General features: G+C 38.2%; 1 protein-coding gene and 2 long non-coding RNA genes across 17 annotated transcripts; 2 read left to right on the forward strand and 1 right to left on the reverse strand.

Annotated features, from left to right (window-relative positions):
* LOC109708427 lies at positions 17,066–18,561 on the forward strand. Its single transcript, XR_002215726.1, has 4 exons — positions 17,066–17,134; positions 17,232–17,300; positions 17,417–17,481; positions 18,524–18,561. It is a non-coding gene; the product is annotated as an uncharacterized LOC109708427 (long non-coding RNA).
* Positions 23,292–54,744, forward strand: LOC109709170 (pyruvate, phosphate dikinase 2). The gene is made up of 20 exons (XM_020231257.1): positions 23,292–23,626; positions 39,365–39,421; positions 39,602–39,835; positions 39,999–40,136; positions 41,857–42,019; positions 42,095–42,330; positions 45,621–45,749; positions 46,684–46,863; positions 47,481–47,618; positions 49,070–49,234; positions 49,437–49,598; positions 50,149–50,238; positions 50,540–50,678; positions 51,092–51,269; positions 51,634–51,763; positions 52,295–52,423; positions 52,789–52,926; positions 53,501–53,578; positions 53,685–53,776; positions 54,440–54,744. Exons 1-20 carry the CDS (start codon positions 23,378–23,380, stop codon positions 54,480–54,482), a joined length of 2,868 nt encoding a protein of 955 aa, XP_020086846.1. The 5' UTR covers positions 23,292–23,377; the 3' UTR covers positions 54,483–54,744.
* LOC109709171 lies at positions 54,324–59,823 on the reverse strand. 15 transcript variants are annotated; one of them, XR_002215905.1, is made up of 6 exons: positions 59,411–59,819; positions 59,242–59,335; positions 58,712–59,149; positions 57,582–57,659; positions 56,953–57,024; positions 54,324–54,808 (listed from the first exon to the last, which is right to left on the reverse strand). It is a non-coding gene; the product is annotated as an uncharacterized LOC109709171 (long non-coding RNA). The 15 variants fall into 15 exon arrangements; XR_002215902.1 differs by lacking the exons at positions 54,324–54,808; positions 56,953–57,024 and having other exon boundaries at positions 57,398–57,659; positions 58,712–58,771; positions 58,860–58,968; positions 59,045–59,149; positions 59,411–59,807; XR_002215901.1 differs by lacking the exon at positions 54,324–54,808 and having other exon boundaries at positions 56,748–57,024; positions 59,411–59,815.

Here is a 72,089-nt window from a genome sequence, read left to right on the forward strand (position 1 = left end):
AAAGGAAGGTTGGATTTTGTCGTGAATCCGTGGTCGATCAAGACGAAACGAAATTGTAGCTTTGTTGTCTCCGTCGTGCTGATCGCACTGGTGTGATCCGTTCGCAAATCTGACGGACGGATCTGCGGAGATCACGCGTTGTTCGAGAAGAGGTCGGTTGTGGCAAAACGGTATTTTCGCAAAAGTCGCCATATTTTATGTACCGTTTCGCGTGAGATCGCACGTGGAGGGGTATTCGTGCATTTTAGTCGTGCTGTGAGGGACTCGGTAAGAATTACTGAGGTTTGGTGGACTTATTTGCAAAGTTGCACCTTGGTATTTATAGCTCCTAGGGTTTTGATCCCCTAACCCTAACCCTAGCCAGCCCCCAGCTACCCTAGTCGCCCCTGCTACCTTCACCTTGCTCGCCCGCCCTAGCCACGCACCCCCGGCCGCCGCCGGCTGAGCCCCGGCCGCCGCCGAGCCACCATCCATCTTTCTTTCCATCCCTCTCTCTATTTCCCTCGGGTTAGAGCCTGGCCGAGGCTGCAGTGCCTCTGGGTCCGTTAAAGGCAGCGATCGTCCGACCTATCGCGATGTCTCCCCGCCGGCCACGCCCGCCCGAGGTCGCCCGTCGAAGCGCCCGCCGCATGGCGCTCAGCCGTTGCAGTTTTCCAAGGACGCGAGCCAGGCCGCAGGCAAGCTTTGCAGCCCTTCCTCGCGCCCCGCGTTGGGGCCGCCCGAGACATCCCTGCCGACTCCTGCAACCTCTGCGCGCGTCCGAGCCGGCCCGGCCGCCCGTTTGTCCGACACATGCCGTGGAACCCGTGCCCATCAGCCGTCCGGCTCGGTTTGATTCACAGCAATTGCCGCAGCCGCTTCCGAGTCGCCAGTGAGGTGCAGCACCTAACTCCTTCTCCTCCCCGCACCGTTCCTGGCCGCCTGCGCGCGCCGCCGTGCCGACGAAGGCCGAGGCCGAGCAGCGTTGCTCGGCCAAGCCGAAATAGGATCATTTTGGAGGTTTGTAGTTTGACTTCCCGGAGTCTCCCCGATCTTGCGGAGGGCAGAATGATCGTAAGGCAAATTGCTATCATATAGTGCTCACCTTAGATTCTTTGCCGAGCAGACTTGTTCCGCTATGTTTCGGACCGTGTTGCCCTGTCGAGCCTGTTTCGGTCATGCTATTTGGGTTTGCGCACGCTTAATCCGGCTGATCGAGGCTGTCCTGATGAGCTTCGGAGCGTGGAGCACTTCATGTTTGTCAGGTGCTGGTCACGTTGCCTCACCTTCACTTTAAGGCATCGATGTGTCGGTTAGCCCTGGTTGCGGTTGAATTTCCACGACTGCGCCCATGTTCGCTGAACCTTCGGGGTTCTCAGCCGCACTCATCAAGCGACCGTTGTGCTCCGGAATCGTGAGCGATGGCCTTCCGGCACGTCGGGAGACTGTCCGTATGTGTTCTCGCTGGACTTGGGTCTCGGGTCTTCGGTGAACGAGCCACGTTGAATCGCTCAATTTACAGAAATAATAGGATTTTATTGTAATTGAGGTCTTTTATGCATTTCTTTCTCCTTGTGGTACCTGTGGGACAATGTGTATGGAGTGTGTGTTGACTCTGGAACTGGTTGTCCATGACCGATAGTCTTTGCGGAAATCGAAAAGTCCAGGATTTCGTGTGGTGTTGATTCGTCTGCGACAGTTTCGCGTCCCGACAAAACGCAGTGGTTGTCGTCGTTGATTCGTCATCGAAGTGTTTGTTGCTTGTTGTTTTGTTGCTGCCTTGTTGGCTGAGTTCACATCATCCATTATTGATGGGTTCTGATGGAATGACTAGTGCCTGTGAGGACGGAGGTTCCGGTTGTCAACATAGCACTTTCGGGACTCGGATTCGTCGGTTACTCTGGCTGTCGGATTGTTGTGTTTCCAGCCTCGTGTTAGCCTGCAAGGCTATCCAAATTGGAGCATGCTTTGGGCGCGGCACGGGTGACTCGGTGGTGGCAGCCGCAGCGCGTCGTGGTTCGGGACACTTTCAGTGGGGTCCCGACTGGTGTACCCGGTGTGGTTTTCGGGCACTTCCGTCTTGAGTTTACGATGATCGGTTTTGGGAAACGATTCCGCTTTGGTTAGTGGATTGGATACTGACTTGTTGGATCTTCTTAGGTTCCGGTCGGACTTGTGCGTACCGGTGTCCGCGCTAGTGACAGGTGGGTGCTTTTCGAGCTGGTAAGTCGGTGAGTAGCGTTTCACTTCCTTCTCCTGTTTTTCTATTCCTGTATTTAGTCTCTACATGTATTGCTTGTTATCGTTTGGTTTATATGCACCCTTAATTGCATTGTATTAGTCGTTGGATAGACATGTAGAGCCAGCTGAATTCGGTTTTCAGATCTCCGATGGACTTGGGTGCAGGCAACACATCGACTTTTTGTCGTGTGTTTCGATTCTGAGTGGATCGAGCTTCGGCGTTGTACGCACGCCTTAGCATTCTATTTCAGTATCGCGCGTTTAGCCATAAGCTTCTATTTCAGGTTTGGCATGTACGCCTCGTGTTTGTTCGGCCTAGGCGGCTTTAGGCCGGCGCTTGTTTGTTCTAGAGCTTACCAGCTTGATTAAGTCAAGGCAGCTTAGAGCGGCGTATTCATGAACCGGATCGCTGGCCACGATCGTCAGGGCTTCGTACGTGTTATCGGATAGAGTAGTCCTGCGATGCGCGGTATGATCAGTCGGTGCAGTTGGTGACAACGGCAAACCGGTTGGGAGGTGCTGGGCGGGAGCCAATCAGCAGGCACAGTTGTGGGGGGTACGAGGTTGTGGCTATCAGTACGTGTGTGATGGCATGTGCTTTGCCGGATTGTTATCTAGTAGCGAAGTACAGGTTTGGGTGTATTGTTGCTGTAGTATTATCATGTGTGGTAGGTGATGGTTAGATTGTATATCGGCGAGTCGGTGTATTGTTTGGCTATCTGCTGGGTTTGATTGTCGCGGGTGTTACGGCTTCGCTCGTGGCTTTGTCGTACCCACTGAGAAAACCATGGTTGCGGTCTCCACCCTTTTCCCCCCAGTTGGACAGTACAGACGAGGATTGGATTTTTTGGTGAATCGCGAGGGTGGGCGGGGATCTCTATTGGGTGTATAGCGGGATGCGCACGGCCTTGGTTGTGTATTGTTTCCCGATTTAGTAGTCGATGTAAGTAAATTGGGTTCAGTTAGTGTTGTTGAGTGTTGGGGTCGGTTGTTAGCATGATTGAGGGAAGTGGTTAGTGATTGTTTGAATGAGTTGGTTTTCCTCGTATGCATGAGATTATGGATGTTTTATTATACATGAGATTGGAGTTTTCAGATATGTGGTTTTGGATCCTTGGTTTCAGATTGGATTTATACGCTTTGTGGATTTCTACCCCTCGAGGTAGCTGGTTTTCAAAATAGAATCTCCGTGTGGGAAACAGTTTTAAAAAGGTTTTCAAATGGTTTTTCATGATGAATGAATTAGAGTTCAAAAATAAAAGCTTCTGTGTGGGGAGCACTTTTAAATAGGATGGTTGTTGTATTGTGCATTGCATCATCCAGCGCCTAAGGAGTGCTTAGAGGCATGCATCATTCTAAGGATTGTTAGCTGTATGAAAATACATATCATGCTTTGGTTGTTGATTGGTAAATGTAGGTTGTGGTTCAGATCCTGTTGTATCCGTTGGTACGCCGTGCAAATACAAAGGAGACTCTGCCCGAGTGGACAGAGGAACTTTGTATTTGTGGCGGGTCTGTACGTCACGTGGGCCAGGTTGGAAAAAAAAAAATGGCACGCTTTTCGCAACTCTGTTTTCAAAAGGCTTTTAAAATCGGCCCCGGGGCGTGACAGATATCAATGCCTCAGCTCATTCTCTGTATTGCAAGTTTACTAAAAGCGGTTTTATTTTTTGCAGGATATTGCTTTGCTATGTCAAATCTACAGCCAAAGCTACGTCAAACCTACAGCTTTCAAAGTGAAACAATAATAGCTTGAGCACTTAGAATTTGGAATTTTTTCGAGAAAATAGATGCTTAACGTCGTTTAGAATTTATTATTTTTTGGTTGGAATTCAAAAAATCATTTTGTAGTTGAAACTCATATATGAAATTTATTTTTAATATTCAAACTGTGATTTGTCGCAAATCATGATTGCTCTTTTGTAATAAATATTTTCTAATTTCAATTTATTGGAATATTTAATTATGGATCAAGCGTTTTAATATATATTGCAATTGCCGCTATAAGTCTTATTTAATATTTATTTAGTATACTTTTAGTGATAATTATAATTAATTATGATGGCATCTTATAATTGTTGTTATTAGGTAGGATTTAGCGGCATTTTTTTAGTCTTTTACCAACTGTTCAAACAAATGCCATAATAACTTTTACCGACCCCACCATTAGCGGCAATTACTATATTTGTCACTAAACTATTTAGCGGCAATTGTAATTGCCGGGATTTAAGAAAATAATCACCACTAAAAGTTAGTTTTGTTGTAGTGATAGATAGAGCATAATGGAATTTTAAAATGCTTAAAATGCATATATTATGTAAAGTCCGGCTGGGATACTATCGATAGCACCATGCATTTGGTGCTATCAAGTTTTCCGCTGTTAGATTTAACCCTTTGACTATTTTCACCCGTTAGATTATACTATTAAACCAACAACTCACTGAACCCTAAGGGGCCCACATCATCCTAACCGTACATTTTTTAATTCAAGGGCCGAAAACCTAGTAGCATCAAATGCTTGGCGCTATTGATAGTATTCCAACCTAAGTCTATTATGTATCATATTTTATAAACTCTATGTAGTAGAGAGAAAAGTGTAATATAACCTTGCATGTGAATAGGATTCTCTATTTATGGATAGAAATCATGTTTCATGTAGTGAAAATAACAAGTATAACATGCTCTTAGACATAGAACTCATGTTTGACATAGTGGACATTAATGTCATAAAGTGGCATTCAACTTAGTAAATAGTGAAACTCTTACTTTATGACATAGTGATAGACCATCGGGTCATTAGCTTTCATATTATGTTTTAGACATGATGACATTAGACTTGAGACGGATGACTACGCTTACTTGCCATTGTGCTCATTTGTACATGCTTGTGAGGGTCGCTCCCCATAAGCTGGCACTTCGGAGATAGTTAATGCGACATAAGCTCACCCGTGCGGGATTGGACGTCGAAATGGGATGCCGTGGGGGAGGCTCATCCTAAAGTGGGAATGTTGACTACCACGGGGTCATTAGGTGCGGCGCAAGCCAGACTACACTTGTGTAGGTCCTACTTGATTGGAACAATGTTGAACAAAATGAAATATTGACATCATACTAGTTGTAAATGTGAATTTTATACTAGTTAGTGCATGCTAGTTGTACATGCTCATTCATGTTAGAATAACTCTTATACATGTGAAATTCATGTTAAGTAGAGGCATAGTAGTTTAGTAAAATTTATTACATGCTCATTATACAAGTTGTTTATTTTCGCTAAATGTTAAATTACACTACTTATGCCTTCATAACCCAGTGGTGTATTTCGCTGATGTCAGCGGCTTACCCATTGGGAACTATTGATTAATAGTTTTCACGTCCTTTGTTTTGTTGTTTTTGTTTACAGAGCCTTCCACTCCGGAAGAGGATAAGGACCGCGGCAAGGGTGTCGCCTCTAGCTAGTTAGCCGGAGCTTTGCTATTAGGTGGTCGATCTCTCCTTTTTGTTTTAGTTGGAGAGAGAGAGAGTTTTTGTACTCTATGTGTAGAGACCGCCATGTTCGTGTATCTATATCTTGTATGTGGGATCTTATGATGCACCTACTTTTGGATTATTGTTTAGTTCTTTTACTTTTCCACTTGTTTTAAGAATTTAGTTGTATCCATGTTCTAATATCACTAGATACTTGTTTACTTTTATTTTATTCATCGCTTTGTTGTAGACGACTTATGTGTTGTAGGCATATGGAGGATCTGGACACGCACCGAGCCAGCTTCCGCTGAGTCCTGGGGCGTGAAATTTCTTGTAGTGGATGCCTCTCTAGTATCTTCTTAGTGTTGTGAGCTCTCCAAATTGATCCATCACTGAAAAATATCTCTGTGTGGACCTAAGACATTGCAAAATAAGAATCTTACTATAAAAGGAAAAAAAGATAATACATAATTATACCTGCCGACAAGGAACTGACAAATAAAGAAATGAAATGCCTGAATGATTAATGAAGAATAACAATATAGCACTGACTGCATCAAATAACAATTATACTCCTAAATGATTTATAAATTCACATTTTGCGGATAAGAAAAGTTTAATATGGTTGTCCAATGCGACAAAAGATTATGTTCAGATTTCCAATTTGACAAAAGATTATGTTCAGATTGCAAAATATTATCTGTTGTCAACGATTATTTAACATGTTTCAACATGACATTTTACATTTAAAATAGCAAAAGCATAACAGAGGAAGATCAATCATATTACTATTCTTCAAGTATATAAAAAGAATGTGAAACATATCAAACTAAATATTCAGAAGAAAATAATATGATCCGGGACACTATAACATTATTTCTTACTAGGCTTTAGAAAAAGGCTAAATTACAGAAAACCCCCCTACCAAAACTCGATTTTTCACTTTCCCCCCTGTCATTTAAAAACCTACATTTTGCCTACTTGTAAAATGAAAAATGTGCACTTCGCCCCTACAGTTAGTGATCCGTTAGAGTTTCGTTATAAAATATTTTTTTATGCCAAAAATACCCCTCCGCCCTCTTCCCTGTAGTTTCGTCTTCCTCTGCCTCGCCACCTCACCGCCTCGCCCTCCTCCACTGCCTCGCCCTCGCCCACATCCCCGTCCGCGCCCACAAACACCCCCTTCGCTCTCCTCCGCCGCCTCGCCTTCGCCCTCGTTGTCGTTACCTACCTCTCCATCCACGCCCACCACAATTTTGTCCCTACTGTCGCCGAAATCGAGGGGCGACGAGGGTGCAGGAGGAGAAGGGGAGCAGGTGGAGAAAAAAATGGAGAGAAACCGCGGCCGATCGAGGCGGCAGTTGAGGAAGATGAGGGAGGAGACGAAAATGGTGAGGGACAAAATGATCATTTTATCATCACAGTACACACCGTACCCCTCTGTGAACATTTTTTATTTTACAAGGGGGCAAAGTGTAGGTTTTTAAATGACAGGGGGGGAAAGTGAAAAATCGGATTTTGACAGGAGAGTTTTATGTAATTTAGCCTTAGAAAAATTATACCTCAACCAAAACACTTGTATCCCATGCATCCTTGTATTGATCATAATGCAGTGCTATGGCCATGATTCGATGTCCATTTTCCTAAAAAAAGATCAGCTAATAATATAGTTTAGCAATATATTAAAAGGCAAGTGGCAAAGGGCTTGGTGGTTGGTACCCGAGGTCCTAAGTTCGAATCCTAGTTGATTCACATTTTCAGCTAAGTTTATTTCTAAATGAAATAAACGGCAAGTAAATTTACTTGGCTAGCATAAATCTAGAGGAAAAAAATTTAATTTAATAGCCGAATTTTTTATCTCGAATTTTTAATTGGTAAACGTATAATATCTGTATAAATCACGTATCCGAATAATTAACGAATCCGTTTTTTAACTATTTTTTAAACGAATTTAAAAATTAGGATACGAATTTTATCCGTATTATACTCGTACCGAATTTTTGCCAAATCCAAATTAACTAACTAAGGTTCGGATTCTTCCTCTCTTCTCCTCTCTCTATTCCTGTCCCTCTCTCTAGAGTCTCATGTAATGTCCCGGACTCGCCGCAACCCGCCGATGACGAGAACTTGTCGAGGCGTGGACGGAGGCGAGGATGATAGAGAGATGAGAATTGGGTTAGAAGTAAAGAAGAGAAGAGAAGAATTGGGGGAGAAGAGTGAAGGGAAGAAGAAGAAGTTTGGGGAAGAAAATATTAATTCATTTCATTCATGCCCTCTCATTAGCTACATCTGCTTTTTATATAATTCTTTACATTGTACTAAAAAGTAAATTGCAGAAAAGATAGTTGATTAAGGGCCTGTTTGGGAAATCTACAAAACTCTGTTTTGGCTTACTTTACGTTGTTTTTTAAAAACTTCCAATTTTTTTTAAATAAGCCCGTTTGGATAGCCCAATAGACTAAAATTTTTACTCTGTAATATTGAGTTTTCAGAGTATTATCAGGGAAAATAAAAAAAAGAGATCGGAGCGCTGTAAAATTTTTTCCCATTTATCGCGTTCTTTCCTCATACGCCCTCTTTCGCATTTTCGCCCCGCACCTATCCTCATCGCCTCATCGCCCCATCCTCGTCACCTCATCGCCACATTTCCACTCCCCTCTAGTAGACCTCATTTCCACACAATGTCTTCAGGTTTGTTCTCTTTCTTCTCTTGCTGCTCCTCGGATGTGCCCTAGCTTCTCTTACAAAATCCCATTTTTCCTCTCATCCATGAATTTAATGGAAAAAGAATTAATAAAAAAACCCACTAGGTATAAAAGAGAATTGTTTAGATTATGTTTCAAAAGAAGTGGGTTCCAACATTCCCTTTGTTTAGATTATGTTTCAAAAGAAGTGGGTTCCAACACTCCCTTTGTTGATATCTATTTTATTCTTATAAGCAAATATATTTGGTCGTTTCGTCTCACCCCACCATTTTGTCGGTAAGCATGTGTAATTACAATTTTACCCTTTCTTTTATTTATTATAGAAATTATTGAATTTGATATTAAATTCTGAAAATACAATTAGTTATACAATCAAGTTTAAATTTTTTGGTATAAAGAAATTCTAAAAGACATTCAATTTGAATACTGATTATAGAATCCTCTAATTAATTTAATGCTAAAATTCTACCCTCAATTGTCACGCCCCGGATTACACGTTCCCCGGACACGCCCACAAATCCGCCGTATACAAAAGAATTTTTCCTGTATACGAAGCGATAGCTGTACCTGCAAATCATACAATACTACAAACAGTAGTATAGAGCTGCTAGAAGAACCAGAAATAAAACAAACGAAGTTCCATATACATACGCCAAAATCCAAGATACAAAACAACTCGCACTAGCGAGTTAAATACAAGTATGTACATGAACTCAAACAAAAACAGCTACCTGCTGTAGGGGCACCTCTAACGTCGGGTAGGGCTCTAACTCGCAACGCGCTTGCCTCGATCCTGATCAGCGACAGCAGTAGCCGAAGACAAAGGCTCTGCGAAAATGGGGTAACAACAGGGCGTGAGAACTACCGTAAAACAAGTAGTCCTCAGTGGTTGCCGCCCTCAACATCATCGGTCCGCCCACTAAGTCTACAGAAGGGAGCAAAGGTAATAATAAATGCCGGAATAAAATCTACAGCTATCATTTATTACTTTATCATGCTCTAAGCTAACCTACTGTAGAAATGTCATTTCTGACCCAATCTCTTTAGGGACTGTAAACATACCCGTCCCAGGGACTCGGAACACACCCTTCCCACCCAGTTGAGACTATCCAGCTACCTCCATACTAACCAGTCCGTGGAGAGCATGTCTAACCGGCATGCACGACACCAACGCAAAAGCACAGCGCCCGTCTCCGGAGTGGCACTCGTGGGAGCTACCAAACCGAGTATGCAACGTATCTCTGTCGAGCTCAATCAGGCTCTCTCAAGCCAAAGTCCAAGTAACCAATACTAACTGGTCTAACAACTCACAGTTACATGCCCTCGGCACAATCCGACGCCAAAAAGACGATATGGGTCCACCGTCAACCCCGACGGTACCCAACAGTCCGGAACAGCCTGAACGCTACAGTAAAAATACACTAGGCATCCCAGCATGAGCGTAACAGAAAACTAAACTACCTGGGGTATTCGTCGCCTCGATACTGCGACGATACAAAATTACAACGGCTTTTAGAGCTAAATCATGTAGTTTAGACAGGTGACAGGTCCAAAACGCTGATTTTCTCCTAAGTCAAATTCCAAGTCCAACATGTATATTTATGATTTGCCAATCATGTCCTCAATGCTGATTTCATCCATGATACAATCAACAAAAATGAACTACAACATGATTTACAAAACTGAAAATCATACATGTCGACTAATACTGTGCTTAGAAATAAACCGATGTAACCCACCTCAAAAGCTAAATCCTGGCAGTGAAGGAGGTCACCGGAGTCCCTGCCAAGCTCGGCGCAACCCAACAAACCAACGATAACAACACTCCATGGATCTAGATATAGAAACCCATAATAAGCATCAATTCTGCCCAAAACAACAACAGCAGAGTGGAACAGGATTTCGACCAAGCTAACCTTCACCAAAATTGACAATCTTGGGTTTTTGGATTCCTCTCAAGGTCCTGAATCCAACGAACCAAGTCTCGCTGCAATCCGACGCTCCTACGTCGCGTTCGAGTTGAAACGCTAACGGTCGACGCAGAAAATCTGCGAAACAGCATCCTTGAGCTCGGAAGTGATAAAGACTTGCCATGGTTGGAGAAATTGATGAACATCTCACCTCAACAGCGATTCTAGCACCGGCGCGACATCAAGAACGGCGAAAATACACCCTCGCCCGACCTCCTCGCAATGCAACGGCAACAAACGCGCGCTCGAACGGCTCCGTGGCGCGACGTCGGAGACGGAACAACTCCACCCGAGCTCCTCTACCACACTCGGTCACGCACAAGGAGAGAAGAGAGAGAGTGCTGAAGTCCTCTCCTCTCTGCTCTCTCTCTATCCTATATAGGAGGGAGAAGGAGTGAGTGAAAACAACGAGGGAAGGAAAGACCAAAAAGCCCCTTACCTAACCTGGCGTACTGGTACACGGGCCCACGTACTGGTACTAGAAGCCAACCCGAGAGCAGTCTGCGCGCAGCCTGTGCAGTGTACCGGTACACCATACTTGCTGTACCAGTACAGCAAGCAGAAAAATAGCTATTTGTAGATTTTTTTTGCTAAATACTGCTCTCGCGTCGCACAGAGTCTGTTTTGCGTCTATTTCACGCCAACGCAACTCAGCCATGTCCCGACACTCTCCAAAGCTGGCGACAAGCCTCAACCGCCAAACACCAGGGATCTCACATCCTCCCCCACTACAAAAAGTTTTGTCCTCGAAACTTAATCATACCTCAGCTCAGGGCATCGAACAGATAGGGATAGGACTCCCTCATCACCGTCTCAGGCTCCCAAGTCGCCTCCCGCTCCTCATGATTACTCCACTGCACCTTTACATATGGGATGACTCGATTGCGCAATTCTTTCGTCTCCCGAGCAAGAATCCGCAACGGTCGCTCCTCATAACTCAGATCCTCGCCAATCTCGAGTGGAGTGAAGTCAATCACGTGAGAAGGATCGAAAACATATCTCCTCAATGCCGAGACGTGGAAGACATCGTGAATGCCAGCTAGTCGCGGGGGTAGAGCGATCCTGTATGCAACTGGTCCCATTCGCTCCAATACCTCAAAAGGGCCAATGAAATGTGGATTGAGCTTTCCACGTACTCCAAATCGGCGAATCCCTCTGGACGGTGAGACTTTGAGGAATACATGATCTCCAACCTCAAACTCTAAGTCTCGTCTCCTGGTATCAGCGTAGCTCCTCTGGCGGCTCTGGGCTGTCAAAAGGTGTTGTCGAACAACTCTCACCTTTTCCTCAGCCTTTAGCAAAATCTTAGGCCTAAGCGTTTTCCTTTCACCCACATCACTCCAACATAAAGGGGATCGACATCTGCGTCAATACAACGCCTCAAACGGAGCCATCTGTATGCTCGCTTGATAGCTGTTGTTGTACGCAAACTCAGCCAGTCTCAAATGTCGATACCACCCTCCTCCAAAGTCCAGGACGCACGCTCTCAGCATGTCCTCAAGAGTTTGAAAGGTCCGCTCTGACTGACCATCTGTCTGTAGGTGAAACGCCGTGCTGAACTGCAGCCGTGTACCCAAGGCTGTCTGCAAACTCCTCCAGAAGTGTGATACAAACCTTGGATCACTATCAGATACGATCGAAATCGGCATGCCATGCAGCCTAACAATCTCATCCAGATATAGCTGCGCGAGTCTCTCTCTTGACCAGGTGATCTAAACCGGTAAAAAGTGAGCAAACTTGGTCAGTCTGTCCACTATCACCCAAATCGCATCGTAGCCACCCTACTCTCTAGACAATCCCACGACGAAGTCCATAGTGATCTGCTCCCATTTCCACTCGGGCACTGGCAGACTCTGAAGCTTGCAAGCAGGTACCTGATGCTCGGCCTTTATCTGTTAACAAGTCAGACACTTAACCACAAATCTGCCAATGTCCCTCTTCATTCTATTCTACCAAAACTGGGTCTTCAAGTCCTTATACATCTTGGTTCCACCTGGGTGAACCGTATAAGGAGAACAATGAGGCTCTCTCAAAATGTCCTCTCGGATCCCTAAATCCGCAGGTACACACAGTCGGTCCCTGTACCGCAGTACTCCCGAACTGTCCACAGAAAAGCCCTCAGCCTGTCCCCGGTCTAGATGCTCTCGAATCCTCAACAAGTACGGATCTCCACTCTGTTTCCCTCGGATCCTATCCAACAGAGTGGGCTGCAAGACCAGAGACATCAGTCTCGCAATAGACCCAGGGGACACAATCTCAAGCCTCAACTGTTGTAGCTCCTCGAGTAACGGCCTCTGCTGTGTGATCATCAAACTCATGCTCTGTACTACCTTCCTGCTCAACGCATCTGCCACCACGTTCGCCTTACCGGGATGATACTGAATACTAATGTCATAGTCCTTCAGTAACTCCAACCATCGGCGCTGCCTTAGATGCAACTCCTTTTGGGTGAACAGATACTTGAGACTTTTATGATCAGTAAAAATCTCGCAGTGCTCGCCGTACAAGTAATGCCGCCACAACTTTAACGTAAAGACTACCGCGGCAAGCTCCAAGTCATGCGTAGGGTAATTCTTCTCATAATCCTTTAACTGCCGTGAAGCATAATCAATTACCCTACCATGCCGCATCAGCACACAACCCAGTCCACTGTGCGACGCATCACTGTAGATCACGAATCCTTCCCCCATCACAAGAAGGGCAAGGATAGGAGCTGACGTCAACCTCTGTCTCAACTCATCAAAGCTCCTCTGACAATCCTCACTCCAGATGAATCTAATCCCCTTGCGCGTCAGTCAAGTGAGGGGTGTGGAAAGCTTCGCAAAGCCTTCCACAATCCGACGGTATTATCCTGCTAGTCCAAGGAAACTCCTCACCTCTGTTACCGTCGTCGGTCTGGGCCAATACCAAATCGCATCAATCTTCTTCGGGTCGACTACTACTCCCTCTGCAGATATCACGTGGCCCAAGAAAGCGACCTCCCGTAACTAGAACTCGCACTTCTTTAACTTGTCATACAACTTCTTCTCTCTCAGAAGCTGTAGCACAGTCCTCAAGTGCTCCTCGTGCTCGACATTGCTCCGGGAGTATATCAAGATATCATCTATGAAGACTACCACAAATCTATCCAAGAACGGCTTGAACACTCTGTTCATCAAATCCATGAATATTGCAGGGGCATTCGTCAATCCAAAAGGCATCACTGTAAACTTATAATGCCCGTACCGAGTCCGAAAAGCCGTTTTGGGAACATCCTCGGCCCTCACCCTCAGCTGGTGGTAACTGGACTGGAGATCAATCTTCGAGAAGACACAAGATCCTTGCAGCTGATCAAACAGGTCATCAATGCGCAGCAAAGGATACTTGTTCTTGATGGTCACCTTATTCAGCTCCCGGTAATCTATGCATAACCTGAGCGAACCATTCTTCTTCTTTACAAATAACACCGGCGCTCCCTAAGGCGAAACACTGGGTCTCACATACCCCTTATCCATCAGATCCTGAAGCTGCGCCTTTAGCTCTCTAAACTCAGCCTGTGCCATCCGATAAGGTACCTTTGAGATTGGTGCAGTTCCAGGAACTACATCAATCACAAACTCAATCTCCGTCTCCGGCGGCATCGTCGTCAACTCAGGGAGAAACACATCTGTAAACTCGCGAACCACAGGAATATCCTCGAGTCCCAGCGCCGCCGTAGATACCTCAACAATAGTCGCTAGAAAGGCAACACATCCTCTACTCATCAGCTGTCGAGCCCTCGCCGAAGATATCCAAGTGACAAATAACGTACTCCTTCAGCCTCGAAAAGTAAACTCCTCCTGGCCTGGCTCGCGGAACGTCACTGTCCTCGCTCCACAATCGATAGTAGCATAGTACCACGCCAGCCAATCCACACTAAGCACGACGTCGAAGTCCTGCAGCTGCCCTAACACCAACAGATCTGCGGGCATGATCCATGAGTCTAACTGCACCGAACACGACCAACAACATTCTGCAACCTGTAAAATATGGTCCGGGATCTGCACCTCTCGTGCCAGTGATAATACTCCTAACTCTAGACTATGCAACAATGCAAATGCTCGGCTAACAAAAGAATGCGAGGTACCGGTATCAAAAAGAGTACGAGCTCTAATACAAAAAATCAAAGTGATACCTGCCACCACTCGGTAAGCTGCTAAAGAGTCCTCCACCTGGACTGCATAGACCCTGCCGCTCGGAGCATGCTGTCACCGCTTGCCCTGACGCGGCATAGACGATCTGTCCTCCTGGCGAAAACTCGGAGCTGCTCCAAAAGATGGGTGAGATGCCGGCAACGGTGATGCAGTGGATGGTGCTGGTGATGCTGCACGGGGACAAGCTGACCTCATATGTCCGGGCTGACCGCGACCATAGCACCTGCCCTCTCTTTGCTCGCACTGCCGGGGCGAGTGTGGTCCCCCGCAGATCACACACTGTGGCGTCCTCTGAGTCTGCCCCTGCTGACGGGATCCCCTGAAATGCTGACGCCCCGGTGGCCTATGACCCTGAGAGCGTGATCGTGGAGGCCTCGGCGGACGCCTACTGCTCGACTGTCCAGCATCATCAGAAAAGGGGCGCTTCCTGTCCTTACTCTGCCCCATGGCCTGAGTCCTCTCCTGCAGTGACACCTCACCTCTCTCTACCCACAAGGCCTGCTCTATGGACGCATCCAGAGTCCTCGACCTCTGCGTCCGCATCAACCTGAAAATGTCGGGTCTCAGCCCCTGCTCAAACAGATAGACCCTGTGTGCCTCGTCCCTGGCTACAAATGGCACACAGTTCAGGAGTCGAGTAAACTCCCGAATGTACTCCTGCACTGGACGATCCCCCTGCTGAATCCTCTTCAAATCCTCCTCGAGCTTCTGTTTCACACTGTTGGGAAAGAACATCCCAAACAGCAATCCACAGAACTTATCCCATCTCAACTGCAACGCTACCAGTCCCTGCTCTCTCCTCACTCTCCTCCACCAGGCGTGGGCATCACCTGCCAAGCAATGGACTCCCAAAGACACCTGCTCCCACTCAAGAATGAACAGATCCTCAAATAACTTCTCTATCGCACTGACCCATCCCTCAACAACCCAGGCCTCAGTGCAACTGCCATCGAAAATCGGTGGATCAAAACGGCGAAAACGAGCCAACCTCTCCGTCCACCGCTCCTACTCAGCCTCTGTCAACTATACTGGCCCCCTAGCAGGCGCAACTGGCGCTACTGGAACTACTGCTGGCGGAGGGACTGCTGCAGCTGGTGCTGTCACTGGGGTAGTCGGAGGTGGAACAGACGACTCTGGTGCCCTCGGTGCTGAACTCTGGGGCGAAGCTAGGCTCTCGCACATCCTCTCCAACAACTCCCCCTGCCGCCTCGTCACCTCTATCAGGGCGGCTAACTGTGCACTCAAGTCTGGGGATGTACTCGTCTCCGGTCGAACACTCTGCTCCCACTGGGCATGTATTCCTAAAGGTTTCCCCGACGAAAGGAGTTAAGAGATTTGGCATTCGAGGAAAGTTGAACCCTCGATTTATTGGACCCTACGAGGTGTTGGAGCGGATAGGCCCCGTAGCGTATCGACTTGCTTTGCCGCCGAACCTGTCGGGAGTACACAATGTGTTTCATGTATCGACACTTCGAAAGTATGTTTTTGATCCAACCCACGTTCTGGAAAATATTCCAGTAGAGCTGCAAGAAGATTTGAGTTTTGAGGAGCATCCGGTGAGGATACTAGCCCGAGAAGTGAAACGGCTTCGAAATCGTGAGATACCCTACGTGAAGATCCTTTGGAGCAATCACGAGGAACGGGAAGCCACTTGGGAACTGGAAAGTGCAAAGTTAGAGCATTATCCCTACCTTTTCTCGACGGAATCGTGAGGTAAATGATTACAAGTTTCGCGGACGAAACTCCTTTTTAGGAGGGGTGAATGTAATACACTGAATTTTTGCAAATTGCGAAATTCGAGTGTGAAGAATGATATTTGGAACCCTCCCACAAGTTTAAAAGGGTTTAAAGATGTTTACACATAAGTTTGAGAGTGTTCGGATTGTCGGAAACAAGAAAGTGTAGTGAACTGGCGAAATTCAGCTTTTTCTGCTTGCTGTACCGGTACAGCCACTATGGTGTACCGGTACACAGTGGCAATACGTGGCAGCAAGGCTGTTTTGGTCATTTCACATTTGATACTTATCTCTACCCTCGATGCACGACCCAGGAGCTCAGTGGAGCTTGCTGGAGACCAGAGAAAGCCTCTACCACCTTCCTCTCTCTCTCTCTCTAGGGTTTTTCTCTCTCTACAACGAATCCGACGATTTCGTTCGTTTTCGTCGCAACGTTGGTTCTTCGCTGTTCGCAAGTGTCGCAGGGCCTACGGGGACGTGTGAGGGAGTATTTTGGAAGTCTTTTCGCAGCTCTGGACCAGCGAGCTACTGGTTGGAGGCTTAACGAGGTAATCGGCTCAATTTTTCTATTATTAACGTTGAGTTGAGTATAGATTTCAGGTTTTAGCTTTCCACTGTTTTGAACTGGGATTTCAGCAGTTAAATATGAGTTAACTAGCTGTGGATTAATCTCCTTAGACCAGGGATAAGCTTCTTGGAAGGTTACTTGAGATAATTATTTCATTATGAAGCTAGTTGGAGCTATATGACGTTTAATTGGATACCTAATACAATTTGGAAATTGTTCTCTTCGCAGCAGGTTTTTGAACCTTATTAAACGAAATTAGTGACCTTGGGACCTAGTTTGGAAGGTGTTCTAACTACGGGTAAGCTGGAATTTCAGCTAGGCATTTAATCTCGCGAGAATTCGACTATTATAGTTTATAATCGACTATATTGATGCCGTTTCGGTATTATTCGCAGCGAGAGGGTATTTGACCCTTGGACCGTCTTCGACTGGCCTTGGAGGACCTTTTGGAAGCTTAACTTGAGGTATTACTCTAGCCCAGATTAGGGATTCAAGGGGATACTTTGCACTGAGTGTAAATTAGGCCGAAATCGGACATTTCGGTCGTCATTTTGACACGGTTTTGATACCTTATTTTCAGCAGCAGTGGGACCTCGTGGGGCTGATTTTGGGACCCTTGCAAACTGATTTGGAGCTTAGTACGAGGTGGGTTTGACCTAACCAGAGCAAGTGAAGCTCCCCTATGTTTTATATGTACGGAATTTGATATAGTTGTGCGATATTGGCACAATATGGTTGTTGGAACTTCTTTGCCATAACATGAATAGAACCTCTATGAAGTAGAGAGAATTCATGCATAATTATACTTATGCTTATGTTTATGTTTATCTTTAATTAAGTTGAATAACTAATGGACATGATAATTATGCTTTTGTAAAGTAGAGAACAATGATATTCTCGTGACTTTATCGATTATAGAGTAGAGAACAATCACATGCTTTGGGACTATGTTGGTAGTGCCATGATAGTAAAAAGATTCTAATGCCATATGTAAATTAGCATTATTCCTGCATGTTTACTAAACTAGTGGATTCTAGTTGTTGTTAAGATTTGTTATACTGAAATGTCGATCAAAGGATCGAGAGCGAGAATATTGTGAACTAAAATATGATAATTGAGACATGTTGGACTGTGGACTTTGCTTGCTTGCTTGCCATTGTGCTCATTCGCACACACTTGTGAGGGTAGCTCCCTACAAGCCGGCACTCCGGAGTTGGCCTACGCGACAGTTGCTCGCCCGTGCGGGATTGGGTGCCGAAGTGGATTGCCGTGGGGAGTGTATACTACCACGGGGCCATTAGGCGCGGCGCAAGCTGGACTACCTTGAGTAGGTCCTAGTGAATGAGAATGAAAATGAAAATGGAAATGATAGTGATAGTAATGAATGAGTATCAGTTGTAAGTGTACAGTAGTACTTACATTTCTATGATTATGTTTATGATCATGTTCATAGTAGTTGCAATACTTCTATTATTTACTTGATTCGTTACTGCAGAAATCATGTTTACATGTTGAATACATGCCTGTCACCGGTTAGCACTGCATATTTCTATATCATGCAAATTACTGCTTTTATTTCCATTTAGTACATCATGAGCCTAGTGGTGTAATTCGCCGAGGCTGGCGGCTTACCCACTGGGAACTATTGTTTATAGTTCTCACGCCCTTTTGGTGGTTGTTTTTACAGAGCCTGTTACAGGAGAGGCTAGGGATCGTGACAAGGGAGTCGCGCCTAGCTAGGGACTACTAGGAGCGTGCTAGTCGATCACCTTGTTGCTCGGGCTACGGCCGAGGGTGATGTCCCTATGTATAGAGAAACCACCATTGTATCTATTCTATTTTTGTATCCTCGTGATGTATATGTACTACTTGGACCGTGAATTACAGTTGTGATACTTCTCTTTAGTCGAGATTTTGGGATTGTACACTCTTTGTTCTTTTGTTGATATATATATCGACCTGTACATTGCTCTGATATCAGGATAGGACTTTCTTTGTTTTACTTCCTTTCGACTTGTTGCTTGTAGACGCCTTATATACTGCAGGTGTATGGCGGGTCTGTGCACGTGCCGGATATGCTTCCACTGGTACCCGGGCGTGACACACATTGTCGGCCGCCAACGTGATCTTGCAAGAACATATATATTACTCACTTCGATCCAACTCCAACACTTTTGGAGTTATAAATATGACCCAATCATGATACTTTTGCCAAAGTGGTCGTAAAAGACCCCGTCTCTCACGTTCTAACCCTTATCATCCAACCGGCCTAAGGTTTGCTAGGTCCCCTAAGACTCAACCCTAGGCTCTGATACCACTATAATCTGCCACACCCCGGGCCCAGCGGAAGCCTGCCGGCGCAGGGACAGACTGCCGTGTACACCAAACAATCACAATGCACACAAGGCGTCTACTAAAACAAGAAATGAACACAGTAAAGTCCTAACAAGGCTATCAGAGCGAGTAATATAAAATCACTACTGATCTAACACAAAGAGATCCGCAAGAAATGAATATACAAAATGTATAGAACTAAATCCAGGAGATTAACAACATCTCTAAATCAAATACATAAAACATCTTCCTACAAGATAGAAAAAGAAAGATGATGTCAGGTCCCTCTAAAATATCTCCGTAGGGGTCCTAACTAGTCGCTAACCCCTTGCCACGATCCCTAGCTTCTCCCGTCGTGGAAGGCTCTGAAATAAAACCACAAAACAGAGGGCGTGAGAACTACTAATCAATAGTTCCCAGTGGGCAAGCCGCTGACCTCAGCGAAATACACCACTAGACTAGAGGCAAAAGTAGCATGTTCTAACATTTAATTAGAATGAACAACATGTATAATAAGCATAAATAAAACTTACTAAGCTACTATGCCTTTACTAAAGGATTAACTATCAAGTATATGATGTTCTACTTTCCATTGTTCAACTCTATATGCAATGTCAGTTTACATGCATATTCAATTGTATGCTAATGTCAACTTACATGCATAATCATAAAATTCATGATACTACATAGAGTAAATTGTGCTTTTCATTATTTTTCTAGCCATGCATATATACTAATCCGCATAAGTATAGGTTTACTACCACTAAAGGTGTCAATGTCATCATGTCCAACAAAAATGTCCAACTACTATGAATGCATCAAGTAGCAATATAAGGTAGCAAATCACAAGTATGAACATCTACTATGTGTGCATCAACTATCGTGATGTACAATATTAAGATAAGTTTCAATACCCAATTTACAAGGAACGTACACGTGGTAACATCTCGGCTCGTGCCATGCCTTAGTGGCCCCGTGGGGGTCATCATTTTTCCTACAAGAAAAAAAACTCCGCCCACAGCATCCCACTTCGGCGCGCAATCCCGCACGGGTGATCTATCGTCACAAGGCTAAACTCCAGAGTGTCGGCTTCTAAGGAGCGACCCTCACAAGCATGTGCGAATGAGCACAAGGGCAAGCTAGCGTAATCATATCATAGGGTCCACAATTTGGGATACTCAGTCATCATGTCTAAAACATGAAATTTTCACACATCAACTCGACGGTCGGATACTAGATCATTCATGTCATGTCTTGTTTACATCTACTTGGGTGGTATGTCTTTACGAACACATACAATGCCTAAAGCATGCATAGTTCATATGTCATTACCCTACCTAGGATAGTTCACTATTTTATACAAGACTCCAAAGAGGTTCAGGACATGCAATTCCAATAACTGTCCAAGAAAACGTTTACTAATATCATATGCAAGAGAATTATGAAGTGTCCACAAGTACCACAATGCATGTTATGCACATGTCTTTCTACTAACATCCTCACTACATGGAGTGGAAGTATTATGATGCAAATAATTAATTCCACTAGTATTACATGTCAATATCTCAATTAGGGTTCGCCTCAAAGGCTTTACACTCTCATTTCCTCATGTCTAAAATATGGAATATAACTATCGATCTCTAAATCGAATGCAATATCACAATGGCCAATACTAGTTGTTTTATTAGGTTAAATGCACCAAGTTACAATGTCATATGTCAAGTTCTAGTTGTTCAACTAGATTAAATACACCAAGTTTAGCTTCAAGATGACCTTGTCATGCACTATGTCCCAATGTCCCAATTATCTTGCCTACAACAAGTATAATGTTATCATGCAAGTAATGCTAAGTCTCAATTACCTTGTCTATAACAAGTGTACTAATGTCAATATGTAAGTTAACTACTTACTTAACCCATTCACTAGGTATCCTCAAGAAATGTGCTATCATTCATGCTCTAACATGCCTCCTATTGTTGCATAAAAGAGAAGTCAACAAGTATCATTTAGTGCCCAAATCCACATGTATGCCTCTACTACATAGAGCATAAATTTTCACTATACATAACATGTATGTATTATGTTTTCATAAATTCTAGTATGTTATATCAGGCATGAATAAGCATCTAAATATGTCTTAAAACCATAAGGAAGGCATAGGGGGAGTTCACCCATTTCGGTGAGATCAAACCCACCATAAGCACTTCGATCCCTTTCGTTCCTTCGAACGAAGTTGTCGACCAAGCTCCTAGCACCCTAAGAGAATTTCTAAGAGGGTTATAAGTCTCGAACGAACATCAAACAAAATTCACCAAAAATCACATAGAAAATATGTGAAAATTATCTTTGATCAAGCTACACTTGTCCAAAGCTCGAATCAACCCAATGGATCTTCAAATCCAACCTAAATGAGAGTTCAACACTCATCAATTAGGTTCCAAAAATCCCAAATCAAAAAATCTCAAAATAAACCCTCGTTTTTCGAAAACTAGGTTTTCATCTCCAAATCTTGCAAAAATCACAAATAGATGTTACAAGAAGAGTACTAACCTCAAGCAAAGCTCCTCCAAACCAAGCTATCTTGAGTTAAGGTTCAAGATAAATCCTCCAAAAAGCTCCTCTCTTCTCATCCAAGCTTCCTCCAAGGTCCATAAGTTTGCCACCATGAAGAGGAAGAAGAAAAGGAGATCAAACCTCAAATTAAAAGAAATTTGAGAGGAAAATCTAGAGAGAAAATGGGAGAAAATCCTACCTTTCTCCTTCTCCAAGCTCAGCACAAAGGGTGCTGTAAGGGAGATGAGGGGATTATATAACATATTGTAACAAACCCCAAAAAGCCCCTCAAAACACTAGAAATTGCAAACTGCACGAACTGCAGTTTTTGCACTGCGTACCGGTACGCGGGAAAGAATACAGATACCAGGTCAACAAAACTGTCAAACCCGAGCCTCGACCAAGCAGAAACAGTGCGGCGTACCGGTACTAGGCCTATGTCGTACCGGTACCCGACCACCCGACAGCTCAAACCCGAGAGCAGCATTTCTCGATTTAAACAGGGGAGTTCCGGTATCCATTCTCTGGTACCGGTTCCCAGTACCCCAAAACCTACAGTTTGGAGTTTTGGTGCTAAGTACTCCCTCGCGCATTCCCGCAACACGAGGAATGGATCGGTACTCAGTCAACGACCTACAAAAACAGCAGGAATAGCCCAAAACGCTATTCTAACACTGGAACCTCGTAATTTGCTAAAGTTCAATGTGTTACAAAATTAGCCTCTCTTTTTAATGGATTGAGACCTCTTCGACTTCTAATTCCTTTTATTTTAATTTTCATATTTAATTAAGTTAAAAGTTTTATAAAAGTTAAGAACTCTATTAACTATTAAGTGCTAATTAAAATAATTAAGTTTGGTGATATATATATATCACTAATAAACTTGATAAAATTCTCGAATTTTTTAGCTAAAATTACTTAACTTTAAAAGAAATATTGGAAATTGAGGGGCTCCTAAAAGGACAAAAAAAGAGAGAGGGAGAGAAAAAGTTGAGAGGTCTATTTCAGAAGTTCCTAGATTAGAAATGTAACATATTGTGTTTTAACAATTTATACTTATAAACATATTCACTCTCAAAAAAAAAAAAAAAACAAAAAACAAAAAACAAAAAAATCTTATAAACATAGAGAGTGTGGGCCAGTTTCATCTCGTATTCATCTAATTTTCCTGTCCATTATTTTGCTCTCTTCGAAACCACAGAAACACAGGAGCCAAGGATGAAGGAAAGGCGAAGATAAGTGGCGGGGAGGGTCAATTGCCAAAATGCCCTGACACGCGGCTGTACGTGCGGCACTCATTGTCAAAACCACAAGGACAAATACGTAAAATGATTCACATAAATTTATAATAGAAATATTATTTTATTAATTTTCCCTGAGAATTTAGAAGGTATTAAAGGGCCAATATACTTCCTGAGATCTCGGGCACTCGTACAAAAAAAACATGCTATTGATCAAAAGGTACGGATCACTTCATTTTTCTTTGTTATTCGTAAATTTATACTTTTCTTTTTTTGAATTTGTACGTGTAAAGTATAAGTTGAATTTATCATAGGTGAAGAGGATAGAAAGAAAGAAAGAAAGAGGAGAAGAGTGTATAAAAAAGTACACAATAATCCTTCGGGTACGAAGGGTGTATATATGCGGTGCACGAATGATAATCTACGTGCAAAGTTTGAGCACAAAGATTAAACCTCACGGGGAGGAGATTTGTCGGCTTAGAGGGAGGCGAGGATGTGCCGGCGGCGGCCGTAGACCGACTACGCGCTGTCGGATTCGAGCCGTTCGCTTTGACGACATTCCTATCAACCCGAGTCGACTCGAGATGCAAGCACCAGCTCCGAGCAGCTGTTGCTGCACGCCTCTTAAAGCAGTCGCCGCGCCGATCGTGACCACCAAAAAGGTTTTGCTAATCCCTTCTAAAGAATAGATTTTTTTTTTTTTTTTTTGGATCTAGAAAACACTTAGAACGATTGGATTATATATATTTAGGATTTGGCATGCGCGCTTAATTAGTGATTACTTTTTTGACGTGTCACAAACATAAAAGAATATGACTTTTTTTAACATATATATATATATATATATATATATATATATATAGGGTCCGGCTACTATACTATTATGAGTACGATCGCTTTCGTATTCATAAATTATTTTTGATGATAGAGCTTCCGAATCGACGATCCACACCGTTAAATTATTTTTACAACATTTAAAACTTCTAGAAATCAAATTTTATAATTTTTCGACATCATTTACCTTACGATCAAGAGGTCACAAATTTGACAATTTTTAACGGCCGGTATGAAATACTCGCTAGTTTAACGGTGTAAAAGAATCGAAATTTGTTGAATTTTTGATAGAAAATTCTATTCACTACATAGATAAAGATCAATAACTGCAATCTTGGTGAAGTTAAGTGAATGGAAAACTATTACAGTAGAGTTAATTTAAGAAGAAAAAATAAAAAAAATTAACCAGGTTTAAATTTTAATTGGTGACTCAGAATCGCAATTACCCAGTGTTGAGTTTGCTAAATGCTAATTAATTACAAGCCTCTAGGCGCGAGTGGATCACATTTCTTGAATAGCCAGACAGAACTATATGTGGGCGAGAGAGGTCCAAAAAAGATATAGACAGCAATTAATTCTTTCCCGCGAAAGAAAGTCTAGGAGGTGAGAAAGTATAGTTTTCAAAACCTTTTTACCGACCCTCCCTAGAACAAGTAGTAAAAAATTTGATGGTTGGTATTCGAGACCCAAGTTCGAATCCTAATTGATTCACATTTCTAACTAAGTTAATTTATTTCTAAATGAAATAAACGAAACGGGTAGCGTGCTATCTATCTCTTAAATTTTTTTTTTTTTTTTTTTGTTCTTTCTTTTCCGAAGAACATGTGGAAATCAATTCATTAATTTGTAGAGCCCGATTATACGAGTATGTCTTTTGTGCTTTCGAATGTACAAAGATTTCTGTACTTGTACGTAATTTATTTTCGATGATAGGATATTTAATTCGACAATCGGCTCCGTTAGACATGATTTACGCTACTGGAACTATTTAGAAACTAAATTTCATACTTTTTCGATATTATTTATCAAGGGATCAAAGGGTTTCAAAAACCACTATTTTAATGACCGATGTGGAACGTTTGTAAGTTCAATGATATAGAACAATCAGAATTAGATAAATTTTTAATTAAAAAAATTCTATTATCATCAAGAATAAAATCAATACTTTTGATGTGAAATTTAAGGCTTTTATCATTGTTTTTCATAGAATTTTTATTTGTAGTCATTCATTTTGAAGATATTTATTCACTAGACAAACGAAATCAAAAAATTATCAAATTTAATTTTTAGATAGTTCCAGCATATATAGTAGATCATGTTTAATGGAATCGATCACCGCATATTCCAGTATCGAAAACAACTTAGAAACACAGAGTTCTATGTGCTTTCGAAAGCATAGAAGTTTAGCTCTAAATACATAATAATATAAATTTGGAAATAGTCATAAAGTATAACCACCTGATCAACAAAGAGAAATATATGAATTCCCAAACAAAATCTAAGGGAAGATGAAGGATGCCCGGTTCTCCATGGAAAAGAGGGATAAAGAAGATTTATGGATTAAAAAGTTTCTGGACCTAAAAACAAATTATATAAACAACAAAATTAGGCTCAGAGCATTGTCGTCCAACCAAAGTGAATGTATATCAAATTATTGTTATATTTGCTTCATAAAATTTTGTTTAATAAGATAAATATATTATGTATTTTTTGCCATTTCGGAATCTAAATTCTGATTTCGTCCCTAGCGTTGGCTAAGCCAAGAAAAAACTAATAGAAATCAAATTTAGAGTAAATTAAGAGCTTGAAAATTAAATATAAGATCCAAATGGTATGATGTAAGTGCGCGAAGTTGCAGAAGAGATAACAACGTTGGGATTAATGAATCTGCAACAACATAGAAGAGGGAAACACTATATCGATGCCCATTAGGCTAAGGGCCTGTTTGGTTCAACGTAAAGCGAGGTGAATGGTATTTTAGGAAGCTTCTTTAAACATTAGTTTCAATCGTTCTAGTCGAACCTTTTTTTAAATAATCTCTTAAAAAAATTATAATTTATAAAAGGAAAAATTTTAAATACCACTCCTGTGGTTTCACGCTTTCTCATTTTAGTACCCTAGGATTTAAAGTGTATAAATTTAGTATCCTGTAGTTTTTTTTTTTATTTTTTTATTATTGATTCTGCTAATTTTTTTCGTTAAATCGGTAATAAAGTTAAAACTAAAGTGTACTAAACTGATTATTCGATAAATCTAAGTGGAGTATCTGAAGTTTTTTGTATATAATTTAACAAAATATTAACGAAGAACCTGGCGAAAAGATAAAAATGAAACCACAGAACATTAACTTCATACACTTTAAACCACAAGGTATTAAAGTGAGAAAGTGTGAAACTACAGTGGTGATATCTAAAGTTACCCTTTATAAAATAATTCTATCAAAATTTTATTTGATAAAATAATTTTATTTCATTCAACTCAGTGTTGAAGTGAAAAATAATTAAGAAGCAATGAATTGTTCACAATTTTTAATAAAATTTATTAAGAAAGAAAACAGTAAACAATTCACCATTTCTTTCTATTTCCAATATAAAGTTTAAATAATAATATAAAAATTTCAACAAATTACGTATAATCTTAACAACTAAAAAAATGTTAACAATCTATATCCTTGTATCCGAACAATGAAATTGAAATTCTAATTAATAATCCAAATACAATCCTAATAACCTCAAAAAAATCATCACAATTCACATAATAATAATAACAGTATAAAAGTAGAAAATGATTCACCATTTTCTAAAAATGGCGAATAGCAACTATATAAAAATTCTAACAAATCATGTATAATTTTAACAATTCAAAAAATTCTAAAAATCTTTCTATATAATTCCAATAATCAAACAAAAATTCTAATAACCCACATACAGTCCTAACAACATCATATAACAACAAAAAAAAAAAATTCTCACGACTCATATGAAATACAATGATAACAATATGAATATGGAAAATGATTCATCGCTGGTTAAAAACGGTGAATAACAAAAACTATATAAAAATTCTACCAAATCATATATAGTTTTAACAATCCAAAAAATTCTAACAAGTTACTCATATAATTCTATCAATCAAACATAAATTTTAATAATCCGCATACAATCTTAACAACCTCACAAAAATTTTCACAACTCATATGAAAAATCTACAATAATAATTTGAAAATGAAGAATGAGTCACCACTTTTTCTAATGGCCGTAAACGATTCACTATATTTTTTTTTATTTTTATAATACTGAGTTGACAAGAAGAAAGTTCATCGGCCAAATAAAATTTTTGAAAGTTCATTTGGCCAATTAAAAGTTTGTTTAAAATTATTTTAAAGAAATGTCCGTTCTAATCTAAAAGAAGAAAAAAAAAAGAACAAAAAAAAACAAAAAAAAAAGAAATATACCATGATTATTCAACGTAGGGCGACTATACTTTTATAGTATTTAAAACTTTCAATCATGAAACTTCCGAATCGATGATCCACTCCGCTAAATATGATTTAGAGTATTTAAAATTTTTTACAAAAAAAAATTCGTAATTTTTCGAAATCATAATAAAGTCCATCAAGAGAGCATAAAATGAACAGTCAAAATTGAACGGCGTTCTAAAAGTAAATGATCGGATCATTTAATTTAAGATCGGAGTTATTAATCTTTATCTAGATAGTGAATATAATTTTCTATTAAAAATTCAATTGATTTTGCTTCTTTTACACTGTTAAACTAACAAGTATTTTATACCGGTCATTAAAAATTGTCAATTTTGAAATCTTTTGATCGTAAGATTAATGATGTCAAAAAATTATAAAATTTAATTTCTATAAGTTTTAGATGCTTTATAGATAACGTTTAACGATATGAATCATCAATTCAAAAATTCTATCATTAAAAACGACTTACGAGGACGAACGCGATCGTACTCATAAGAGTATAATAGCCCGAGTCTATTCAACAATCTCACTAATATTTTTTACAACTATCTAAATGTTTTTCAATTTGTTCTGAGCCTCAGTTTGAACCAAATTTCTAATTTGGACTTTGAACCTAAATTTTCAATTCCAATTGAAATTCAAAGTAGGTTTTTGGATTCAAAATTTAATTCAAGTTAAAATTAAAATATCTAATTTAAATTTTGAATTTAAATTTAAATTTAAGTATGGTGTCATAGCTAATGCAACATCTTGAGTGACATTGAATTTGCATTCAGACTCAAATTTTGAATTCAAAATCAAATTCAAAGATTAAATTGCAAATTCAATTTTGCAGTTTGAAATATCAATGCAATCTGTTTTGAGTAATTTATTAAGTAATATAAAAAGTCTTGTCTAATTAGAAATTTAACTTTTATTACTGTTCATTAGAGAGTTCAATCCTGATTTTTATCATGAATATACCAAGCACATGATTAGATTATTTTATTAAGTTCAATTTTAATTCTAATTCTACCCAATTATTTTGTATCATCCTGTCAAATCAAATCCTTAATACCGGTCAACAGCACTTTGACTGAAAATTTAAATCTATTATATATTTATCTTTATAGATTTAGTTAGTATACTTCATAAATCTCGCGACTATAAATTCACTAAAGTAAATAATTAATTTAAATTATAAAGCTAAATAAAAAGTTTGATAGTAAAATTAAAATTTTGAAAAGTTACGTAGCCGATTCCAAATGATTCATAGTTCGGATAAGAGCTTGTTTTTGGATGAAAGTAGGGACGAAGTCGTTTTTAGCTGTAAACAATCAATTATGCTGTTTGGTTCGCCATAATAAAGAAACGATCGAAACTAGAGTTACCCAAAACAGCATAATTGATTTTGGCCCTAGGGTTGGGCCTAAGCCAATTACGGTGAAGAAAAGTGAAGAAAAAACATAATATAATAATATAATAGTTAATGCTAATTATTTAAATAATTTAATTATGGTACTAATTATTTTTTGTTTAGTTTGAATATCTAAAATATGATAAAAATTAATTAGTTAAGCTTTAGTATGTCCTTCATTTTAGTTTGTAAATTTAAAATATGATAAAAATTGATTATTTAAGTATTAATATTTTTTTTACTTTATATTTTTATCGTTGTATTATTTTAAATTATGTATAAAAATAATTTAGTTATTTTAGAGTAAATTTTATACTTATATAAGAATATAATTATATTATTTTTATTTATTATATTATAATGTATTATTTATCAAGTTATTAATTATTTATATATAAATTATAACTTTATATCATTCACTTTTTGCCAAACAAACAATAAAACTAAAAAAAATTTACTTCTATATCTATAAAAACAAATACTCAAATATTAGTAGGGAGAAGTAATTTTCACCTGAACTCCATTTCAACCCAAAATCCAATTTCGGTGAAACAAACATGCCCTAAGTATTGTACATTTTTACCAAAAAAAATAATGATAAGCCCTATAAAATAGGGGAAAAAAACTTCAACAGAAAACTTTCTAATGATGTCTCATTGAGTAGCCCTGATTCGCTGCTATGTATAAGTTTTGACTTTATACAAGTATTATATCCCTTCGAAAATTTAAAAAGATTCTTTTGAATTTTAGTATTAGAAAATACCTAATAAGTTTTGGATGGAAACAAAACTAACACATGATAGTAAATCATGTCTTCCCAACTAGTCGTCATTAGGGAGTTTTCTACTAAAATTTTATCCATAAAATATGATGCAACTTTGAACTAAACTATTGAAATTTAGATTTTGGCTGATACATGGAGACTGGCCGTAGAGTCCAAAATATCCGCTCTAAAAGAAAATAAAGATAAAGAATGAAAAATAAAAGGAAAGTTTCTAAATCTCGACTAAAAGAATTTTTTTAAAAAAGAAAAGTTGTAATAATTAGGTCTGGTCAAATTGGGTTACTTTGTATCAAGTCATTTGAAGTGAGACCTGTCAAATCGTCGGTGCTAACTATTAATTTTAAAAATTCAAACAAACGCAATTAACAACCACGAATTTTGGATTGTAACTCTGCCTAATCAGTCTCCAGCCACTTTTTATATGATTTAGTCCAATCCGACCTTCCACTATTTCGAACTTGACTGTATTCAATCTAACCCGACCTCCCTTTATGAAGGAGTATGTTGGTTCATTTAAGCCAATAAATCCAACAAAATAGACAATTCTAGTAAAAGAAGAGAAAAGCTACAGATCTAGAAGTGGAATTGCTGGAGTAAGGGGGGAAAGAGAAATGCTTATTTTTTAAAAAAAAAAAGATAGCATGGTATACATTTTTTTTTTTTAAGAGATGAATTTAATTAAAAATATGAAACAATTAGGATTTGAACTTGAGACTTCGAATACTAATTATTAAGTTCCTTATCGCCTACGCTAGGACTAGCTAGGAAATTTTAAAATTATTAAACTTTTTAAGTTACATGGCCAATTTTTTAATTATATAATAGTATGTTTTCAGAATCAACCCATCACAACAGACTTTAGCCAAACCAAATTAGGGGTGGGCGTGAAAACCAATAAACCACGAAGCCAATCCAGAACAAAAAAATTCAGAATATAAGTTTTTATATATATATGTATATACGCGTATGTATGGTACATTTTTATATTTGTAGGTGCATATAGGGATGTAAAACGGGGTTGGCGGCACGTGTGCTGCCCAGCCCGGCGCAGCCTCGGGCTGAGCTATAGCACGGCACGGGTGCTGTACCACCTGTGCCAGCCCGGCCGAGCCCGAGCTTTTGGGCCGTACTGGACCTCTTCCCTAGGGCCCGACAGCTCAACACGGCATGGCCCGAAACGGGCCTAGGCTGTGCCGGATCGAGGAGAGGCCGGCGGTGACCCGGCGTGGCAAGCCATGGAACCTCAGGCCCAAGGCAAGGCAAGCTGCCTTGAGCTTTGGGGTCTCTTCTCTTTCCAAGGTCTGTCTACCTAACAAACCATGGGAGGATTTTGGTTCATTGGACCAAAAACTCATCTTATTTCTTTTTTCAAAAACCTAATGCAAATATACATATTTTAAAATAAATTTAAATATTTATTATTTTATAATTATTTTTATAAATTTTAAAATTTTTAATCAAAATATCAATTTAAATAAAAATAATTTATTCTTTGTATTTTTAGATTNTTTAAGGGGCCGACCCGGTGCACGACCCAGCCTGGCACGGCCTTAATTTGCAACTTCTATAAAAAAAAAAAAAAAAAATAGTATTTAAAAGAAAGAAAAAATGATAATGATACAAGGCGAGACCTTAATTTGCAACTTCAATTTTTTTTTTTTTTTTTTACCAAATTGTGCATAAGATTAGGATAGAACATTTTCTTTGTTGTCTTCCTACAACTCTTGAATTTAAGAAATAATAAATCCTAAACAAACAATTGAAGGACAATAATTTTTAACCACTAAAATTTGTGTAGATTGAGACATTTTTTATCTATGTGTCGCATACACTTTTATGAGTACGTCTTATATGTCCGTATCGAACAAGCTATTGACGCACATTCGACCTGGGTTCATAACGCATACTATTAAAATAATATATTTTTTTATTTTATTTGTTGCATATGTAATATAAGATAATAATTATTTTGACTTTTTGATAAATACATATAAATTTTTTTAGATAATAAGTTTAAATTATGTATGACGAAGAATTTTTTTTAAAAAATATATATGACTATCAATGAGAATTTTATTAACTTTTATTTGCATGAGAAGTATGACAATAATTTAACAAATTTAATTATATTATAGTATTAATAAAATTATATTATATTAGTGGTGTCTACGTCATATTCGTGTCCTAATTTTTAAAAAATTATCAAATTATCGTGTCCGAATCGTATTGTGTCTCATATTCTGTATTGATGATTGTGATGCCTAGTTTTTATAATATTCTAGGAACAAGCCATTTAAACATTTAGACCAATGGGAACACTAAGTAGGTCATCTCTATAATGCTAGGGTGTATTAATCTTTGGCGAAATAATGACAGCATTGCAAGGCACTCATTAATTCGCTATGACCATTGCGTAGGGATGAAAACGAATCAGATATTATCCGAAATTATCTGCATCCGGATTGAAAATTTTCGGCTGGGTTCGAATACAAATATGGTTATAGAGAGTCAAAAAAAAATAATGTACATATCCCAGGAAAGAAAAAAAAAAAAAAAAAAAACGGACATCCAGAATTTTTTTAATACTATTATTTATTTGTTCTAGAAATATATCTCTCTTGTCTACTCCTCCAAGTTATCGCCGATCAAGCTAGGTTTGGAGTATTTTTTTTCTCCTCGTCGATTTGATAAACAAGAGTACTAAATTATTTGATTGCTAATGTGTGGAGAATAGATAGATAGATTATAGGTCACCCATCTCAAACCTAGCGAAAAAAACCAACCATCTTTAGATCCTCTTTCACACATCTCTTGCACTTGAGAGAAAACACCAAAACAAGAAAATTTGAGCTTAAGATTGAGAGGAATTAGCTTTATTTTTTTCTCTTAACCTATTTTCTTTTGACCTTCTAACTAAAACTCATATATCCCAACTCGGTTCACTTAGCCCAAAATACGCCACAAGTCACTTGACTAAAAAAGAACAACAAAGAAGCCCATTTGAATAATAGACAATTGGGCTTCTATGAACATTTATTAAACTTGCAAACAAAAGGAAACAAAAAAAAAAAAAGTTTAGCACTAACTTTTAACATTCATACTTAGAAAACAAAGATAATATGGATACGGGTATGATCTTGTCCAATATTTGACCTTATCCTATCTGCTTTTCGATCACCCTTATCCTTGTGCACGCCAATTATTCTCTATCCGATCGATATTTTAAAAAAAGATGATATCAAAGTTGATTGTACATCCATTTAGATTGTTCATGAGATCACAATTTTCTTACTCTGGTTGAGATCATAATAATAACAGATATGAATTCTCACCATGTACATTAAATCCAGTTAATTAAATTCATCTATTAAAATTTAATGAATTAAATCATCATCTCTTAAATTCCACATATATACCAATCAATATTAGAACTGTGAAGGGTTAGACGACCATTCATATTTTTCTAACCCAACGCTTTAACTTTTTTTTGCCTTTCATGAATATCACGTGGGAGCGAGTTATATATACGTACTTTGTGATCAAATCGATTGTGCGCGCAATTAGTATAAAGTACATGCAACACAGCATATGTCGTGGCATGAAGGTATGAAAGGAATCAATTAAGCATGAAATCCAAAGATGATGACAAAAAAACTACGTACGCACATATATCCTGCAAAGAATAGGACATGTTTTTAACTATTAATTACAATGTGCAAGTGGCTTAGCAAGCAAAATCAAATTAACTTAAACACAAAGCATGCGCACCAAGAAAAGATTGGATGCATGCATGAATGTGTTTTCACGGGGATAAGTTGGTACAAATGGCAAATATATATATGGTAATTTTCCACAAGTCCTTAATTAGAGGGACACAATTAAGTTAAGTTTTATATATATTAATTAGGGTTATTTGCATACACGTCCCTGCAAACATAGTGAATTGCAGAAATATTCCTGCAAAACGAAAACTCTATAAGTTATCCCCGCAAAAGTCTAAAGTTATGCAGATATGTCCCTGCCGTCCAGATCTGTTAGAAAATTTTTATTAACCACGGTTAAAATACTTAACCATGGTTAATTATAACGTGAATTTACGGTTCTACCCTTCTTCTTCCTCCTCTTCTTCTTCCCTCTTCTTCGTCGCCGGCGAGGGCGACAGCGGCAGCGACGGCAGCGACGACGGCGGCGACGGCGAACCCTCTCTCTTTCTTTTCCTCCTTCTTCCTCTCCCTCTTCCCTTTTCTCCCTTCTTCTTCCTCTCCCTCTTCCTCTTCCCTCTTCTTCATCACCGGCGAGGGAGGAAATGCGACGGCGGCGTCGAACCTTCTTCCTCTCCCTCTTCTTCTTCCTCTCCCTCTTTCTTTCCCTCTTCCTCTTCTTCTTCCCTCTTCTTCGTCGCCGGCGAGGGAGAAGATCCGGCGGCGGCGCGCGGCGACGAACCCTTTCCCTCTTTATCTTTCTCTTCTCTCTTCTTCTCCTTCTTTCTCTCCTTCTTCCTCTTCCCTTTTTTTCTTCCTCTCATTCTTTCTCTTCCTTCTTCTTCGTCGCCGGCGAGGTCGACCCGCGCCGTCGCCGCCATCCGCTCCGGCGGCCGGAAGAGGAAAAGAAAGAAAAGGGGAAGAGGAAAACTTTTGGAGGGATATATTTGTGAGGGTAAAATGGTCATTTCACGACTTCGCTGTTAAAAAACAAACAGCTCACTAACGGATGTTAACTGCAGGGACATATCTGCATAACTTGGGACTTTTGCAGGGACAACTTATGGAGTTTCAATTTTGCAGGGATATATCCGTAATTGGCTATGTTTGCAGGGAGCTGTATGCATTTGACCCTATTAATTATATGTATGTACGTTCTCAACTTGTCAATTTTTCCTTAGGATTATTTGGATTTGATTGGGCACTAAATCTAAGTGATTAGTGTCTCTTGCTACTTCATTATGGTACTGGCATAGATTCTCACGGCCGGGGGAGGCATCACCTGAGGGAGTAACTAGCTCCTAATAAAAGTTTCAAGATTTGAGAGAGTGCAAACAAAAATAGCAACCAATATTCTACCTTGGCATAGAATATATATATATATATATATATATATATATATATACTATGCCAAGGTAGAATATTGGTTGCTATTTTTGTTTGCACTCTCTCAAATCTTGAAACTTTTATTAGGAGCTAGTTACTCCCTCAGGTGATGCCTCCCCCGGCCGTGAGAATCTATGCCAGTACCATAATGAAGTAGCAAGAGACACTAATCACTTAGATTTAGTGCCCAATCAAATCCAAATAATCCTAAGGAAAAATTGACAAGTTGAGAACGTACATACATATAATTAATAGGGTCAAATGCATACAGCTCCCTGCAAACATAGCCAATTACGGATATATCCCTGCAAAATTGAAACTCCATAAGTTGTCCCTGCAAAAGTCCCAAGTTATGCAGATATGTCCCTGCAGTTAACATCCGTTAGTGAGCTGTTTGTTTTTTAACAGCGAAGTCGTGAAATGACCATTTTACCCTCACAAATATATCCCTCCAAAAGTTTTCCTNAAGCATAAAATTTGATTTCTAGATATTTCAAGTGGTGTAGATCATATTCAACGGTGCCGATCATCGATTTGGAGGTTCTATCATTGAAAACAAATGGGTGGCAACGAAGCCTGTTTGCTACCGATAGTATTCTAGCTCAACTCTCTCTCTCTCTCTATATATATATATATAATTGAGCTAGAATACTTTTAGAAGCACCAATCCCTGGGTGCTTCTAAGTTTCTAGCCCTTGGATCTATTTCTTAATTGCTAATACCTCTTGGATCAAACACTATTCCACCTACCACCACTTAGCGCCATCATCTCAACTCTATATCTCTCCATCTAATGGTTAAAAACTCAAAAGCACCACCCCCTTGGTGCTTTTTAGAATATTCTAGCTCAACTCTCTCTCTCTCTCTATATATATATATATGTATATAATTGAGTTTCTATAGTTTTAAAAGCACCAAATCATTAGTGTTTGCAGGCCTCAGTATTTAAATATCTAGAGAGAAAGAGTTCAACAAAAATATTATTAACATAGTATATGAATAACCGATCGTCCTTAGAGCAAATGGCAAAAAGCTTGGTGGTTGGTATCCAGGACCCAAGTTCGAATCCTAGTTGATTCACATTTTTAGCTAAGTTTATTTCTAAATGAAATAAACCAAGCGAGTAGCGGGCTATCTATTTCTCAAAAAAAAAAAAGAAAGTATATGAATAGTGGTCAGTAGTTACTATCCACTTTTTTCTTTTTTGAGCATTATTATTCTACCAAAACCTCACTAAGCCCTAGACATATATCCAATAATCAAAAAGTGGATAATAAACAATACTATTTTTTCTATACTAGAGAGAGAGTTGTGCTAATATACGATTGATAGCCTATGAATAATATTACTATATCTATGTTTCCACCATTGGATTACCACTATTCTACCAACCGCTGCTCAACCCTAGACATCGAATGATAAAAAAAATATGTAGCAAGCACTATTTTCATACTTTCAATAGTATTCCAGTCACATTCGATGCATATATATATATATAGAGAGAGAGAGAGAGAGAGAGAGAGAGAGAGAGAGAGAGAGAGAGAGAGAGAGAGTGTGGGCTGGTATGCTTCTGGAAGCACGGANGTAGGAGGGTGTAGGTTCAAATTAACTTGAATGGTGGAATTCTCAGCATAGCTCATGTCGCCAACTCCACTGTTCATGTGTAGAACACTTGGCACATCCATGGAGCTGTGGCTATATATAAACGAATAGCTGCTGAGAAAGTTAGAGCCCTTAGTTGAGATAAGTTAGGCTTTTGTAGAGTTCATGGTTTGTTCTATATATATATATATATATATATATATATATATATATATATAAAGAGAGAGAGAGAGAGAGAGAGAGAGAGAGAGAGAGAGAGAGTCCGACTGTGGTGTTTCTAATAGCACCAAACACTTAGCGCGACTAAGTTTCCCGCAATTAGATTTATCCTTTAAGTATTTTTACGCGTTAAATTATACTATTTAACCAACGAAGTACTTACTCGATCATAGAAAATTATTATCATTCTAACTGCACATCCTTTCATCTAATAGCAAAAAACTAATAATACCAATGACTTGGAGTTATTAGAAGCATTCCAATCTAATTCTCACTAATTTTTATTAGTAATTGGCATTTCTATGAAGATCATATAATTCAATTAGTTGTGAATTAATTTTAGCAGTAATTAAGGGTTCAACGGTTGCAATGGATTAAATTTAATCATAAAATTTTACAAAAGTAACAAAAAATTTTACAAAAGTAACATCCGGGTAATCAGTCTAAATATATCACAAGTTTATATCGCTTTTTTCCTCCTTTTTAAATTAAAGATATGTAAAGAGTATCAGGCCAAAAGCACAGCAAACTTTGAATAAAAAAAAAAAGAAAAATGTATAGATTAAAATTTTTTATGTCATTACCTAACATTACAGTCATTTTGATTTGTGAAAAAAAAAAAAAAAAAAAAAAAAAAAGAAAAAGAAAAGCTCTACAACCCTTTTGGATTGTAATAAATGCAACCCTCAAAATATCAAAAAGATGGTGACACGAATGGGATAAAGGTCGTTACCTTCGGATGGGGAAGTTTGGGATCGAGAGGCTATTGAATTATTTGATAAAATTTAAATTGCCTAATATATTTAGATTTTAAATACTTGTTTACAAATATGCTAAGATGTTGTCTAGATGTCAGAATAAGTTAAAAAAATACGAGTTTGATTTTGCCTCCTTGAAAAACTCTGACATTTATAATTTTTAAGATAATATTTTTTACTCATAAAATAATTTATCTTATTCCAAAAAATTTATGTGAAAGTCGAATATATATCAATCATATTCCTTACTTTCAATCACAATAAGAAATTCTCACAGGTCTTGTTTGGATGCGTAAATACATTATTTAGTACATTCTCTTTGATTTACTTAAGAATTATATAATATTTATTCGATAAGGGATGAGATCGATCAAATGTATAAAAAGAATTGTTATATTCAACTTTCAAGTTATTGTTTCGAAAAAAGATAAATTACCGAAGGAGAAATGTATTATTCTGCTAAATTATAAATATTAAAAACATTTTTAAGGACCAACAATAAAACCTTTACTTGTCAATCATATAAGGAAATTTTGCACACAACGTAATAATATTATTATGGCTAGAGCTACTATATTCTTATAAGTATAAAACCCTTTATACTCATCATTTTTCGACTGTTGGATGAAAGAATGTGCAGTTAAAATGATAGTAGCTCCCGGTTAGAATGATAGTGGTCTCCAAAAATTGAGGAGGTTGTTGGTTGAATAGTATGATCTAACGGGTGAAATGATCAAAAGAATAGATTTAACGGTTGAAAATTTATTAGTACAAAAAGATCTATACTCATAAGAGTATAATAGCCGAACTCTATTATTATATATCTTATTTCGGAAAAAGCTTACTATATAACACTTATATCACATTATCAATAACCAGCAAACCACATTTCTCTTTTTAAGAAAAAAGTATAATAAAAATATCTTTCTAATAATCATAATAAAATGGATCAATTCAAGAAAAGTAATCTTATTGGTTGAAAATATTACATCAGTAATATAGCTGGTGCATTCTATACTTTTTCCTTACTCTGACGTTCAAAGCATCCAAAACAATTTTTTTTTAAAAAAAAAAGAAACGTAGTAGCGGCGTTAAACTTAACGGAAAACCAGGGCTGGGGCACCCGGCCCACAGTTTCGAGGTGGGTCCGTCCAAACTCCAATATTAAGTATGCGAGCTCGGGTGGGGCCCACCACAGACGCGAGTCGTGTGCGTCGCTCCATCACACGTGCCTCTTTCCCTGTTTCTTATGAGCAATACTATGCGCACACGCTAAAAAAAAATCTGGGATTTCAAATTGATAACTGGAGCGGGTGAAATTGATCAGCACTATTAAAAATATTTAAAAATTAAATTTTATAATTTTTAAAAAATATTGTCAAGTTCATCAAAAATCGAAAAATAAACGGTTGAAAATGAATAATTAACCTTCTAAAAATAAAGATTAGATATTTTTAATTCATAACCGAAATTATCAGACATTATCTAAATAGTATATATAAAGACTTTTCTATAAAAAAATCCAAGCATTTTTCATTGTTCTATACATAAGCAAACTTCTCAAATAGGCGGGCAAAAATAGTCAATTTTGTGATCGATCCTTTGATCACTGTAATAATTTTTAAATATTATAAAATTTAATTTCTAAATAATTTAGATCAATTTTAACGATTCCAATCATCGATTTGAAATTTTTATTATCAAAAATAATTTGATAGGGTGAAGATCTCCGTCTTCCTAATAAAAGAATAGAATAGAAGCTGAATTCTCTCTCTCTATATATATATATATAATGGATGAAAATGATTAATAGAATAAATCTAATGGCCGAAAACTTATAAGTATAAGAAAGTCAATACTTATAAAAGTATAGTAGCCGAACTCCATAGTACATATATATACACGGCAGTGTAGCATATACCCCAAAATAGCAACCTGAGATCAATTGCATCATGCATGCATATCCGAACAACATTAATAGTACGCGTGTCAATGACTGTTTATGCATGCTCCTTGAAGTTTTCCTCATCATGCATCTCTTGTTTCGTTTCCTATAAATAGAGAAACAAACTAATAGACGGACCCCATTAGCTCGCCAAGAGAAAAATCATGAGCACATAACATATACATAACTCTTATTAGCTAGTGATTAATAGTTAATTTCAACAACTGGTGCTGTGAATTACTTACATATATGGCTCCAGCTCATCATCATTTGTTGTTGATCCAAACTGAGCAGAGGGTGTTCACCTTCGGCAAAGGGAAGAGCGAGGGCAACAAAGGCATGAAAGCTCTGGTCAGTCATCAGCCATGATATATATATATATATATCTGTTTTAATTAATATTATTATTATTATATAATTTGTTCTTTAATATTTAATTTCGGTTCTAATTAATTAAAGTGATGGTATATGCAATGCAAAATGCAATGCAATATATATGCATGTGGTGCATGGTGCATATATATGGTGCAGCTGGGGGGGAAGGGGGCGAACCTGGCGGAGATGGCGAGCATCGGGCTGTCGGTGCCGGCGGGGCTGACGGTGTCGACGGAGGCGTGCCAGCAGTACCAGGAGAACGGGCAGGAGCTGCCGGCGGGGCTCTGGGAGGAGATCCTGGAAGGCCTGCGCTGGGTCGAGGACGAGATGGCCGCCCGCCTCGGCGACCCCCGCAAGCCCCTCCTCCTCTCCGTCCGCTCCGGCGCCGCCGTACGTATCAACAATCAACAATCAACAATCAACAATATATATTAAATCGATCCTACTATTTTTGTTCAAATACTTAATTTGTATGAATATATATATATATATATATATATGTGGATGGAATGATACATATAAATATATATATATGCATGGATATTGATGGAAGGTGTCGATGCCGGGGATGATGGACACGGTGCTGAACCTGGGGCTGAACGACGAGGTGGTGGAGGGGCTGGCGGCCAAGAGCGGAGAGAGGTTCGCCTACGACTCCTACCGCCGCTTTCTCGACATGTTTGGAAATGTGGTACGTATTTGTCTACGTACGTACGATCCACCTCATCACTTCATTCATTTTCTCTTTAATTAATTTCACTCACTATATATCAGCTGATGTGCTGATGATAGATCGATTTTAATTAGGAACATAAAAAAAATAATCAAATAAAAAAAAAAATTTTAATTATGTCAATTAAATTGTGTATAATGCATGGAATTCTAAATTGTGTATAATGTAGAGGGTATCTCAGTTAACATGCAGTTCGAAGCTTTTGGGTTCTTTCAAATGATAGAATAAACTTTTTTTTTCTATTTTAATTATGTCAATTTATTTAATTGTGCATGTTTGATCTTTTTTTTTTTTTTTTAAAAAAGCCAAAGTAATAGCTAATTCAAGTGCTATGTTATCTTTTACTAATAATTAATATGAGCACGTATTTATTTATTTATTGAAGATGATATGCCTTTTAATATTAATTTTTTTATTTCACTGATCTCTTAATTAACTTCGATCCGTTTGAATTTGGAATTTTTTAATTAGTTAAAATAAAATTGTTGTTACATTTAATAGCTTTAACTATTGATAATTAATTATTTTAATTTTATTTGCTATATAATAATAAAAATTATTATATTTAAAAATGTCTTATTTAATTCACTACAATTACTCGGTGTAGAAAAAAATTAGTAGTGAAGAATGCATGAACAGAAGAAAAAAAAAAATGTTGAGAGAGCCATTAATTTTAGAACGACTACAGTTAGGCAATCTTCGTTCATTTTTTACCTTAAAAGAGTAAAGTTTGCGGGTCATTTCAAAACAAAAATGATTAGCACACAATGAAGAGAGAGTTGTAATCTTATTAAACTCTCTGTCCTAGGATTCAGATAGTTATATCTAAATATTTAGTACCAAAAAAGAAAAAAAAGAAGTGATTAGACTTATGTAAAAAGAAATTCGCCCTTGGATGGTAATAATGTGAGATTACAACTACTTTTATGAGAGAAAGGTTGCAGCTAGCGAAGAAGACGGCGGTGGCATAAAGAGCTGGAACGATGAAAGAATGAGAGAGAATAAAAAAGAGGCTTAGGATAAGATAATAAAAATAATAAAAAATTCATCGTATTTAAAAATAATTTATTGGTTTTAGATTAAGGAGTTATGAAAATAGTGAATGATTCACCATATTTAAATGCGATGACTTATTCACTGTCTATCTGTATTATTATTATTTGTTTTAAAAACTCAATCTCATATCTTAGAGATCTATTTTATAAATTTTTTTTTAAAAAAGATTATTTTTAAAATTATAAAAATCAGTAGGATCATTTATAAAAAAAAAAAAATTAGACTGAGCATCTCTCATTTCAAAGTGGCCTATCGTAGTAGGATCTCTGTAGATTTTACCGCTGTATTTATTGGTTTTGCGGGACACTGAATTACCCTTTTCTATACTATACATGGGGGCTCGGCTCTCCTCTTCTAATATATTTAACTGTACTAATTTTTTTTGTTCTAAGATGTTGCTATATAAACTTTTGTTTTCTTATCAATTTGTATGCAAAACAATCTACTATTTTAGATGAAAGCTGGCAGCCCAGTTGGAGAAATTAGTTAGTAAGTAGTAGAGAGTCCATTTTTGTTCATTTTGATAAGGAAAAAGAAGGAAACACCTATATGAAAATAGAAAAAAAATTATCGAGTGGGTTAACACATAATAATAATAATAATAATAATGTGACAATGGCAGGTGATGGGCATTCCCCACGCGTTGTTTGAGGAGAAGCTGGAAGCGCTGAAAGCGTCGAAAGGCCTCCGCCTGGACACCGAGCTGACTGCCGCCGATCTCAAGCAGTTGGTGTCCGAGTACAAGAATGTCTACCTCCAAGCCAAGGGGGAGCAATTCCCTTCGGGTTAGTTAATCAATTTTCTTCACGATCACAAGCCAAAATTTCATCAAATTAAGGAAAATACTTAATTAACTGCAGATCCGAAGAAGCAGCTGTATTTGGCGGTGTTGGCGGTGTTCGACTCGTGGGACAGCCCGAGGGCGAGGAAGTATCGGAGCATCAATCAGATCACGGGGCTCAAGGGCACGGCGGTGAACGTGCAGTGCATGGTGTTCGGCAACATGGGCGACACCTCCGGCACCGGCGTCCTCTTCACCCGCAACCCTAGCACCGGCGACAACAAGCTCTACGGCGAGTTCCTCGTCAATGCTCAGGTGGAGTTTCTTTATTAGCTAATCAACTGACATGAATAAACCAATTACCCAACCAAACCTCATGCTCAGTTCGCTTCGTCCCCAAAATTGAGCTGACTAGCTACACTGATGCTCAATTAATTGCTCCGATCGACCTGATCGAGTGAGTACAATGCTTGTCGCATATTAAAGAAGTAACCACAACTCTGATGCAAGTGTGACGCCCTGTTTCCCATTGGGGTCGCCCATTCTAGAACTGCACTAATCCTAGCACGCTTAACCCTCTAAACCTCTTGTGCTTGACCGCCGCCGAAAATGTTATAGTCGTGTTGAGAGATTTAACTCTATTATATCTCGTATATAGGACTATTCCAAATTCTGAAGTGTCATATTTTTTTTCACTTTAAGCCATGGCGACGTCCTTATCAGGTTCAAGCACACTCACAAGCACTAGACGACGTGAGACTCGTCTTATAACTAGCTTTAGCCGACCTTATGGGCGGCCATTCTCCACCCAAAATAGTGGTCAGCCGAGGAACTGTATGACCTTATTAGCTCTGTTGATACTTATCTCGCACTTTCGATTAGTGATTTACTCCGATACCAACTGTGACGCCCCAGCTTTTCAGGAGTGACCCATCCTACAACTTTTCTAGTCCTAGCACGCGTAACTCTCTTAACCTCTTGAGCCTAACCATCGCTGAAAATGCTATTGTCGAGTTAAGAGGTTTAGCCATATCATATCTCTCATATATAGGACTATTCTAAATTCTGGGGTGTCACAGCAAGAGTATGTAAGATAAGCATTAATATTATTTCGTCGCATAATGTTTCTTCCTTCGGTCCCTGCTTGCAGGGACCGATAAATGTATTGGTTGAGGGTGGGCATGGCCCTCCCTAACTCTTTAAATTTGCTTGATAGTCCTCAAGTCTCTCTCTCCCTTTACTTGTTTTATTCATAAAAATGTATTAAGAGCCTCTTAGTTATAGGGCTTTTTGAAATATGTTCCTCAACTCTCTTTTNCCCAACTTCTGATTATTTTGGATAAGCTATTTTATTTAAATAAATAAAATATTATATTAAATATAATAGCTCTGTTTAATTAAAAAAATTACTACCTTTTCAGTTAATAATTATTGATTATTACAATTTACTAAAAAACTAAAAAATTAGATCACTAACTAAATCACTATTAGATTTAGTAAAATTCTTAGTTATTTGAATGGAATAATATAAATAAAATAATTAGAAGTTTAGCGAGTGTAAATAAAAAAAAGATAAGGATAATGTTTTTACATAAATTATTTAATCAATACATTTTCTCATTAAAGATTTGATAAGGTAAAATCTTGTTTATTTGCTAAAGTTTCTATTCGTCTATATTTTGGCCCCCCTCATGATTGAGTCTTGGCTTTGTCTCCGCCTGCTAGGATGTATAAACATCTTATTTGGAATATCCCTTTGACTTACTTAAGAAACATGTAGTACATGGTAAATAAGGAGTATGACAAATGTTTAAAATGGATATTATATTCAACCTTCAAGTAATTTTTTTGGAATAAGATAAATGTAGGTAAAATATGGTCCTCCTAAATCATGAATGTCAAGACTTTTCAAGGAAAAAACACTCGAACTCCTTCCTTCAAATCACACATGAGAATCTTATGTTATCATTGGATATCTTTTTCCGACATCTAAGGAGGGCCTAAGTAAGGGAACAACAAGGTAGGTCTGTTGAACCCATTGCATTGTTTAAGTAAAAAATTTGTGTAGTTAATGTCAAGAGGAAAGTCAACTAGGGAGTCTGCTATACATCTTTCAGGCAGATCTCTTGCAGAGAGTTTTTTTCTTCTTTCATGATAAGAACAGAGTTTTTTCTTGAAAGCCATCCTCCTTTTTAGAAACTTTAGGAGCTTATCAATAATAGGGACAACTGGATATGTAGATATAATGAATTGATTATTTCTTTTAGGAAGTTAGCAATAATATGGCAACTGATATGTTGATTATCTGGAGATATTGTGACACAATCATGTCGAAATATCACATTGCGTAGTTAGGTTATTGAACATATGCATAAAAGTCGATGAGTTTTATTCCAATTTTCAGAAAGGGCCGCTAATGGCAGTTAGAGCCTCCAATACTAATTGTTACATCTCAGTTCTATTAACTTTAATAAGCCCCATATGATCACTACTTGGAGGGATAAGCTAATAATTATAGTTACTGTCAAGGATTTAAGTGCCGTGGCACGGGGTCGTGCCGGAAACTTGCCGGCACGGTACGGCACGGTGCGTGCCGAGGCATACCGATGCGTGCTGGTCAAAAAAATTCTTGTGTGCCGATACATAATAGCATGAAATATTTATTTTCTTTAGCAACAAAATATTCTAACTATTTATTATGTCTTTGTATCACATCTTTTGAACTTTATGGAGGAAATTACTTACTAATTTAAAGAATAGAGGGTTTTGAGCTGTGCTATCGGTACGGGGTCTGTATAGTGCCAGTATCTTGTCGGCACGGTACGGTACGGTACGGTGGATATGGCCCGTGCCGACGGGTACTTAAAACCAAGGATTTAAGTGCCGTGGCATGGGGTCGTGCCGGAAACTTGCCCGCACGATACGGCACGGTGCGTGTCGAGCCGTGCCGATGCGTGTCAGTCAAAAAAATTCTTATGTACCAACACATGATAGCATGAAATATTTATTTTCTTTAACAACAAAATATTCTAACTATTTATTATGTCTTTTTATCACATCTTTTGAACTTTATTGAGAAAATTATTTATTAATTTAAAGAATAGAGGGTTTTGAGTTATGCCATTGGCACGGGTCTGTATCGTGCCGCTATCTTGTTGGCACGGTACGGCACGGTGGATACGGCCCGTGCCGACGGGCACTTAAAATCTTGCTTAAAACCTTGGTTACTGTCATGTCTGTTAGTAAATACAAGATTTATCTCTAACACATGTGAATTGCTTTACAATCATACATGCTTTTCTTGACTGTGAAATTATGATATTCAGATTTCGCCAACTGTGTCAATCCAAGCCATGTTAATTAGGTTCTTCCAAATTTTGCATTCTTCTTGGACAAAAATTACATCCTTGTTATCTAAGTATTTCTGGAAGCATTCATTGATTTTGTCTTTGTGGCTTCATATGCTTTTGCCGATTCCAGTTATGTTTTATTCTGATTGAAATGATCATAATTTGTTCAATGTAAGTCTTATTAACTCTGAAGATGACTGTAAATAACATTTGAAAGGTGATTCTTCTATGTAATGTCGTTTCGTTATTTGGCAGGGTGAGGATGTAGTTGCGGGAATAAGAACTCCACAGGATCTGGACATGATGAAGGAATGTATGCCAGATGCTTATGCAGAGCTTGTTGAGAACTGCAAAATTTTAGAGCGGCATTACAAAGATATGATGGTATGTCCAGCTACTTGGTCCCTCAAATTGTTTCCTTAATGTAAACTTGTTATCAATTTTAACATAGTAGTATAGACACAATTGAATACTTGTGAACAAAGTATTCTCATACAGAATACTGAGTTAAAATGCATATAATATTCCTCAAATGGTACAGGTCTTATCAGTCATGTGCAGCTTCGGTTTACCAATTAAAATTATAAATAATGAAGAATTTTAGCCAAAAAGTAGCATTTTCATTGTTGTCAAAGCTGAATATCTTGCTTGCCTAGGAGGTTGAGTGAGATGAGAAAACACCACAACATTTTAGCACCCAGAGGGGACACAATTGTAGCCAAACCACTTTTCACCTATAACTCACATCCGAAGTAAGCTTGATGATGACTTCTAGCATAGGAGAATGCAAATTGAAGGGAACTTAGAGCCTGATGAAAAAACTTCTTACTAGGAGAATGCTAAAATTTTCTACTATGTTAACTTTTATAAGCAGAAATTAATATATATTTGTATATTTCTTTTATGTATTATCTATTTACCTTTTGATATGGCACCTTTCTTCATTCCACGAGGGCTTTTTTAGTGCCACGTGTCTTGGGCAATATATGGGTGCATTGCTTTGAGGGCTAATTTCGCCTTTGACTACCATGGTAGTACATTCTCAAGGCATTTTGGCAGCAACATTTTGCATCATGTCTCTCAAACAACTAATTTTGGTTTTTTATAGAGTTAATACATAGGTGCTTCCTACAACAATTTTTTTTATTAACTGGTAAGAGTGGATCTGAACTTACCTGAGACATTTAAGCCCAATTTCGGATAATCTTTGTTTTATAACATGTCCATTTGGTTCACACAAACTGGAATACAAATAAGAATCCATGGTCATTTATAACAATCTGAGCTTCAATAACTAATATATCTCGTTTGTACGCAGGATATTGAGTTTACTGTCCAAGAAAATAGGCTTTGGATGCTTCAGTGCAGATCAGGGAAGCGTACTGGCAAAGGTGCTGTGAAGATTGCTGTAGATATTGTCACAGAGGGCCTTGTGGATAAACGATCTGCCATTAAAATGGTTGAACCAGGCCATCTTGACCAACTTCTTCATCCTCAGGTATAAGTTAAAGGAAAAAAAGGAAAACAATTATGATTAATGTGCAGTAAATCTTAACATCCAACCACGATTTACTACTTTCTGGATATTCATCTTAGCTATGCAGTTAATTATTCTTGACACCAAGAAGCAGCATTCTATTTGCTTAATGTATGCAAACTGTTATGACACGCAGTTTGCTTGATTTATTCTGTGGGAAAATTATTCTCTATAAAGATGTCAAAAGCGAAGCTTCTTTTCTGGAGCACTGCCTGCTGGACCTGTTCTGTCTTAGTCTAGAATTATGCTAAAAGGAAATGTGTGTTTCTTTTAAATTTTGTCTTTTATATTTAAAAATGGAAGATCACTGAGCAAATCATACTATCTTCTCATCCGTTAACATAGAGCTTTTTTTTTTTATTTTTATAACTCTTTGTTCGGTATATTTATCAGTTGTTAGCAAATATATGACCTACAATAAGTATAATTATCCATTGAATACCCAGTTAGACTTGGATATATTTTTTAATCCTTATCTATCTGCAGGAGATTACAAACCTGATTAACAGTTATGTATTACTCCATAAATGGTCATAGATGAGCAGCTGATTCCTTTCTATCTTTTTATATGTAATTAGTTTGAAGATCCATCTGCCTATAAGGACAAAGTGATTGCCACAGGCTTGCCTGCGTCTCCAGGAGCTGCGGTAGGTCAAGTTGTCTTCACGGCTGATGATGCTGAAACATGGCATGCCCAAGGAAAGGCTGTTATTCTGGTAAGTTGGTTTCCCTTTTAGCAGAAGATTGAATCGCATGATGACTGTTTGGCATTATTGGTTTCCTGGCTTAAGCAAATAACACTATAGACCTTGTGGTGTGTGTTTTTGAGAAGAGCCACTTATTTACTAGCAGCTCAAGTTCTGCTAGGAAGATAGAGCTCTCTTGATGTATTTCTGATCTTGTAACGAAATAGCGAGATCCGAAGATTGGAAACCCACTACTTCAAATAGTGGATCAAGAATACCACTAGCCCAAGATCAAACCAAACTAGAGAAGAAGAACAAGAACAATGGAGAACAAGACACACTTTCTCTTAATTAAAATTAAAGGGATTCTCACACACATAAGCTTAGTCCAAAAGGTGGTGAAAATACAACTAAGTTCACATGTTCTCATTAGATGCATGCATGCCACTCACATAAACCAAGAGAATTGGTGGGTTCAAGATATTAGCTCTTGGGTCAAGGATAAGAATGCAAAAGGGTGTGGAAGGTTGGAAAGTGTAGTATATTTATGAATGGTAGTTGAAAGGTGGAAGGTGTAGATGAAAGTCAACATGTATGTATGGATGATTTTTGGGCTATGTGAGATGCATGAGCAAGTAATGAGAACACATAGAAAAACATAACTTAACCAAATAAAAGACAAAAAATTCACTTTAAAACTTAACAGATCTAATGGCAACCCGTTATTTGTAAGATAGTGTAGATTGTAGACCGTAGTATTATGATTTCCCTTGTTATTAATGTTGCCTTTTAATATTATGGTTTCTGCTAATATAGTATTATGGTATCACTTGTTGTTGTTGCCTTTGATTGTGATTGCATGATTATAGTGCGAGGAAGGTGATGCTGTATTAGAGAACCTAAACCTGTGCCCCCATGTCAGATTAAAGCCTGATCATATGATGAAACTAACTTGGTAGTCTTCACATTCACAATCTTTTTATTAGCATAAATAAGTAACATGATCGAGCAATTTAAGGAAACAAACAAAAAAAATGTTGAGAAAATATATAATATGTTTACCTAAGAACATTTACTTAAGAACAAGGAAAAGTTCTAACATGTTTATTGGTGCTAATAATTGCTATTCTCCACATTTCAATTCCAAGTATTGGAATGATCATACTTAGTATGGGCAAATAATGCAATATTTATTGATTCTTTTAGTTTAGTCATTATGTATCTGGTAAAGGGAATTTCCTTTTGTAGGACTGCTTAATAATGAAGATTCTGTTGGCCTTTTGGCCTGTGCTTATTCGATTGCTTTTCATCCATCCCTTGTTGCTTTTATATCCTACGATCATATGAATCAATCATCTATCTGTGTCATATATGTTCATCTTTCATATAGAAATTTATATGAGAAATTGCATAAGGTTGACATCACAGCTCTTGATACTCTTTCGTGTCTCAACATTGTTTCCTAATTTGCCTATATAAAGGTAAGGACAGAAACTAGCCCAGAAGATGTTGGTGGCATGCATGCAGCTACTGGAATTCTGACAGCTCGAGGTGGCATGACTTCCCATGCCGCCGTTGTAGCACGTGGATGGGGGAAGTGTTGCGTTTCTGGATGCTCTGATATTCGTGTAAATGATATCGACAAGGTGAACCATCTCCCCTTAGTTGCTTTAACAGTTCCAATTGATGCAAGTTTCGTAATTGAAATAATTAATTTTATTTAACAAGGAGTTGCAAGTAATAGAAGGAATAAAGATATAATATTTAGTTGCTGTTGTATATCTTATGCTACATTAACATTTTGTAGTTTTGTACATCTCATGCTGCATTTAACATTTCGCAATTTAGGTGCTTGTTGTTGGAGATAAAAAAATTTATGAAGGTGACTGGTTATCACTGAATGGATCTACTGGAGAAGTTATTCTGGGAAAGCAGCCATTGTCTCCACCAGCTCTTAGTGGTGACTTGGAAACTTTTATGGCTTGGGTTGACGAGATCAGGCAACTAAAGGTGCTATTCTCTGCAAGCATATGTTCATTAATAATTAACTTGCAGATTTGTTAAGAAAATAAAAAATTGCCACAATTGTTTTGGAGCTCTTCTTTTACTAAAACCTCATTTAGCGACTTAGTTCACTAGCACTAATAACTCATTGGACTCTAAACCACCGGCTCAAAATTCTTAAGCCTAGTTATTAGTACTAATCCGACATGGGACTATTGGGGCATTAGACCTTAATGTTGTTTTAGTTCGTATGTACTTCCAATTAATTTAGGTATTATTTGCTTGTCTGATTGATGGATTTTCACAATGAGACACATTGGGCATGGGGATTTTCACAATGAGACACATTGGGCATTGGGGGGCATCACACCTCACACATTGTTTTCGTTTGTGTGTACTCCCAATTATTTCAAGTATTTAGTTGATCGTCTGATTGATGGATTTTCACGAGTCACATTGGGCAGCACCCATGTTTGTCCGTTCAGCTAAGACTAATGTTTTTTTGTTGCCCACTATAATAGTCATCATCATATGTGCTTAAAATTTAAAATGCTAGGTAATGGCAAATGCTGACACACCGGGAGATGCATTGACTGCAAGAAACAATGGCGCAGAAGGAATTGGACTCTGCAGGACAGAACACATGGTTGGTATAACTATTTGTTCTTTCTTAATTACTTTTGGACTGTCATGTTTGATTCAATGAATATAGTGCTTTATAAAACAAGTAAACATATGTGAGTGCTAACAATTCACCTCGCTTAAGCTTGTATGAGGCTAAATGTTCCCATTAAAATTGCATCGAATTAGATGACCATATTTAATCGGCATTATCTTATCTTATCTATTTTGTTTTCTTAACTAACTAATATATAGCTCTGGGGAGTCTGCTTTGTACTTTCATGGAGTATTTTAAATTATAACATGTAATATGCTCTATGTCACAGTTCTTTGCTTCTGATGAAAGGATCAAGGCTGTGAGAAAGATGATAATGGCAGTAACTCATGAACAGAGGCAAAAAGCATTAGGCCTCCTCTTGCCTTACCAGAGATCTGACTTTGAAGGCATATTCCGTGCCATGGATGGTATATTTAATCTTCCCATATAAAATAATATAGCATAACATGCTATTTAATGTTACAATTTCAAAAAAATTGACGCTGTGACATGCTTGTGATCATTTTACAGACTCATTTGACACATTAAGTTTTGCTGGAACTGTGTATAAAGGAATATCATAATAATCTATTCACTGACATGATATTTTGTTTAAGGATATTAATTGAAACGAGATTTACATTCGTTTAGCCTAAACATACTGGTATTTCCTGTGGTTACTAGTAAGTTCGTGTGCACAGCTCATCTAAACTATTTGTTGTAGTAGATTTATCCAACCAATACAGCATGTTTAATCTACTTCATTTGGCAAGTTACATATAAGGGGTTTTTTAAGAAGGTTTCTGTTGATATTTGATCTCTGTAACCATTGATATTTTAGGACTTCCAGTTACTATCCGATTGTTGGATCCTCCACTGCATGAATTCCTGCCAGAAGGTAATGTTGAGGACATTGTGCGCGAACTGTCTTCAGAGACTGGCACACCCGAAGAGGAAGTTTTTGCAAGAATTGAGAAGCTGTCTGAAGTAAATCCGATGCTTGGTTTCCGTGGCTGCAGGTTATTAAATCTCTTTTTTTTTTCGTTTTTTTTTTCTTTTTTTTTCTTTTTTTTTCTTGAAGTTCAACTTTAATGTTGAATTAAAATCATATTGTTATTATTTTGTACTTCATAATTTACTCTATTAGGATGATAGTATCTATTCCAATTGAATTCCTCAGAAAATGCTGTCATTCTATTTAACTTATGTCGTGGTGATCATATTACTCGTGTTAAAAACCAGTACTTTTTGAATTGACCTTGAAATGAGCATTTCAGTTTTTTTTACCAAGTCGCTCATGCAAATTATTGTTGACTGAGTGTTATATTATAGACATTAATCATAACTTTTTATGGTAAACTTGGCATAATATTGTGATTGTAGGCTTGGTATATCATACCCTGAATTAACAGAGATGCAAGCGCGCGCTATCTTTGAAGCTGCGATATCCATGAGCAATCAGGGTATTAAAGTTCTTCCAGAAATAATGGTACCTCTCGTTGGTACACCGCAGGCATGTTCCTTTTCCTATTTCTGAAGATAGTCTGATTACATCATACTCTTTCAGTTCATAATAATTTGGTAATAACTAATTTGTGAGCTAGAATAATGAGTAATTAAATGCTGATAATTGCTACTGTCATGTAACTGAATCCATTTATAAAGATTCAGAGTTAATGAGAAATTGGAGCCTTGCCTGTGTAGATAATTACTTGATGTCTGCCGCTTTGGGGAAAATGAAAAACTGGTGATATTTTAGACAACCTTCCAGGCAATCAGCTTGCAGTAGTTTCTTTTGAAACCCTTAATAACTTCACAAATTTTATCTCCTAGAGAATTTTAACTTTGATTATGAACTCCTTTCTTTCTTTTATTTTCATGCTTATACACTTAAGAGGTTTCCAGTCATGGAATGAGGAATAAAGTATTAAGATTCACCTAATTTTTCTCCTATGACTGTAGTCTTCAAATGCTTAGTCGTAAAGAATCTGAAGTTATGCACTCACTTCTCCATCTTTCAACAATTGACGTTTAAGATTTACAGGAACTCGGGCACCAAGTCAGTCTGATACGCAAAATTGCGGAGGAAGTTTTTGCTAATATGGGCACCTCCCTTAGCTATAAAATTGGGACCATGATCGAAATCCCTAGGGCTGCCCTAGTAGCGGATGAGGTGAGATGTTAAACTGACTTTTCCTTTCCCTGAGAATGTCTACTTAATTAGTACTTGCAAACATTAGATGCATTATATAGTTTTTCTTGGAAAATTTAATCCATGATACTCTCAGTTACATAGTGGTCCGGTAGTTTCAATGTACCTTTAGAAAAGACAATCATGGAAGCTAACCAGATTCAAGAGCTCAAAGCTTTTTCGCTTTTCTCTTTCTGATAATTGAGTTCTTGTATCTGCTTTTGGTTGTACCTCTCAAAGTAGAATTTGCCAACTGTGAATCCAATGGCTTCCGTTTCAGTCAATTTGTGATGGTTTAATTTAGTTGCATTACTTTTCTCATTTGAGTTCTACATGGTCATCCACAGATAGCAGAGCAAGCTGAGTTCTTTTCTTTTGGAACAAACGATCTCACACAGATGACATTTGGTTACAGTAGAGATGATGTTGGCAAGTTTCTCCCAATCTACTTATCTAAGGGTATCCTCCAAAGCGATCCATTCGAGGTAAAACAACATCAAATTACTTTAGTAGAAAGATCTACTTGATCATGGAAGAAATACAAAACTTTGTCGTACCTATACGTTGACGCTTAATAGTATGCAGAGTAACTTCAAATGTAGACATGTATAGACTACGAGGAAGATTTTAAGCTATTGAAAATGGGAAATGATCGAGTACAAGAAAGATGTAAATTATCAGTGTTGATCTCCTTGGAAGTACTCTCAACTTTTTGCCCAATTTGTGCTGTCTGTATCAAGTGAAGAATGGCAGTACCGTTAATTTAGCATTAATATCTAAAGGGTTCTCATGCAATGTGATTGTAGCAACATAATTCTATAAGATACTTGTAGACTCTTCATTGTTCATTGTTACTTGTAATCTTCTAAGAATTGCTCGTTTAAACACATCTTGACGTATTTCAAATGCTGTTACCGTGACTTAAAAACTTTATTGTACCATTTTAGATGATCACAATAAGATTGGCACCTAAAATTTTCCTTTACTTCTTTCAGTTTTTCATTGTTATTTAGCTTTGTTCTTTGTGACACAGACATTTTCCTGTACTGTTAACTTCAGGTGCTTGATCAGAAAGGAGTGGGAGAGCTCATTAAGATTGCTACAGAAAGAGGTCGCAGAGCAAGGCCCAACTTAAAGGTTAGCATCAGATTTGGTACACTTTAGATGTGCTAAGAACTCAAGAACTTGCGGATTACAGTATTCAATACGAAAGATTGACTGGCTTGTTTCTGTTGCAAAACAGGTGGGAATTTGTGGTGAGCATGGTGGGGAACCTTCTTCAGTTGCATTTTTTGCAAAGGCTGGGTTGGACTATGTTTCGTGCTCCCCATTCAGGTTGGTCATCGACGTAGTAGTACATTGCACTTTATGCGATTATTTTTTGAATGGTCAACTATATAGTTTTTCCTTTTTTTTATCTATTTACCTTTTTGCTGATGACAATTTGCAAATCTACTCGAGTTTTTTTTGCATGTAGAGTATCAAGATGTAGTTGCACTTTTCTAAAAGATGGATATAAATGAACGAATCCAAAGAATGACGACAAAATGACCTAAGACAAAGCACGATTATACACCTTTAGATATTTTTATCTCTGCTATTTTTCTTTTTGTTTAAGGGATGTCGATTATGGATCTTCTGTTTATGTCCATTACAGTAGGTACACGATAATTCCCACATGGAAAAAAAAAAAAAAAGCTGCATGTGGAAAATTTTAAGAAATTTTAAACCTCATGATGGAGAGAATAATTCGATTTCAATCTAGGAGATCGGGCTCTTTGTAAATTTTGTTTGAAATATTCAATTAGCAAGTTGCGTGAGTTGCAGTATTTACGAATCGGTATTCTTCGCTACTGTTTGTTCGCACAGTAAATCATCTATATGAAAATAGAACCTCGTAAGATTTTCCTAATTCAAGAACTAAATGCATCAAAAAGGTTAAAAGAAAAAGGAGAAGGAAAATAAATGCTAACATGAAACCTTGTCATTTATTTGCAGGGTTCCTATTGCCAGACTTGCAGCGGCCCAGGTGGTCGCCTGAAGGGCTCCAAATCTGAGAGATGTTGATGATAATGCCGAAAAATTTCTCGACAGCAATAAAAATAACCGCTGCATGGTAAATGTGCCCCGTGTCATCTCTCCGAAGGCAACTATGAAGTCTGAATTGAACTCTGCTGTGGAGATAAATGTAGGATACAATTAGAGACGAGTCTATACTGCGTGTCCTTTTGGTCTCTATGTGATGTGAAGAACACTGGTTTGTTATGAATAATAAAGTAATGCAGCTGTTTAATTATTGCTCATTTTGCTATGTTGTCTCGTGGCCTGCTTCTCCTTCTCCTTCTCCTTCTCCTTCTCCTTCTCCTTCTGCTTTTAGCAGCAGGAGTGTTAGAAGAATAGTATAATATCCTGATTTGGTATTTACTTTGCCACATGCATTCAATTTTATAAACGGTGGCCAAAATTAGTAGAGCAATTCGCTTTGCAAAAAATGAGGCAGCTGCTTTTCAAATTTGGTGTTGATCCGACATAAAACTGATTCAAACAGAGAAGTCACACTTGTGTAAGTTACTTTTTGGGTTTCACTTGACCAAAATTAGTTGAGGTGCTCATTTAATGAAGTGGTGGTTGATCGAGTGGCTAATTACCTTAATATTGAGCATTGCATCACCTTTAGTATATCGACACTCCTTACGGTCTCCTTTTAATATATTTTATCTTAATATTTTGGTAATTACCTTAATATTACTAAGAGTAGTGTCTTCTGAAATTTTTGCCTATAATACCACATAAGATGCAGAAAGGTAGAATGCAATTATTATGACTTGTAAATGTCCATCATTTATTTTCGAAACATAAAATGGAAGGAAAGATACTGCATCTAGCGTATATAGACTCAATCAATCTCAAAGAGTTGGGATATTATATTTTCTTTCCAGGAAAATTTTTTTGTTAATATACTTATTTTCTCGATAAAAAGTTTACATAAAAAAAAGCAGCAGTGTAAAGAATTTATATAGTTCAACATGCAAAGTGTCTATTGAGCTGTGAGTCTATAAGTCTAGATTATATTAAATACTTGTACACATAAGATCTAAGATATTTTCTCAATCTCAAATCAAATTGGATTTGATCATAAGGTATTGGAAGAAATTGTTTTTCTAAAAGAGATAATAATTATCTTAAATGAGAAAAAACGATATGAGATATCGATCCTAGAAGATAGATGCATACAAACAAATTTGAATGGATGTTGTATAAGTCTTAAATTTTTGACTCTCTATAAGGTATGGTATCTTGCGAGTCTTTAAAATTAAAGATTTATATAAATAAAAGGTAGAGACCAACAAAATGTTGCGGTCAAAGAGAAAATTTCAGCTACAATAACAATTTTGTAGTGGATATCATAATCTATTTGTTTTTGCTCGTTACACATGGTGATATGAGATATCATAGTTTTTTTTTTTTTTGAGAGATAGGTAGAACGCTACCTGCTTCGTTTATTTTATTTAGAAATAAATATAGCTGAAAAATGTGAATCAACTAGGATTCGAACTTGGGACCTCGGATACCAACCACCAAACTCTTTGCCACTTGCTCTAAGGACGTCGGTCGGTTATGATATATCATAGTTGATCCTTAATTTACGTTATTAAGTAAAGCTACTATTGATAACCGTGAAAGAATTTTCTCACAAATTGTAAATAGATCTAAACGATCTTCTTGGAAATATGGCGTCTGCTTTGAAATGCAAGCAAAGTGTTTGGTGCATCGAAAGTATGGACAAGTCAAAAGTGTACAAGAGAAATAGTGGGAGAACAGAATGTGCTTTACATATTGTACGTAAGCAATATTTGATATTTGAGAAACTTAATCGGAATGATAATATTGATTGTCAAGAACTTCTCGATGAAAAATCTAGCTATATATTTTAATCTGAAGAATACGGGTCTATAGATATAGATCTGATAAATTGCGTGAACTGCGTACATAGGAGATCATGTTGAAGAGGCCAACAAGATTGAATTCTAATAAGAGACATTACTATCCTTTGGGAGGAAGTAGTCTCTAAATAGTATGTGTGACATATTAAGAAATGATGCACCTGTGTGGGATCCCATATGATTCGATATTTGGAACCTACACATGTATTATTTTATGTGCGATGATTGATACAGTAAATGTTACTGATAGATATTATCTGATGCTTGCGAAGCATTGATACTTAAGAGAGAAGAGAGAGATTTCATGAGATTGTATTAGTGTTGATATTGCTTGAAGAATTCGAGCAAGATAACATGAAAGCTAAGTGTGGTACTGCATGAGATGCACTAGAGAATGTGTTCTGGTTCATGGAGTTTAGAACTCCATATGGTTCATATAGAGCCTAGGTCTCATCAATGATCCATACATATTTAGCGGATGGAATTGATTTATACTCCCAATAATATTGCTAAGTAGAAAACAATAATCATGAATAGTTTAGTAGATGCACTAGCTAAAAAGCTCACTCTCGAAGGGTTGATGTCACACCCGGGAATCAGCGGAAGCATACCCGATACATGCATAGACCCACTATATACCTGCAGTATACAAGGCGTCTACCAAAATCATGCTAGGAAATAACAATTAACAAAAGAATTAACATAGTATCAGAGCATATAATATACCAAAGTGTACTAGAAGTACGGCACCGTTTGGTTTGGGAATAGGGATAGGGATAGGCCCTTATCCCCCCCCTTTATACCCAAACGCTAATTTTTTACCCGAGAATAGTAGTTCTCGGTTATCCCCACCAACACCTCCATTTTCTATATAAAACTTTCTAATATTTTTCTTATCCTCGGGAACAACCCAATTTTCATCCAAACGCTATTTTTCTTATCCCCATACTTGTACCTATCCCTGTAATAGTTAGTTCTTGCTTATACCCGAACCAAACGGTACCCTAGAGTATAACAAGAACCACTCAACTAAGACTAACAAGAAGTAGAAACATAAAACTGTAAATACATCACTCTAATCATACATATATATCACAAAACCACCAAAACAACTATAGGTACAATCTAGTGGTAGTCTCTTTATACACGGGTACACATCATCCTCGTCAACAAAATCATAACAGCGAGGTGATCACCTAGCAGGACTCCAAGCTACGCCTAGCTAGACGTGACTCCCTTGCCGCGGTCCCTAGCCTCTCTCGTAGTGGATGGCTCTGTAACAACAACAAAGAGGGCATGAGAACTATTAAACAATAGTTCCCAGTGGGTAAGCCGCCGGCCTCAGCGAATTACACCACTAGGTTTATGATGTACAAAAGAAAGCTTGGATATCTAATGCATGATAGAAATAACAATGCTAATAACGACTAGTAAAAATTAGAATTACTAGGTTTCCCATATTACAGTTATGACATGCAAGTAAAGGCCATACTACACCAATAAGCATGCTATATAACTCATGAATGCATATTATCATATAGTGATTATTAGCAATACAGTTTAGTATTTTGTTCAATTCATAAGGATCTACACAAGGTAGTCCAGCTTGCGTCGTGCCTAATGGTCTCGTGGTAGTATACACTCCCCATGGCAATCCACTTCGGTACCCAATCCCGCACAGGCGAGCAATCTGTCGCGTAGGCCAACTCCGGAGTGCCGGCTTGTTGGGAGCGACCCTCACAAGCATGTGCGAATGAGCACAATAGCAAGCAAGCATAATCCACAATACGAAGTTCTCAATCGGCATGTCTCAAACATGGAATGTCCTCTACCAACCTATAGGTCGGGATCTAAGTACAACATAAGATGCTAGTATTCACTAGGTTATAACCACATGATGAAATTAATACTAATCGAAGCATACTATGTTCATTGTCAACTTGTCTGCACAAGTGTTCCAGTAGTTAACATTCAATAGATGTCATGCCTTGACTCTCTGCTTCATAGAGATTTAATATTACTATGTGGTGTAATGACAATTCGTACATTCAATCTTTCTTTTACTATGCTATTAGCATGTGAATATCGCTTTTAACTCTATGTTAAAGCATCTATACTGAATATTAACTGTATATGCTGTACAAGGTATTTGTCCACAATTCTCTACTTAATAGAGATCTATATTAGCCATACAAAGCAAGTATGCTACTTGTATCAAATACTCTTCACATAGTAATCTATTGTCATAGTTACACATAACTAGCAATTCTATAACATCATAACGAACATAGGGGGAATCCACTTATTCCGGAAAGGTCAAACCCACCTACTAATCGACGCTTCTTGTCGATCTCGCAAGTGCAGGTAATCCGAGGTCCCCAATTCCCTTAGTAAGCATACTAATCAAGTTAGAAGCTTAACGCCAACTTACTAAAAGAATCCTACATAGGCGTTAAAGCTAGGTAGAATCATACCCGGTTTAGAATCTGACTTAAATTTCACTTTGCTGGGGTTGAAGAACCTCAAACCAGCTTCAAAAGTCACTAAAACTTAGCCGCAGGGTTCACCTCCCCTGCTGTGAACCTGCTGCGAACCAGGGTCAAAACTGCTTCAAACTTGCAACCGATATTATCAACTAAAGGACTAGTAGGTAGTATACATTCTCACAGCTCCAATTGAGCTTTTCCCCCAGTTTCGAATTGAAGAACCACAGCAAAACCAGCCTCAAAAGTTGCCCAAAGCTCAGTTACAAGGTTCACATATCCTGCTGTGAACAAGCACCCAAAAACTGCATCACTACTTTACCAATAACACTACTTTTAGCATCAAAGCAGAGAGAGAGAGCTAGTTAATCACCTTCAAGGCTTCAATCCAGCTTTCTCCTGGATTTAAGTGGAAGAATCACAATCAAACAACTCCTCTCTAGCTGTTTTGAACCTCCCTCAAATAGCTAGCCTCAAAAGGACAAAGAGCAACTTAATTTCACTACTATTGTTCAAAACTAGTGAATAGTTGCATAACTCACCTCATAGAACTCCCAATCAGCTACTGGCTGAGATAGGGCTGCAAAGTACTTCCCAAAATACCTTTCTTCACCTTTCGACAATAGCTCTAAAGCCCTCCAAATCAGCTAACAACAAGAGGGGAAAGAAAACAAAGCTTAAATCACCATTTCCACCTCTCACAACTCCAAAACCCTAGAGAGAGAAAGAGAATGGTGAAAACCTGATTGTCCAATGCTTAAACATGATAAAGATCTGTTGGGGTCGAGCTAGAAGAGATAAGACCACAGCTGGGAAAGGAAATGACCAAAACAGCCCTATATCCACGCAGCTGCTTGTGCTGGTACCGGTATCCAATCACTCTGGTACCAGTACCCCAATGGAGAATGCAGAATTTGTGCGTTTGCAATGCACTTTTGCGCTTTCAGCTGTTTGATTACTCCTTTAACTTGCCAAAAATCTCTCCACCACTCTTTTAAAGATGTGGAATAGTTCCTAACACCATTCCCACACTCGAACTTCACAGTTTGCTAAAGTTCAGTATACTACAGTTGAAGTGTTGACTTTAAATGACACATATAAGATATGTAAGTGTTTGGCTTTAGTGCAAGTGGAAAATTGTTAGTTATATGCCCAAAAGCCAATCTGATGGCACTAGCTCAAGGGTATTTATGTATTAATTATTTATAATTTATAATATGAGGGTAGATATTCTATACATGTCTATTGTATAGCAGTGCAATATTGACGTGAATCGTCCATAGGGTCTTTGTTTGAGAAGATATATTCCTTTTGGTTCGAGTTATCCTGCCAGGATTACTATTTTTGGTTCATCCGCTATGTAATCTAGTCGTTAATGTAGCATTACAAATCGAGCAGGATTACACCAAAAATATTAACGAGAGGGAGGGTCGTGTATATTGCATTACTGAAAACCGGTAATACTACATATTATATAAAATGACAATTTTACCCTCTAACTCTCGAAACCCTTTTAATATGTTATTTTAAAAAATTTAATTTAAAATTTTGAATTGTCAACTTTTAATTTTTAATTTTTAATTTTCAAATTTAAATTTTTAAATTTTAAATTTTAAATTTTTAAACTTCAAATTTAAATTTTAGATTTTAAATTTTAAATTTTAAATTAAATTAAAATTTTAGATTTTAAATTATAAGTTTGAAATTTTAAATTTTTCAAATTTCAAATTTCTCAGATTTAAAATTTAAAATTTAAAATTTAAAATTTTAAAATACAAATTTGTATTTTAAATTCTGAATTTTAAATTTAGATTTTAATTTTTTATTTTATATATATTTATATTTATATTTTATATTTTTAATTTAGAAATTTCATATTTTATATTTTAAATTAAAATATTAAATTTATATTTTTGTTAAAATTTAAAATAAAATTTAGTAAAAACATATTGTTTGTAAACAGTAAAAAAAAATTTACGAAATATAACTAAGGGCAATTTTGGAATAGATTATACTTTATTGTCTAGAGTACTAAATTTTATAGACAGAACCAAACATAATAATGGTATAAACACTGCAATCCAGCATTATATTACTGTATTAAACCAAACGCACTAATGCAGCATCAGTAATAATCTCATTTAGAAATCCAAGATAACTGGATATACTGAAATACTCTGTAATATTACATAACTCGAACCAAACGCACCTTAAGGGTTAGGAATTTGATATATGTATTTTTCTGTATGAGACTCATTAAATACTCATAGTCGGAGGAATATTATAAGGACGGTGATATTCCGGATAGGCCGGTGTATGCTATATTTCTAATCGAGATGACGAATCTCAAGTCACTAGTGTAGGGATACTAGAGCAAGCATATAGGTGCTTGTTAGAGAACAAGTACACTAAGTATGACCATTTAGTTGGACAGTCACATGATTCCATACTCGCCAGTGGCAAGTTCATTGCTATAGTTGTGTGAAGTACTCCTCAGACCTGAGGCATCATAGTTGCTTCACGTATAGGTTGCTACTATAAGTTATGCGGAAACCCTAGGATCTTTTCTCTAGATATATCAAACACCTAGAGGGGGGTAAATAGGTGAATAGGCCAAAAACCACAAATCTCAATGCAATAAAAATAAATGCGAAAATTAAAAACACACCGAGATTTACGTAGGAAAACTCCAACTTGGAGTAAAAAACCCACGGGACCAACACGCGATAACAATCTACTAAGAATAAAAGATTACAAAGTGATTTACTGAATCCACAGATTCAAACCTCTTTTTTATCTTCTCTAGATCTCGTGCACACCAACGGGTTGTTCACGCCCCACGTCCGACTCCACGAACGCCACGTCCCGAATCCACGAAACACCAACACTTCGAATCCACGAAACCTTGATCACGCCGAATTCACGACGCCCACTCGAATCCACGAGCGCACTCCCTCCGAAGCAAGAACAATACGATTGATGATGATTTATTTGCTTAGATAATCATTAAAGAACCGTAGAAGATGTTTCTAAGCAATAGCTAGATCAATTCTCTATGAAGAATGAGAAATTAGGGTTTCAAGAATTGATCCGATAGAAACCTGTTGTTAGAGAGAAAAAGAGAGCACCCAACAAGCTTCTAGGGTTTTAAAAAGATATTCTATGCTTAGCCTTATTTTAGAAACACCCCCACATCTTATTTATAGGTTTAGAAGACTTAGAGATAGATTAGGATTTGAAAAACTTATCTTTAAAAACAAACGACGGTCTCAGGGTCCGGACTCCCGTAGGGTCTGGACCTTGAAGGTCCGGACCTTGAAGTCAGGGTCCGGACCCTCTCTGCGTATTAGAAATTACACAGTACGGGTTCCGGACTCTGACCCGAGGGTCCAGACCCTCACTGCGTGATAGAAATATCATGGTACGAGATCCGGACCCTAACCCGAGGGTTCGGACCCTCGCTGCGTACACACAGAGAGGACCTACGGGGTCCGGACCTTGATCCCAAGGTCCGAATCCCAAATCTTGAAAAACTCTGTTTTGAAATTATATCAATTTAAACCTATCCTAATGTCTTCCAAACACTTGTAAATATTTATAAATCATCATCAATAGTATTTAAATTTACCGAGCATTGTGGATTTATGTTTCGAGTTTTTACTCTTAGAGCACCAACAAATACCATTTATAGGGTTTAAAATCCATTCCCTAGCATTCTACCATGATAGAGTTCAAAAAGCTTACCTCTACTAGCTTTCCTCTCCAAGCAAAGGAAGAAAAAGATGAAGAAGGTGATGAAGCTTCTCCTTCTAGCTCCAAATCTCCACCAATCCTCCCTCTTGATCCATTTTTAGAGAGAGAGAAAGAGCTTCTAGAGAGAGAGAGGGTGTTCTTTTAGGGTGGAAGTGTGAGGGAATGAGAGGAAATAAGCCCAAGTCCCTCCATTCAACTCCTCATGTGGCAGAATTGCCAAAAAGCCCCTCAACTTCACTTTTAGTGCACTGCCCACGCAGGGCCATTTTTTGTATAAGGGACCGGTCCCTAGACTTGAGGGACTGGTCCCTGTAGGTCCAGAATTCCAGCATTTTTAGGACTTAGCCAAATTTCAGCCTTTTTCGTTTCTTCTCCGTTTTCGCTCGTTTGGCCTCCGATTCTTTTCAAATCAACCGAGACTCTCCAAAAATATTTTCGAGCGTATTTTCATCATTTTTTCATCCACGCTAATGCCGGATTTAGTCCATGGTCCAACATAGCCTTTCGGGTCCCGTTTTCGCGCCTACGCGCTCCGAAAACGCCCGAATGCTTCCAAACTTCACCGGAATCATCTAATGGCTTTCCAAACCAAATGCACACCGTAACTTCATAATTTTAGAAGTCCGGTACCTTACAGTAGCAATTTATCTAAAGCAAAATACACCTTTATGCATGTCATTTTATCAATTTTGCTACTCATTTATCATGCATCAACATAAGATAAATTAGACCTTAGACATTGGAAGTGATCAAATCACTTCGGTGAAGCACAACCCATCTTGCAGTGCCCCCAAATTGCTTGTAGACACTTACAATTGGGCCAATCCCTTAGATCTCCAAGCTTGCTCCCAAGCTTTCCTTGCCCTATACAAGAAATTCATTCGTCACCAATTTCGAACACTTAAACGATTTTTCCTCTTAAAATCAAATTACCCGACTTGATTTTCTAACCCTCAATTAGGGTTTTAAAGGGTTAAAATATTTTTAAAACTCTCCACAAGAGAATTCCTCTTTCAACCTAGGATTGTTAAAAAATAATGGCAAAATAAAAAATCTCATGGTAAATCCCACAATTTGTGGTCTAGATTTACCTAGATTTTGCTAAAATTTTAAAACCAATGATTAAACACAAAACCCTAACCTCAAATCTCAAAACTCACCTTTGCCCTAAGCTCTTTCCTTTTTTTTTGCTAAAAAAAAAAGCCTTCACCCTCCAAATCCCTCCTCCACGCTTGATCCTTCAAGCTCCTAGGATTAAAGAAGAAAAAGAAGATAAAGAAGAGAGTGGGAGAGAGGAGCTTTTCTCTATCCCCCTGTGTGTGTGCGTGTGTGTGTTCTCTAAGAAAAGGAAAGAGGGCTCCCCTTTAAATAGGCTCCCACATGAAATTACTTATTTACTCCTTAAAATCAGCATTCTGCATAACTGCGTATTGGTACTCGGATTCACATATCGGTACTCGGGCATCCAGTTCCGGTACCCTGAATCCAATTCCTCAAAACCCGAATGTTGGATTCTCAAGCTTATATTATGTACCGGTACCTAGTTTACAGTACCGGTACCCAGTACAAATTCAGTACTGGTACTGAGGTTTGATTTCTCAAAACCCGAGAGTTCATTTCCCTTATTTTGTATTGCGTACCGGTACCCAATTTTCAGTACTGGTACTTATACAAATTCAACCACTTTGACAGATTTTATCTTTCCAAGTCCGTTTTCGCACTCAATTTGCGCCAAAAGCACTCAAATACTCTCCAAACTTCGCTGGAACTATTTTATTAGCTTTTCAAACTTGTTCCCACCAAAACTTCATGATTGTAGAAGTTCGATATATTATACTCCTCCTCGACCCCTCCTTCACCTCACTCCCCTTCCGCAGCGGCCGCCATCGGCACCACCACCGTCACTAACCATGACAACTTTAATTTTCGCCCCCGCAACCACCGGCACTGCCCTTGAAACAAACGTGATGAGAAAAATCTTCGTTAGACGCTGCCACCACCACCACAGTGACTGCGGATGAGGAAGACAACGACCCTCGTCTTCTGCAACCAAGCCGATTGCGTTTACGGGGAACGCCCTTCGTCGCCTTTACCTTCTTGACAAACAGTAGCATCACCCTACGCTCAGAATTGCAATCAAGCTTAGATGATTTCTATTCCTTCTTAAATTATTTTGTGAAGTTGTTAACACTTGATGTAGAAAAATATTGTTTTGTACGCAAGTCATGTCTTATATGTTGCAACGTAGTATAAAATAGTGCAATTTTCGTCTAATAAAATGTAATCCTTGCTTCCAGAGTAATAGAGAGTGTATTTTTTTATTTCATTCTTTATTCTTCTTATTCTTATTTTCTACCATCTGCGAACTTGCACTGGTCCTACCCAAGCAACACTTGGCGAAGCTGATAAGAACAAACGCCGAGCTGAAAAACACTGATGTAAAAGCTGAGTTGCACTGGTTATTGACTAGATGCACTGGTTAGTGAATAGTCGTTGCACTATTTTTTGCCAGACCACACTCATTAGGTCATTGTATGGTGCAAAACGTTACACTCATTAGGTTAATATTACACCATTTACACCCTGTTGCACTACTATATTCTAGGTATCACGAGATAAGGAGAATGATTTGCACAAGATACAATGAAAACATTGCACTTATTTAGATAAGATTGCACCGTTTTGTTTAAAGTTGCACTACTTGCTGGGCATTTTAGTTCCTCTCTTTGTAAATGTACGACTTCTCCTCCTCCTCCTCTACTTCCGAACTCTAAAGCCCTCTCCCTCCTCCATGCTTCTTCTACTTCTCTTTTGCAAACACCAAGGAAAGCGAAGAGCACAAGAACCAGGCGTGAATGGAGGAGGTGATCGCTCAGGACGCCGTAATGGAGGAGGGCGAGGGGTTTAGCAATAGTGTAAGCAGCACAGGACGCTGGAGAAATGATCGCTCGCCGTGTGGCAAGGAAGAAGATTGACTGACGAGGGAGTGGCATGTTGCACTATGAGCGGCAAGAAAGAAGATTGATTGCGTTGCACTGTGAGCATCGGATGTTGCACTGGTACGGGCTACGTACTACACTATTTGAAGCACTGTTGCACCTTTTTCCTTCGTGTTGCACCATTATTCCCCTTGCTGGCCACATAATCTTCCCAATTGAACTTCAAAATATTAAATTTTGAAAACCCGAATGGCAAACACCAGGGCTGGCGAATAGCAGGGCCGATTTAGTTTTCATTCTGACTGTCACGCCCCGGGACCCAGCGGAAGCCCGCCCGGCGCGTGCCCAGACCCGCCATATGTCTACAACATATAAGGCGTCTAAAAACAACAATAATAAAAGCGATAATAGAAGACATCTAGGAGTATCAGAGCATAATAAATGTCTAAATGCTACAACAAGGGATAAGGATAATACTGTAAAACCATTAAATGAAACATAAAGTAAATACAATAGGAAATCCCAAATACAAGTGCTATAAGTAGGTACATAGGTGGTCTCTATACATGGATACAAAACTCTCACACTCTCTCAAAATACAAAAGAAAGAGTAACCACCTAGGCAAAGTAAGCTCCTCGCTAGCTAGCTACGCGATCCCCTTGCCGCGATCCCGTGCCTCAGCCGGTGCCGAAGGCTCTGAAAAGTAAACCATAAAACAGGGGCGTGAGAACTATCAAAAATAGTTCCCAGTGGGCAATTACTGACTTCAGTGAACTGCGCCACAAGGCCCAAAAGCTACAAGAAGAGGTCAGTGACTAACAATGTAATAATTAGACGGTAAGTAAAATACAACTTACTATAGCATAAAGTCTCCACTTAGCATAAATAGCATGAGTACGAAAGCAACTATGCATGAAGTAATAGTCTCCAACTATCATAATGTTCGCGATGCGAAATAGTAAAATGCCGATGTTTACTATTCTAGTCAATGTCCAAGTAGTACACTAAGTCCTCATCTGTCCACATGTCATAATGGATATACAAAGTCAAATCTGAAGAGACCCACCCGAAGGCTGTCTATGGCCCTGAGACCCACCCGTAGGCTGTCTGGCCGGTGCCGAGCCTAATGGCCCCGTGGTAGTCATCATCCCCACCCTAGGAATGAGCCTGTCCCACGGCAATCCACTTCGGCGCCCAATCCCGCACGGCGAATATGTATCGCGATGGCTAGCTCCGGAGTGCCGGCTTGTAGGGAGCGACCCTCACAAGCATGTGCGAATGAGCACAATGGCAAGTAGTCAAATGGTCAGTCGCAAGTACCAAGTCCTCATGTCTAATAACATGGTATATAGTAAATGTCCTCGTGGCCAAGTCACTATTTCATCATATCTCAAATATGGAATATAGTTGATGTCAATGTGGCCTATTATCAAGTCTCTATGTTGCAGTTTAATAATTCTCTAGTCCAAGTGCCTCTTTATGACACTATGGCTCATTCTGTCCCAACATGGATACTAAGTTCAAGAACTTATAATTCTAGTCAAAATCGAAGCATGAATCTTGATTTCCTATCATCTCATAGAATATTCGTCGCATGCATATTAACAAAACACATTGTCTCTCTCTCTCTACTACATAGAGTAAATTTTCTTGATGCACAACATATAAGTTCTAAGCATTCAAAAACTCTCATAAATGCTACTAAACATGAATATGCATGAATTTAAGGAGCATGAAAGCATTTAACCACTTAGGAGGAATTTCCTCCAATTTCAAGGAAGCCAAACCCACCGATGACAACGAAACTTCTCGTGCGCTCCCACGAGGGTGTCCTCTAGTCTCCTAGTACCCTAGAGGTATAGAAACATGTGTCATCTAGTCGAAACGAACGACGCTAAGTTCAATCTTTAAGCTTCTCAAGCTAGGGTTAGGAAAAACTCACCGATTGCGAAGGAAGCTCTCTCGATCTCCAAACGGGAGTTAGAGTCCCTCCAATCTAACCTAAACAAAGGTTCTAAACCCATCAATTTGATACAAAAGCCCTCAAAACGAAAATCCCCAAATCTAACCCTAAAATGCCAAATCTAGGGTTTGATCTAGTAAAATCCAACAAAATCCGAATCTAGAGGAGAGAAATTGCTACTAACCTCTTAGAAGCTCCAAACCAAGCTCCAAAGTCCTCTAGGGTTGAAGGTTGATCCTCAAACAAGCTCCAACCAAGATCTCACACTTCTCCAATGGTGGAAAACCCACAAAAAGCAAGAAGGAGAAGAGAAAAGAGATCAAAACTAGCAAAAACCCAACAAAAATGAAGAAGAAACCAAAGGGGAGGAGTTCTCACCTTCTCTTCTCTGTTCTAGGGCTCAAAAGAGCAGCCATGAGAGCTGGGGTGGCTTATAAAGGCGTTGCAACAATTGCAAAAACACCCCTCTACGAAACAGTCCAAATCTGCACTGCGTACCGGTACACGGGTTTGTGTACCGGTACACCTCCCACGAAAAGCCAAACCCGAGCCTCGGGTTTTGCTGGGAAATGGTCTGTGTACCGGTACACAACCACGTACCGGTACAGCCATCAACCCCGTACCGGTACAGCAAGCGAACCCGTACCAGTACACGGCCTGCTGAAGGCTACCCGAGAGCTGACCAAAAATCCAACTTTTTGGATTTTGGTACACAGCTTTAAACCACAATTCTCGGGACTCGAACCATAGGTCGGAACACTGTCAACGACCTACCAGAAAGTCTGGAAAAGTTCGACACACAAATCAAACACTCGAACCTCGCAATTTGCAAAGGTCCAGTGTGTTACAATAGTTCTCACGCCCTTTTTGGTGGTTGTTTTACAGAGCCTGTTACAGGAGAGGCTAGGGATCGTGGCAAGGGAGTCGCGCCTAGCTAGGGACTACTAGGAGCGTGCTAGTCGATCACCTTGTTGCTCGGGCTACGGCCGAGGGTGATGTCCCTATGTATAGAGAGACCACCGTTGTATCTATTTTTGTATACTCGTTTGTATATGTACTACTTGACCGTGAACTACAGTTGGGATACTTCTCTTTAATCGAGATTTTGGATGTATACCTCTTGTTCTTTTGTTGATATATCGACTTGTACATTGCTCTGATATCAGGATAGGACTTTCTTTGTTTTACTTCCTATCGACTTGCTTTCTTCGTAGACGCCTTATATACTGTAGGTGTATGGCGGGTCTGTGCACGTACGGGATATGCTTCGCTGGTACCGGGCGTGACAAATTTTTAGAAATTCGGCAAAATTGACACAATTTGTCGCAATCCGTTCAAATAGAGATTTAACTAATATGATACCGGGGTGGCTCTTTGAGCATCTTTTCAAACTAACACCGTTATACTCCGAAAATTCTAAATATTCAATTCTTTTTCAACCTTTTCGGTTATTTAATTCAATCTTCATGTGGTAGCTTCACACACTTGCCGGACGACCGGATGGTAGCTCTTTCCTACATGTAGTGGTAGTTTCACACTCTTTGGATGTACCCTTTTCCACATTTTTAAACATAGGAGTTTTTTTTTATCATTATTTTTTTTAAACAATTCAAACTCCCCTAAATTAGACAATCTCACAATTGAAAATAATTGACAAATTTTAGTCTATTACGAATATCCATTTATCATATTCAACACACACAACCGAGATAGATTAATCACCAAGAGATCAAATTGATTTCAAAATTTTGATGAATATATGTAATAAGAAATCATATATTAAATTAATCGTCAAAATAATAAAAAGTGGAGTAAAAACGATAATTAATATGAATTTAACTTAATATGATTGTGAAGTTAAATACCGTTTACGCGACTTAAAAAAATTTCTCTCCTCAAAAGAATGATTCTCAACCATCTCCTTTCTCAAAAAATTTTAAATTCCTAAACACCTTTCCTCAAAATGATTTTTAAACAACCAAAATTCAAAACACCAAAAAAAAATCATTTAAACATGTAATGCAACGAATAAAAATATGCAATAAGCACCTATCAAGGCACTACACAAGAAATCAAAAACAACTAAGACGAGAAGCAAGAAAAGATATCACCTTTCCGGATCCAAACTTGTCGGATCTTTGGTTTTCTCGGCTTGTCGACGTTTGGTACCGTTTGCTTAGATTTTTGATCAACCGTTGGTGGTTTCTTCGCTTGAGGCTTCGGTTGAATTTGTCATTGAGGCTTATAAATCCGATTAGCTTTTGGGTTCGGTCGGATTTGGTGTTGCACATAAGAAAACCGGTTTGCTTGGAGTTTAGAAGTTGTCGATCGATGTGAAGACCTTGCCAATTGTTTCATCTTTTCCTTGTTTGGGAAATTCCTTTTTATGTGTCCTTTGATGCCACAACGACGACACGCCTTGTCTTTCAAAGTTGTTGAGACTTTCGAAGTTGATTTAGAATCTTTTTCAACAAAAACTCTTTCGTATCTGAGGCCTAACTTATCTGTTTGACCCAACCCGAGCATATGGTCCAATTTCTTCGATCCCGATGAGAACTTTTGTATGTCGGTTTGGAGTTGATGAACTTGGTCTGTCAAGGCTTGATTGGATTTGTGCGATTCATGAAATTGATGCTGCAAAAATCCAATCTTGTCTTTAGATGATTTAACCGTTGATTCCGCTTCATTGAGCTTCTTTTGGAGGTCCGAATTATCCTTCAAAATTGATTCCCTTTCCTCCTCGAGAGCTTTGTTCGTGGTCTTCAAGTTGTTGTTATCCTCTTCGAGATTCAACAAACGACGCCTCAACTTCTTATTAAGTTTAGCCATCTTTTTTGATTCAATAAGAAGTTGATTGTATGCTTCCACTATATCCTCGTCGTTCGATTCCTCCTCGCTTTCATCGTTATCACTCGAAGACACATGCGAAGAAGTAGACATATTGGAATTAGATATATTAGAGGATAAACACACAACCTTAGACGAAGGCAAGGTAAATTTAGCAAATAAAACAAGATTTCCATTCTTTTCTTCGTCACTTGAGCTTGATTCACTTGAAGTTGTATCATCCCACGTCTTTGCTTGCAATGCCTTCTTAGTATACGATTTCTTTGAAGGACAATCCGTTGCAATGTGGCCGTAGCCTTTGCATTTGTAACATCGGATCTCACCTTCAAATACATCCTTTTCTTTTGAAGCCTTTGCACGCTTCTTCTCGATAGAAGATGAAGACTTAGAAAGCGTTTGTTGCTTAGACGATGTAGTTTTGTCAAACTTGTGCTTGTTCCGAAAATTTCGACGAAACTTCTTTGTTAATAGTGCAAGTTGATGTTCGAAATTGGCAAGCGATATATCTTCATCGAAATTTGAATCCTCATCTTCCTCCTTCGTAGACTTTAATGCAACCCCTGTGCTTTTAGAAAAAGACTTGGAAGAAGATTGATTAGTTGGAAAAGTCATCTCATAAGTTTGCAAAGCATCTACTAATTCTTCGACTTTCATCTCGTCCGGATGCTTAACCGTTTCGATCGCGGCAACCTTTGCCCGAAAGCGTTCCGGAAGAGTTCGAAGAATCTTTCTAATAATCTTTGAATCCGGAATTTTCTCTCCCAAGTTGGCACATGTATTCACAACGTCCTGTAGACGTGTATAGTACTCGGTAAAGGTCTCGTTTTCATCCATAAAAATAGAATCAAACTTGCTTGTTAGCATTTGCAATTTTTAGACCTTTACTAAGCTTGTTCCTTCATGCGTAACTTGTAGAGTATCCCAAATTTTCTTTGCCGTTTCGCATACCGAAACACGAGTAAACTCTGTTTGAGACAATGCATTAAATAAAGCATTTATGCCCTTCCATTAAACGATGTCTCGTTATCTTCTTTCGTCCACTTGTTCCGTGGTTTTGGCGTTCAACATTCTCGACCATTTCAATAGGATGTTTCCATCCAAATTCTATTGATTGCCAAACACGCTCATCGATTGCGATTAGAAAAGCTCTCATGCGAACCTTCCAATAGGCATAATTTGTGCCGTCGAAGAGCGGTGGTCGATTAATGTTTCCGCCTTCGGCCATTAGATAACAATTTATCTAGATCTCGCTCTGATACCAATTGAAAGTTTTGGGGTAGCCCAAGGATCTATCTAGATTGTATCTATCACCTAGAGGGGGGTGAATAGGTGTAATAGCCAAAAAACCACAAATCTCAATGCGATAAAAATAAATGCGAAAAATAAAAATCACACCGAGATTTACGTGGGAAAACTCCAACTTGGAGAAAAACCCATGGGACCAGCACGCGAAAAAATAATTCACTAAGAGAAAAGATTACTAGGTGATTACCGACTCCACGGACTCGACCTCTCTTAACCTCCTATGAATCTCGCGCAATCCTCCGGGTTGTCCACGCCCTCACGTTCGAATCCACGAACGCCTCGCACACGTCCGAATCCATGAACGCCACTCAAATCCACGAGCCCACGATCCGAATCCACGAATCGCCGTCAATCACGCCGAATCCACGACGCCATCATGAAACACATCAGGTGTATGGTGATCCATCGCTTAG

Source organism: Ananas comosus, linkage group 4, assembly GCF_001540865.1.
Source record: "Ananas comosus cultivar F153 linkage group 4, ASM154086v1, whole genome shotgun sequence".
Classification (NCBI taxonomy): domain Eukaryota; kingdom Viridiplantae; phylum Streptophyta; class Magnoliopsida; order Poales; family Bromeliaceae; genus Ananas; species Ananas comosus.

What these genes read in the sequence shown, in the direction of transcription:
- LOC109709170 (XM_020231257.1), top strand. Translation starts at nt 23,378, where the DNA reads ATGATAATCTACGTGCAAAGTTTGAGCACAAAGATTAAACCTCACGGG. An exon ending in TCTGCAGGACAGAACACATG is followed by an intron (nt 50,239 to 50,539) that starts GTTGGTATAACT and finishes TCTATGTCACAG; the next exon opens with TTCTTTGCTTCTGATGAAAG. An exon ending in CTGCCCTAGTAGCGGATGAG is followed by an intron (nt 52,424 to 52,788) that starts GTGAGATGTTAA and finishes GGTCATCCACAG; the next exon opens with ATAGCAGAGCAAGCTGAGTT.